This window comes from Halichoerus grypus, chromosome 15 (genome assembly GCF_964656455.1).
Source record: "Halichoerus grypus chromosome 15, mHalGry1.hap1.1, whole genome shotgun sequence".
Taxonomy (NCBI): Eukaryota; Metazoa; Chordata; class Mammalia; order Carnivora; family Phocidae; genus Halichoerus; species Halichoerus grypus.
Window position 1 is genome coordinate 26,497,489 of NC_135726.1, and position 51,286 is coordinate 26,548,774.

Consider the following 51,286-nt stretch of genomic DNA (forward strand, 5'->3'; position numbering starts at 1 on the left):
TCCTGACAAGCGGTTCGGCAGGGGCCAGGCCTGGCAGACAAATGTCTGGGGTTTGGTACGGGCGCAGCTACTCCCCAGGTCCTCATGTCTAGTCCTGGCTCCCACCGCCTCACAGGCTGACCTTGGGCAGGCCAGCTCACATGTCAATAACGTCAAGGGCTTCCCCATTGGGACAGAGGGGGCGACGATGTCCCCTGCCCCACCTTACCGGGACAGCAGATGCCAAGGAAGCAAGCAGACACTGTTGTAGAGGATTTATTTTTTCAGAAGGCCTGAGTGACAAGGGCAGGACAGGAGGGGAGGGGAAATCCCAGGATGCTGGAGGGCCCTATGCACGGGCAGTGGGCAGGTTAGCACTCCAGGGAGGAGTTTTATTCCCCATGTCTTGGGCCTAAGCCCCACAGCCACCCCATAAGATGGGTATTCCCATTCTCAAGTGAGGCTCCAAGAGGTTCAATGGTCTCAGAATCCCAGAGCAACGACCACCCTGCTGCACTACCCCAGGCCCCCTCGGAAAGAAGCACTTATAAAGTTTATTTCTTTTGCCTGGTGAACCTACGGTCCCCAAGGAAGTGCAGATAAGCCCCAAATCGCAGTCCTTATGCTGACCCCTTCCACCTGAGAACAATCTTCACCCAAGGCTCTTTCATTTAACTATGCCCTGCACACTCCCAGGGCCAGAAAAAGTCCACCTTGTCCCCCTCCCGCACAGTTCCTAAAGTTCTTCCATTCATCCACTTGGCCTCTTAAGCATTTGCCCTCTTTTCTTACAAAAATACAGCTAGAGCTTGTTAATACTGACAAGCAAAGGGTAGTCATTCACACCATAGCGAAAGTTTGGTTACTGTTATTTGGGAAAAGAGAAAGGGAAAGTGGGGGACTCTGAAGAGGTCAAGCCTGGGTGTTGGAGGTTGGAGGAGCAGTAAAGACCAGAGGGAAATAAGAAAAGTAAAGAGGTGACACATAAAAGTAAAATGGGGAAGTAAGGTGAATCTGGGCAAATTTGAGGCTTCCCAATTGACTCAGCTGGCTGCTTTCTAGATGAACTTGAGTCTCTGTATTGATGTGTGAGGGTCTTTGTGTGGTGGAAGCTGGGAGAGGAACATTACTTTTATTGATTCAGCCTCTAGCCATTCATTGAGCCCTGATTCTGAGCCAGGCCCTGTGCTCTGGGCTCTGTGTTAGAGGCCAGGAGACAAAGTAACTCCGGCGTGGGACCTTGGTCCAACCAGTGGGGCTGAAGGGCAAGCCCCCAAGTCCTGAGAATTCTGGGCAAACTGTGATTGGGGCTGTTAAGAGAGGGCAGAGGGTCAGGGGACATCTGAAAAATAAAACTCAATTGCTTGCTGCTTGGGTTGTGCAATGCCTTGGAGGGCCGGGAGGGTTGGACACACACAGGTGATGGAGAGACATTCTGGGCATCAGGAGCAGCCTGGAGAAAGACCTGGAAGTGGATGTGTACGGCATGAGTTTGGAAAATAGGGAGCTGGAGTCCAATATGCATGAAGGGAAGTGAGGCAGGGCTGGAGGCAGGGGTGCCAGGCTCCCGAGCTTTCACCTCAGCCTGGGGCAAAAATGGGGAGCCATGGGAGGGTTTTGAGCCAGGGAGTGACTGAGCAGGATTGTGGCCTCTCTGGCTATGGTCGGGCAGAGGACGGTTTGGAAGGATAAGAGGGGAGATGAGTGAGAGTGTGGAGGCTCGTCTGAGGGTGACAGCTTCAGGGACAGAGATAAAAGATGGCGGAGGGATTCGTTGGCCCAGGCTTGTGTTGGGGGGCAGCTGTAATGGCCAGGAGGCGGGGCTCTGTGAGCCTTTCTGGACGAGCCAAGCCCATGAGTCCTCATGAGTCCAGCTTCTGGAGAATCTTCTTCACCCAGGGCATTCTGGGGTCAGCACAGATCTCCCGGTCCTTGACAGTTACGAAGCTGGAAGGAGGAGAGAATGAGGGAGCCTTAGCATGTGGCAAGAGTGCCACAGCCCTTCTCTGGAAGCTTAGCATTTATGAGTCACTTACTGTGTGCAGAGATGCCCACCGTACAGAGTCACTTAGCATGTATGAGGCCCTGCTGTATGTAAACACACTTCTTCAGGGGGAGAGGGGGAGAAGAGCGGCTAGGACTTCCTGGACTCTCAGTCCCTCAGCCCCAGGCTTGAGTGCCAGGTCAGGCCAGGGAATAGAGTGCCCAGGAGTCTCAGGACCATTGCTGACATTGCCTTGGGGGAGAGAATATTGGGTAGGAGCCAAGAGCATGAATTTGGAGCCAGCTCATCTGGGTTAAAATCCTAGCTCTGACATTGCTAGCAAGTCCCTTAGTTTCCACATCTGTAAAATGGGGATGATAATCATGGTCCAACCTCATAGGATTTGAATGAAGATTAAATGAGTTAATACAAACTGACGTGCTCAGAGCAGCTCCCAGCAGAGAGTAAGGGCTCTGTAACTGCGCCAGGAGCTGGCCCGAACTCTTAACAATGATTTTCTTAATAAATCCTAGGACGCCCTATTAGTCTACCCTTTTCATAGGTGAGGAAAGTAAGACCCAAGGGGGTAAAGCAGCTTGCCCGAGTGCCAGAGCTGGTACGATCTGATTCGCTGTGCCCCCAGGAGCCCAAAGCACACAGAATAGAGGCAGGCCCTGGCCCAAGATCACACGGCAATCATGGGCTAAGTCTCCCACCCTTGCCCAAGGTGTGGTGGGTAGCAGGCCAGGCCCTTGGGGCACTCTGCCTCAGCCCTTGTTGGAAGAAATGGACTTAAAGCTGGCTGGAAGTCAGGGACATCCCCACAGCTCGACTCCCTTCCTGCCTCTCAAGAGCCTGTCCATGGGGCCTGGAAGCTCCAGGCTCCCCTTACTCCCCTGACCTGCCCCCACCCCACGGACAACCAATGAACAGAAAGAACAAAGAAGGCGGCAATGTTGATCTCGGCCACGTGGGCAGCCTGCCCGGCTGCACCGGGCAAGACTCAGCCCCTCTCTGAACCTCAATCTCCCCATTTGTCAAGACACATTCTCTCTAGAGTTCCTTCTGGCTCTAAATCCAATAATCACGTGTGCTGTCTTTTACCGAGCATCTATTATATGCCAGGCGCCGAGCATTACACCTTCCACTTACTATTACCGTGTCCTGTGCTGCTCAAGCGGTTCTATAACCTCTCTGTGCCCCTTGCCTCACCTGGCAAAAGGGGATCAGAACAGTACCCACAACGTAGGGTTGTTTCAAGGATTAAATGAGTTCAAATTGATAAAGTGCTTAAACAGTGCCTAGCATTTAGCAAGCACTCTTTACAGATTTGATAAATAAAAATAAATGAAGGAAGGGTGCCTGCACGCTCAGTGGGTGGAGCGTGCGACTCTTGATCTCGGGTTTGTGAGTTCGAGCCCCACGTTGGGTGTAGAGATTACTTAAAAGTCAAATCCTTAAAAAAAAAAAAAAAAAAGCCAAATCCTTAGAAATAGATAGATGTGATCACTCCTGTTATACTGATGGGGAAACTGAGGCTCAGCGTTGAAGCGACACAAACCCACTTCAGCCCTCTTTATTATTCACCCACACACCCCTGTGAGGGATGGAAGATGAATAGGGAGGAGGAAGATGAAAAAATGATGGAGCCTCAAAGGGGGTCATGAGGCCCCAGGCCCAGACACCCCGCTGAGCAGGTTGGCAGGCGGCAGTCTGGAGGGGCGGCCCCAAGGACATGCCACGTCACCCGGCCAGTGGCAGTCGCTGCCTCGGGCTCCAGGCCAAGGAAAAGGAAGCAAAGACATGGAGAGAAAGAGGCAAAAGAGAACAAGAACCACAGGCGAAAGCCCTGAACGGAGATCCAGGAGTCCCGGTTCCAGCGGGGGCAGCCTTGAGCAAATCACTCCCCCACACACACACCCCGCACCTGTTTCTCCATCTGCAAAATGCAAATGATCACGCTCCTCGTAGGAAGGCTGCGAGGGTGACCCGAATTCACACAGGAATGCTCAGAACCGCGCCTGGCCGTCTGGCCATGGGATACACTCTCTGTCAGCTCAGTACTCTTTGAGGAAGAATGGGCTGCCTCGAATAACTCCCAGGGAGCTGGGGAGGATTCCAGATGCTTCTGATGGGAGCATCGCTGCTGACTCAGAGGCTCTGGGCACGCCGCCCGCACCCTGCTCCCGGCGCTAACGGCTCCGCACTGCCCACGCACACACTCTATCGTGTATACGGACAGCCGGCGCCCAGCTCATTCAGCTCCGCGTCCTCGGCACCCAGTAGGCGCCCCATTATATTTGTTGAATGACCACACGACTTCTTTTCTTGGTACACCCAAGCCTGGGCTGAGCCGTTTCAACGATGGAGGCCAGTTGCACTCCTCCCATCCCTGGGTCTGCCCCCCGACCTGCTCGCGGGCCCTCCTGGGCCAAACCTGGCAGGCTCTCCAAGGCCAGGCCCTGCCTCCCCAGCTCCATACTCACACCACGCCAGGCCTCCGGCACGAGTCTGAGGTCCAGTAGAAAAACTTCAGCATGCGCAGGGGCAGAGGGTGACGGAAGTAGTCCCGGCAACAGATACTGTCTTCCACGTTGGCGCCATAAGGCCCTGGAGGAGGGGAGTGCTCAGAAGACTCACAAGCTGGACATAGGCAGGTCACCCTCGGCCCCAACCTCTGAGCCAGCACTTCTATTCTCATGTGGAAGGTTGGTGTCCCGAGGACTCTGAGCCTCAGAGTCCCCAGGCTCAGGGTCTCTGAGGAGCACGAAGGGCCCAGTCTGGGCTGGGGGCGGGGAGGTGGTCAGCTCCAGGAAAAGGGACTCACAGCGACTGAGAATCAACGAAGCCCTAGGCTTCTAGGTGGGACCCGAGACTGCACAGGAAGGAGCCCCAGCCATTCAAGGTGAGGCCCGTGCACGGGCACCGTCAGCCTCACCTGGGAGCTTGTCAGAAATGCTTGGCGCCCAGCCCCAGCCGGATCCCACTTCAGAGCTACTGGATCCAGACTCCAGGGGTGGGAGGGCTGGGGGGCTGCACCTTCAAGCCCCAGCCCTGCAGAGTCAGACGTGCATTTTGATGAGTGCCCAGGCAATCACAGAAGTCGGCTTCAGCTCACACCTACTCCAAACTTCGTGGTGCACGCGGGGAGGCTGAGGTTCAAGGAGGAGGATGTCTGGCCCAGGGTCACACAGCATGACTCTGGAGAGTCAGGATAAGGGCTCAGGCAGAGTCCAGTCATGCAGACCTGGGTTCGAGTCCTGCTCTGCCCCGAGTCACCAGGCCACCCTGGGCAAGTTTCTTAACATCTCTGAGGCCCACTTGTCTCCTCCGACCAAAGGGGTGATAATAGTACCAAACCAATGGGGCCTTTAAGGCAGGAAAAGCTCCCAGGAACCCCCAAAACTGAGTAATTATTGTTCCTAGCTGCCTATCTCCCAGTCCAGTGCTCGTGCCCTGACCCAACACCAGAGAAGTTAGGGACTCAGTGTTGAGGGCAGGCTCTGGAGCAAACATGGGGTGTTGGGGGGGCAGGACCAGCTTTCCAAGAGAATACCCCTTACCCCAGCTCCTGCCTTTTTTTTTTTTTTTTTAAGATTTTATTTATTTATTTGACAGAGAGAGACAGCGAAAGAGGGAATACAAGCAGGGGCAGTGGGAGAGGGAGAAGCAGGCTTCCCGCTGAGCAGGGAGCCCAATGCGGGGCTCGATCCCAGGACCCTGGGACCATGACCCGAGCCGAAGGCAGATGCTTAACGACTGAGCCACCCAGGCACCCCCCAGCTCCTGCCCTTTCCCATCCCAGATGGGCCCCTTTGGTGGCTCCTTCTCCATACCCCAAAGGGTCCTATGCTTGAGTTCTCTGGAGTAGAGGACCCCAGGCCATGCCCCCTACCAGCTGAGACAGATACTAGACTACAAGCCTTCGAGACTACCCATTTCACAGATGTGTAAACTTAGGCCCAGGGAAGCACTGTGACTAGCCCAGAGCTAGCAGCAAACTGGGGTCATCTGCTCTCAGTCCGGTGCTCTTTCTGCTTCATGAGGAAGATACCACAGTGTCTGACCCTGGCCTCCACAGGGAGCCCTCCCTCTCTGCAGCCTTACCTGCCTCAGTTGCTTGTGTCAGAGCAAGAAAGACAAGGGCAGCCAGGAGCGGAGCCTTCAGGCTGGCCATGCTCTTGTCCTTTGTGTCCCAGCCCAGGTGTCTGTAATCACCGGATGACAGGAAGGTCTGGTATTTAAACACTTGTTACACCCACAAGCCTCAGACGGCTCTTAGTCACTGGTGGGCTCAGAATCTCTGACATTCACATTATGAAAGAAGAACTCCCGCTTCCTCCAAATAAAAGGAAATTCTCTGTGGCTGGGAACAGCTCAGAGGGGACCCCCAACCTGTCCTCCCCTCTGAGTCTCAGGAGACTTGTAAAATCCCCCATGAGCTGGGCTTCTTAGAGGCCTGTGCTCCCCAGGGTCCACGGACTGGATGGCCTTCACCATGTCACTGGATGTCTCTGGGAATCAGTTTGCCCGTCTGGAAATGGGGGAGATGGTTTCACAGCCCTACCTATTTACCTCAGTGGTTGTTCGTAAGGCAGTGAGGATGTGGGCAGGGGCTGACCAGTCCTAAACCCTCACCTTGTAGCCTTGATGATCTTCATCCCTGATCTCTCTTCAAAAGGAGAGGCCTGAGAACCCATTGGGCTGGTTTCTGTGCCCCCCCACCAGCATCTTCTACCGCTTCTCACAAAATCCCAACTTGGGCCAATGCATGATCCCCTCAACAGTTGCAAAGAGCTTCCACACATTTCCCTCCTGCCTGTTCTTCCTTCCCAGCTGTCTCCAGTCTCTTCCTCATCCACCCCCTTCTCGATCTCTCATCATATCCACTTCCTATATTTCTCTTGGATCTGTCTCTTGGATATGTCCCCTCCTTCCCATGCCCATGGTCCCTGCCCAGTCCAGGCCCCTCCACCCTGGGCTCCGACGCTGGCCATCAGTTCTCCCTCTCCACACACAGCGGCCAGTGCGGCCCACATTCCAAGCTGCACGGGCCTCTCTCCCGCTTCAAAACCCTGCCGTGGTCCTTTGACCTGAGGGCAGAGCCCAAGCTCCTAACTGTGGCCCTCAAGGCCTCCTTCCCAGACATGCTCCCTCCCACACTGGTCTCCCTCCTCTGAGGGGTCACGCCACACTCCTCACACTTCCTCAAAGAGCTTGGCCATCAATGCCCTTTCTACTTCTCTACCGAATAAACTCCTACTGATGCACAAGAGCCATTTGAAATGTCACCTTCTAGGTAAGCACACCCCTTCATGACTTGAAAGTTCTGTGGGGTGACCTAGAACATGGCCCTGAGCAAACTATGTCAAGTTTTCTCTTTCTCAGACCCCTTCCTAGAAGCCAAGCTCCACACTCTTGGAAGACAAGGGTCTGCTTATATCTGTCTTGGCATTTCCAGCATCTACCAAGAGTGGGGTACACAGTGGGTGGTCAGAACACATCCAACGAAGGAGGAAACTGAGGCTCAGAGAATAAGGGCACTTGTCCAAGGTCACACAGCTGGTAAGTGACTGAGCCAGCCTAGAAATTCAGGACTCAGCCCTCCATTTGCAAAGGGTCCCATCCATCCATTTATTCATTCATTCAACAAATATTTATTGAGCCCTGTGGTAGACAAAATAACGGTCCTCCCAACATGTCTTAATTCCCGAAATCTGTGAATATATGACCTTACATGGTAACAAGGACTTTGCAGATGTGTTTAAGTTAAAGATTATAAAATAGGGAGGTTGTCTGGATTCTCCAGGTGGGCCCAACGGCCTCACGGAGTCATTGTAAGAGTGAGTCAGACTCAGAGGAGGAGACGGAATGATGGAAGCAGAAGTCTGGGAGATGCAGGACCATGGGAATGCAGATAGCCTCTGGAAGCTGGAAAAGGCAAGGAAACAGATTCTCCTCTGGAGCTTCCAGAAGGAACATAGCCCTGTTGACACCTCGATTTCAGCCCACTGAAACTGACTGAGGACATCTGACTTCCTGAACTGGGTTTGTGTTGCTCAAAGCCACTATATTCGTGGTCATCTGTTATAGCAGTAAGAGGGAACTAATACGAGCCCCCATCATGTGCCAGGATCTGGGACATGGCAGTGAACACATCCCTGCTAGCGTAGATTTTACCCTGGAGGCTCACGATAAAGAGGCAAATACCAAACAGGGTAATATCGGGCCATCGTGAGTGCCGTGAAGAAAATCAGAGGAAAAGAGACAGTGATGATTGGGGAGCAGTTTTGGGTGGTCAGTAAAGGCCTCTATGAGGAGGTGACATTCAAGCTGAAATGCACAAGATATCAAGAAGCTTGCCAGGGAAGAAAAGGCAAGTGCAAAGGACCTCGCAGGGCAAGGGGCGCCTGGGTGGCTTAGTCAGTTGAGTGTCTGCCTCTTGATTTCAGCTCAAGTCATGATCTCATGGGTCGTGAGATCGAGCCCTGCGTCGGGCTCAGCGCTCAGCAGAGTCTGCTTGAGGATCCTCTCTCTCCCTCTCCCTTTGCCCCTCTCCCTGCTTGCATGCTGGTGCTCTCTCTCTCTCAAATAAATAAATACATCTAAAAAGCCCTGACAGGGAGAGAGGGCTGAGCACCTGGGGCAGAGCGGGTGGGGGAGCAGGAGGTGGCCAGGGGGTTCCTGTGAACCTCCCGATGGAGAGTCATTAGAAGTACACAGCATCACCTGGGAAGACCTCGTGTCAGAGGGCGTTACCCAAGGCCAGAAGGACAGACACTGTATGATTCCACTTCTATGAGGTTCCGAGTCGTCAAATTCATGGAGACAGACGGTAGAATGATGGTTGCCAGGGGCTGGAGGGAGGAGGGAATGGTTAGGGTTTAATGAGCCCAGAGGTTCAGCCTGGGAAGATGGAAAAGTTCTGGAGATGGGTGCTGGTGATGGGTGCACAGCCACGTAAATGTACTTAATGCCGCTGAACTGTACTCTCAAAAATGGTTAAAATGGTAAATTTGATGTTATATATATTTTATCAGTTAAAAAAAAAAGAATGGCTCAGTTGGAGGAGCATGATCTCGGGGTTGTGAGTTCGAGCCCCACGTTGGGTATAGAGATCACATACACACATATATACATACATACATAAATCTTAAAAAAAAAAAAAAAAAAAGGAAAACGAAAGCATACGGAAAGATGCTCCACATCGTATGTCATCAGGAAAATGCAAATTAAAACAACAGTGAGGTACCACAACGTGCCCATTGGAATGGCCAAAATCTGGAACACTGACAGCACCACATGCTGGTGAGGATGTGGACCGAGAACCCCAATTCCTTGCTGGTGGGGATGCAAAATGGTCCAGCCACTCTGGAATGCAGTTTGGCAGGTTCTTACAAAATGAAACGTACTCCCAGCATAGGATCCAGTGATCACGCTTCTTGGCATTTCCCCAGAGAAGTTATTTATGTCCACACAAAAGCCTACATTCATATTCATAAATGCCAAAACTTAGAAGTAACCAAGATGTCCTTCAGTAGGGGGATGGATAAACTGTGGCATATTGAGACAATGGAATATTCTTCAGTGCTAAAAAAGAAATGAGTTATAATGAGTTATCAAGCCATGAACAGACATGGAGGAATCTTACATTTACTTAAAGATGACTAAGTGAAAGAAGCCAGTGTGAAAAGGCTGAATACTGTATGATTCCAAGTCTACAACATTCTGGAAAAGACAAACTATGGACACAGTAAAAAGATCGGTGTTTGCCAAGGGTTAGGGAGAGGGAGAGATGAATAGGCAGAGCACAGAGGACTTTTAGGGCAGTGGAAATAGTCCTTATGATACCACAATGATGGATATATGTCAATTGCATATATTTGTCCAAACCCATAGAAAATGTAAAGCCAAGGGAAACCATAATGTAAACAATGTGATAAGGATATGTCAATGTAGGTTCACCAGTTGTAACAAATGGCCCACTCTGGCTGGGGATGTTGATAATGTGGGAGGCTATGCCTGCATTGGGGCAGAAGGTACATGGAAATTCTCTGGACCTTCCTCTCAATTTTGCCGTGAACTTAAAACTGCTCTAAAAAACTAAAGTCTTGGGGCGCCTGGGTGGCTCAGTCGTTAAGCGTCTGCCTTCGGCTCAGGTCATGATCCCAGGGTCCCGGGATCGAGCCCCGCATCGGGCTCCCTGCTCGGCGGGAAGCCTGCTTCTCCCTCTCCCACTCCCCCTGCTTGTGTCCCCTCTCTCGCTGTGTCTCTCTCTGTCAAATAAATAAATAAAATCTTTAAAAAAAAAAACAAAAAAAAAAAAAACAAAAAAAAAAACAAAAAACTAAAGTCTTTAAAAAAAAAGAAAGAAAGAAAAGGTGTTACCCAGAATCCAATCAAACTTCTAATCCTAACTTCTAGTTTGTGAGAAATACAGAGGCTGGAAGAAGATGAACGACCTCATGAGAAGACAGACATCTCCGGAAGATAGGTCCTTCCAGCCCCTCTACAAGGTAACTATCCTGAGATCAACAAAAAGTCAATGTTGTTTAAAGAAAAAAGTGGATAGGGACATTTAAGGTTAAGGAGATTTAAGAGACATAACAGCCCAATATGTGCAATATGTGGACTTTGAATCCTAGTTTTGGAACACCTGCTACAAAAGACATTTTGGGGACAGATGGGGAAATTTAAATATTAGATGATAATTAGGGCTTTATTGTTGATCTTCTTAGGTGGAATAAAGACTTTAAGAATATGTAAGAGAATGTCCTTGTTCTTAAGAGATGCACACTAAAGCATTTAGGGGTGAAGGTCACGAGGACCTTACTTTTGAAGAGTCCATGTTCAGGGGAAATATATATGTCTGTGTATGTACATGTGTCTATGTAGGTGTGTGTATATATAGATGTGCGTGTATATGTGTGTGTATATAGGTGCATGTTGTGTGCATGTGTAAACATATGTGTGTTTGTATATGTGCGTGTATGTGTGTATGTGCTTAGTGCATATGCGTGTGTGTGCATACATATGGTTGTGAATGTCTATGTACTTGTATATATATACTGATATCCCAGAGAAGGAAAGAGAGAGACAAATCCAATATAGCCAAATATGAACAATGTTGCAGCTAGGCGGTGGATATGCTAGCCATCATTGAACTACAAAATTCCTGAGCATTTAAAGTGTTTCATAATGGGGGCACCTGGGTGGCTCAGTCGCTTGGGCCTCTGACTCTTGGTTTTGGCTCAGGTCATGTTCTCAGGGTCCTGGGATGGAGCCCTGACTTGGGCTCCTTGCTGAGCGGGGCACCTGCTTGAGATTCTTTTCCCCTCCCTCTGCCTCTCCCTCTCCCTCTGCTCCTCCCCACCCCCTCCCCTGCCCGACACCCACAGGCACACGTGCTCTCTCTCTCTCTTTCTCTCTCAAATAAATACATAAATAAATAAAATCTTTTAAAAAAAAAGTGTTTCATGGGGCGCCTGGGTGGCTCAGTTGGTTAGACGACTGCCTTCGGCTCAGGTCATGATCCTGGAGTCCTGGGATCGAGTCCCGCATCGGGCTCCCTGCTCAGCGGGGAGTCTGCTTCTCCCTCTGACCCTCTTCCCTCTCGTGCTGTCTCTCATTCTCTCTCACTCAAATAAATAAATGAAATCTTTAAAAAAAAAAAGTGTTTCATAATAAAAACATGAAAAAAGAAGAAATACTTTTTTAAATGTGGAAGTCATCCTGTGAAAAATTAGCTGTCATTGGAAAATTGTAAGTGACAGGCAGAGAACCGGTCTGGTGGTTCTTCATCTGAACTTGGGGTTTTCTTACACGGGGCCCTCCAGGGTGGAGGCCCCTCCATGGGTGGGCTCAGGGGCTCCCCCTGGAGAGAGCACCTGCGTCCCAAGGGACTCTACAGGGCCCCAAGCCTTCCTGCCGGCTCAGCCTCTGCCGCCTCATCACCCCATTTCCCTGAGGCTTGGGAGGAGGGTGAGCCACTCAAGCAGCCAGCCAGGCTCTGCTCTCCAGGACCCCTCGGCCTCCCCAGAGCAGGAGCCGAGGCAGGCAGAGAGTTCAAGGAGCCCTGAATTCCCAGGCAGGACTCAGGCGACCAGCTTTCAAAGAAAGGAAAGGGGAGTTCCTCGGGCCAAAGGTGGGAATCACCAGAGGTTGCCCATGGGGCTGTTTTCTCCCCTCCTAGGGGGCGGGTGATGCTGCCCCTATCCTTCTGAGCTCGCTCTGAAAAGCTCCCAGATCAAATCCGCTTTTCTCCAAACTTCCTTCGTTTAAATTAATTCTTGTTTATTACAAAATACGTAAAAGTGGAAACAACTCAAAGGTCCACTGACAGATGAACAGATAAGTACAATGTGGTACACGCACACAATGGACTATGATTCAGCCTTAAAAAGGAAGGAAATCCTGACACATGCTACAACAAGGATGAACCTCCAGGACATTTTGCTCAATGAAATAACCCTGACAGGGGCGCCTAGGTGGCTCAGTCATTGAGCGTCTGCCTTCGGCTCAGGTCATGATCCCAGGGTCCTGGGATTGAGCCCCGCATCGGGCTCCCTTCTCAGTGGGGAGTCTGCTTCTCCCTCTCCCTATGCCCCTGCTTGTGTTCCCCTCTCTCGCTGACTCTCTCTCTGTCAAATAAATAAATAAAATCTTAAAAAAAAAAAAAAAGAAAGAAAAGAAAGAAATAACCCAGACACAGAAGACAAATGCTGTAGGATTCCACTTATAGGAGGTACCTAGAGGTGGTCACATTCACGGAGACAGAAAGTGGCCTGGTGGGTGCCAGGGACTGGGCTGTTTGATAGGATGGAATTTCAGCTTGGGAAGTTGAGAAAGTTCTGGAAGGGATGGTCGTGGTGGCGGCACAGCACTGTTCATGTACTTAGAGCTACAGAGCTATGCCCTTGAAGTGGTTAAAATGGGAAATTTTATGTTCATGCATATTTTACCTCAATAAAAATATACATGATTACATATAAATGGGTATTCACACCGATACATAGTTTAGATCTCATGAGTCGCCCCTGAGGCAGGAACGTGACAGTGGGTGGGGGCAGGTGTTCAGAGGAGAGGAGGCTTCATTTTCCACCAAATATCCTTTTGTATGGTTTGAAACTTTTCCCCGCCCCCGTGCATGATTGACTTATTCAAAAAGATAACATTTGTAATATGTGCAGCACAAAAGGGGTAGACAGAGAAGTAATTCTCCCACCTCTGACCACCACCCCTCTGTGTATCATTTCTTTTCCTCGGAGAAAAACAGGCTTAACGATTTCTTATTTGTCCTTCAGAAACAGTGTAAGCGTATGCAAACACATTATATAAAGGTATTCCTTTGAAAGTAATGGAAGAGAGGGAGGGAGGGAGGGCAGCATATAGTAAATACCAAAATACTGTTCTGTACTCTGCTTTTTTCACCTAAAATGCATCTTGGAAGCGTGCCTGTTAGTACACTTAGATTGGCCTCGTGCTTCCCAATGGCTGTGTGGTTTTCCACTGTATAAACATACCAAAATGTATATAGCCAGTCCCCTATTGATGGGCATTTTGGGTTTTTCCAGTCTTTTTCATTTAAATTTAAAAAAAAAATGCCGAAATAACTTTCCTTGAGCAAACTCACCAAGGGGAATGCATCTGGTGGGGGATAAATTCCTAGAAGTAGATTATCTGGGCTTTTGCTTCCAGGGAGATGCAAAGAGAAAGTCCCTGCCCCAGACAGCTGCCTCAGAGCTTCCCCTTTTCAGCAAAAGCAGAAAGGGGGGGTGTCCCAGGAGGGGGCTCCACGTGGGGCTGTGGGGACTCACCAGACCCCTGATTTGGGAGCGGCTGTGAGCCCCCACTCCATCCTGAAGCCTCCCGGAGGGCATCCCGCCATCCCTCCACTTGGCTGGGTGAAGATCAGCACCCCAGCTTTCCCAGGAGCTGGAAGGAAGGATAGGCACATTTAATTGAGGACAGTGGGCTGGCAAGTCTGCGCGCTTGTGGGCAAAGAGAAATGGTCAAAAGCCCAACCAGGAGGCAAGATCTTTTGAAGGTCCAGACCACCACTTGGGCCAGACAAGCAGACTGTGAGGTGAGTGGGAAATCCTGATATGGAGAGAATGGGGTGAGGAGGAAGAAGTAAAAGACTTTGGGGCTAATTGGCCACAATGACAACCTGTACGATGATGATGACGATGACGATTGATGATGATGACGATTGATGATGATGCCAACTGGTACTCACTGAGAGCCAGATGCACTGGGTCTTGGATTATACATTCACTATCTCACCATCTCCCCATAGCAACACTTAGAAGGGGCCACCATCATCATCCCTATTTCCCAGATGAGGAAACTGAGAAGATGATCAGATAAGGACAGAGACAGTCCACAGCCAGCGAGTGCTGGGGCTTGAATTGGCGCTCAGGTCTGACACCAGCCCAGCTGCACCCTAACTGCTCACCCTCTGCAGCTGGGGTCAGATTAGGCCCAGAGGCACCAGGGAGAATGGCAAGCCATGTGTGGAGTCTGTAACAGCCTGAGTTACTGATGCCTGATGTCTCGATGAGGAACCAAGGCTCAGGCACCGGAAGCCATCTGCTGGGGCCACACTAGAGAGTCTGGATTGGATCCCCGAGTTTCTGTTTTTGTTTTTAAGATACAATTCACATACTATAAAAAGTCACCCCTTTAAAGGGAATAAAAGTCAGTGTTTTTTTTTAAGATATTCACAAGGCGTGTAACCACCTTCACTATTTCATTCCAAAACATCTTCATCACCCCAGAAAGAAGCCCTGAGCCCATCAGCACTCATCCTCCATGTCGCCCCTGTCCCCAGCCCCTGACAACCACGAATTTACTCTTGGTCTCTCTGAGTTTGCCTTTTGCAGGCATTTCATAGGAACGGAACCACGTAGCATGTGGCATTGTGTGTCTGGCTTCTTTCTCCGCCTAATTTCTTAAGGTTCACCAGTGCTGTAGCATGCATGAGTATTCCGTTCTTGTTTCTGACTGAATGGTATTTCCTTGTGGAGAGACCATATTCTGCTCATCCATTCATCCATCAGCGGACATTTGGGTCATTTCCACATTTTGGCTATTCTGAATCATGCTGCCATGAACATGATGTCCACATTTTCGTGTGAGCGTCTGTTTTCAACCCTTTGGGGTGCGTAAGGAGGAGTGGCATTGCCGGGTCATAGGATAATTCTATGGTTAACTTTTAGGGGACCTGTCAGACTGTTTCCAGGGAGGCTGCCGCAATTTACATTGCCACTGGCAATGACGTTCCAATTCTTCCACTTCCCTGTCAACCCTTGTTATCATCTGGACTGTGGATTACAGCTACCCTAGGACGTGTGAAGTGGTATGTCATCGTGGTTTTGATTTATGTTTTCCTAATGACTAATGTTGCTGAGCATCTTATCACGTGCATATCGGCTGTTTGTATATCTTCTCTGGAATATCTATCCATGTCTTTGCCCTTTTTCTTTTTTAAAGATTTTATTTTCAAGTAATCTCCACACCCAATGTGGTTTCAAACTCACAACCCCAAGATCAAGAGTCGCATGCTCTTCCAACTGAGCCAGCCAGGTGCCCCCATCTTTGCCCATTTTTAAATTGGGTTGTTTGTCAGAGCGCGGGGTGGCTCAGTCCATTAAGTGTCTGAATTCGGCCCAGGTCATGATCTCAGGGTCCTGGGATTGAGCCCCACATGGAGCCCAGCATGGAGCTCCCTGCTCTATGGGGAGTCTGCTTCTCCCTCTCCCTCTGCCCCCTCTGCCCCTCCCCCTGCTCCTGCTCTCTCTCTCAAATAAATAAAATCATAAATAAATAAAGTTGCTTGTCTTTTTGTTGTTGAGTTGTAACTGTTCTTTGTGTATGCTGATATTATTATTTTTTATTTTAATTCAATTAATTAACATATAATGTATTATTGGTTTCAGAGGTACAGGTCTGTGATTCATCAGTCTTATATAATACCCACTGCTCATCACATCATGTGCCCTCCTTAATGTCCATCACCCAGTTACCCCATCCCTCCACCCTTCTCCCCTCCAGCATCCCTCAGTTTGTTTCCTATGATGAAGAGTCTCCTGGGGCACCTGGGTGGCTCAGGCGGTTAAGCGTCTGCTTTCAGCTCAGGTCATGATCTCAGGGTTCTGGGATCAAGCCCCACATCAAGCCCCACATCGGGCTCCCATCGGGCTCGCATCGGGCTCCCTGCTCAGCCGGGGAGTCTGCTTCTCCTTCCCTCTGCCCCTCTCCCCACTCGTGCTCTCTCACACTCTCTCTCTCTCAAATAAATAAATAAAATTTAAAAAAAAAGAGTCTCTTACGGTTTGTCTTCCTGTCTGGTTTCATCTTGTTTTATTTTTTCCTCTCTTCCCCTATGATCCTCTGTTTTGTTTCTTAAATTCCACATATCAGTGAGATCACATGGTAATTGTCTTTCTCTGATTGACTTATTTTGCTTAGTGTATGCTGATTTTGGATCCTTATTTTCTCCCATTCTTTAGCTTGTCTTTTCACTTTACTGATAGTGTCCTTTGGAGCACCAAAGTTTTTATTGTGATGACATCCTATTTATCTTCTGTTCCTTTGGTTACTTTGCTTTAGGTGTCATCTCTAAGAAACCATTGCCTTATCCAAGGGTGTGAAGACTTATCCTTATCTTTTCTTCTAAGAGTGTTATAGTTTTAGCTCTTTCATTTCGGTCTTCGATCCACTTTGAGTTTATCTTTGTATATGATGTGAGGTAGGGGTCCAACTTCATTCTTTTGTAGTTGTGCCAGCATTACTGATGGAAAAGACTATGCTTTCCCCCATTTCATTGTCTTGGCACCTTGTCAAAAGTCAATTGTGTGCACTCATTTCTAGACTCTCTAGTCCACTGATCTTCATATCCATCCTTATGCCAGTACTACATCATCTTGATTACTGCACTTCACAGTAATCCCCTCTGGGCTTTTTAATCTTTAAAACTTTCACACTGAAGCCTTTCAAACATACAGAAAAGTAAAATAAATCTTGGGACCCACAACCTAGATTTAACAGCAGTTGATATTTTGCTATGTTTTAGTTTGTAGTTTGGTTCATCTCTCTCTTTCTTTTTTTCATTGAGAAATAAAATATTTTCGATACAACCAAAGCTACCGTACCCCTACCCTTACCCATTTCCCCTCCATCGCTTTCCATGGGTAACCACAAAACCACCATACTGAAGCTGCTGGGGGCCCCTCCCAAGGAGGTCATTATCCTTTTATAGCTTTATAAATAAAATATAGTATTGTTTTGTGGGTCTTAGATAGGTAGCATCATACTTAATGTAACCTTTTACAATTGCTTATTTCACTCAAGTTCATGTTTATAAACTTTATTGATCCACGTGGATCTAGCACATTCGCTTTCACTGTTGTGTGTAGCAAATTCTATTTTGGACGGATCTATTGTTTATCCACTCCCCTGGCAATGGACATTTAGGTTGTTTCCAGACGTTCACTATTACTAAGAGTTCTGTAATGAATGGACATTCTTGTCTGGGTCTTCCTGTTCCCTTCATCTTTTTGCTCACTTTTCCGTTCTAAACTTGGTTCTCCTCTGAGGACCCTGTTCCCCTGCAGCCTTCTTAGCAGTGGCTGTTCTCCCTGTGGGGCCAGGGGTGGGATAAGCATCCTCCTTGCTCTTCAAAGCTACTTCCAAGTCAGCCATTCTTCTCTCTCCTTCCTAAAGCCCATAGATTCTTTGAAATGGATGTGCCCATATGTTACCACCCCTTATCACTCCTGGTTGCAGCCCTCTCCACCCCCCTTGGCTGACAGTTTTAGCTCCCAGCTCATAGTCACTCTCTCCAATGTGGTTCTGTCACAATCCTGGTAATTTCAATAACCAGTCTCTCAGTTCCATGACCTCCTCTGCTCCACTGAACTTATCCTCCACCTACTTCAGCCTCTCCATCCCAAGGTCATACCCTTGACCACATCATTACCCGTAACGGTGCTTGCATAATCTCCATTTCAAACACCCCTCCCCAGCCACCACCGTCTATCAGTCCAGCTTACTGATTTGAGTATCCAATTCCAACAACCCTTCGACCCCACCCAGACCCCACCAGGGAAAGGGGACAACCCTTCGACTCCACCAGGGAAAGGGGACAGGATTGTCCCCTTTTCCTGTCTTTACTTCTCTCTTTACTCAGTTCAACTTCCACTTTACTTCTCTCTTTACTCAGTTCAACTTCCACCGTCTTCCATTACAAGCACTGTTCGCCTATGCCCTCAACTCTCTTGTCCAAATAACTTCCAACTCCCATCCTTCTTGCTACCTCCTGGCACAACCATGACCAGAGTGAAACCCAATGCTCCACTCAGTGCACCTGCACCAGTGCAGCTGGACATGGCTGGAGAGAAGTACCAAGTCATGCCAACTGTCCTTTTAAGATCACCAGTCTCTCGTGGTCCCTTGGTGCTGCCCCAATGTCCCACATTTCCTTGGCTCGTTCACCCTCCCAGTCCTCCAGACTATTCCATTCTCTCTTCCCTCCTCTCAGACCTTCAACCCTTCCTCCCTGATCCGCACTCTCAACTGATGACCCTGATTCTGATTTCCCCAAGAAAAGAGAAGTTATCAGAAGAACACGCCCACCTGCAGCTGCAGTATCTGCCCACAGATGTGCATCTCCCCTGCTCCTGACTAATCCCCTCTCCTACTCAAGGACATTCTCATTCTCCCATTTCTTCCTGGCAGCATCAGCTTCCCCCCTCGACTGTAGCATCTCATCTGCATGTATCATACTGCTGTTTCTCCTATCTTAAGAAAACAATGACCTTGACCCCACATCTCCTGCAGACACTGCAATTTACAGCAAAATTCAGGAGAATAGCCCATACTTGCTGCCTCCAGTTACCCTCCTCCTTTCTTTGCACCCCAATTCTGATTCCAAAGATTCCCTGGGAATTCTCTGTGATAGCAGATTCATGAAAGGAAGACCCACTCCAGGGAGAAGGATAGGACATGAAACACTGGAGCATATTGTATTTCTAGGGTACAGACAGAGGTTTAAGCAAATGTTTTTAGGGATGCCTGGGTGGCTCAGTCAGTTAAGCAACTGCTTTTGGCTCAGGTCATGATCCCAGGGTCCCGGGTTCGAGCCCCACATTGGACTCCTTGCTCAGTGGGGAGCCTGCTTCTCCCTCTGCCTGCCGCTCCCCCTGCTTGTACTCTTGCTCTCTCTCTGGTAATTAAATAAATAAAATCTTTTTTAAAAAGGGGGAAAAAGGGCGCCTGGGTGGCTCAGTTGGTTAAGCGACTGCCTTCGGCTCAGGTCATGATCCTGGAGTCCCGGGATCGAGTCCCGCATCGGGCTCCCTGCTCAGCAGCGAGTCTGCTTCTCCCTCTGACCCTGCCCCTCTCATGCTCTCTCTCTCTCTATCTCATTCTCTCTCTCAAATAAATAAAATCTTTAAAAAAAAAAAAAAAAAAAAGGGGGAAAAAAAGAAAATATTTTTAGTTTATGTGAGATGGAGAAATTGTTAAACACGTGAAGGATATACATGTCTTTTGTAGCTTAAAACAAATTGTTGGAATCAGGTAAGCTGACATGTGCTAGGAAATGTCACATAATAGAATAGAAGAGGGTGAGGAATAATGGAAAGAGGAGAGGAGAAAACCCATGGAGGTAGATCTCCAAGCTCAAGGTTCTTTCCATAGTGGCTCCTAACCCTCGCTTGCTTGTCACTTGTTTGCCCTGATGCCCAGCCATCTGGGTCCGCAGGGAGGACTATGAGAGGTAGGGGGAGCTAAGGGCACCTGGAATGCCCAGGAGCTTTCAGGCAAGAGGATGACTGAGATTAATTTCTCTTGAGAAAGGATCCTCCAGGACCACCCACAAAGGAAAGGGATGCTCTCCTTGCATCTTCTATTCTGAGCTCCAGGAAGTGGCTGCTCCCAGGGTACAGTATCTGCCACATAGGCCTGGACCCGTTATCCCGGGATGCAGTATCTGCCACATAGGCCCGGACCTGTTATCCCGGGATGCTGTATCTGCCACATAGGCCCGGACCCGTTATCCCGGGATGCAGTATCTGCCACATAGGCCCGGACCCGTTATCCCGGGATGCAGTATCTGCCACATAGGCCCGGACCCGTTATCCCGGGATGCAGTATCTGCCACATAGGCCCGGACCCGTTATCCCGGGATGCTGTATCTGCCACAGAGGCCCGGACCCGTTATCCCGGGATGCTGTATCTGCCACATAGGCCCGGACCCGTTATCCCGGGATGCAGTATCTGCCACATAGGCCCAGACCCATTACCCAAAAAGACAGAATGATTTAAAAAAGAAATGTAGCAAAATGTTAACAATGACTCAGGGTGATGGGAATACAGGAGTTCGTCATACTGTTTTTGCAAGATTGCTATAAATTTGAAATTACTTCAAAACGAAAAGTAAAAAATAGAAGATTATCAGCACCCAGAAGCACCCTCACGACCTCTTCCAACCACTAGCCTCCCAAGGGAAGCCACCCTCCCAAGCACCTAATACTGAGACCAGTGTTTTGTCTATTTGCACCATGCAGAATGCATTCTTCCGTAGGTGGCTTCTTTCATCAACATGGTGTTTGTGAGATTCAGCCACGTGGCTGCTTTTACCTTCAGTTCATTTGTCCTTATTCCTACACCGTATTTCATTGTCAGAATTTATCATACACGGCTGGGATTTCTGGAATGACCAACGACACCCACCAAAGAACAATGATAAAACTGTGCAAGATAGTCAAAAAGAACCTTTCTAAAACTGGAAATTGATCAAAATCATATATAGTAGGCAGATTCATGGCCTCCCAGAGATGCCCATGTCCTAGTCTCTGGAACCTGGGAAGAAGGCGTTCCAAGCAAGTTTATGTGAGATTAAGGTTGCAGGTGGGATTAAGCTTGATAATCAGATGGCCAGACAATAAAGACATTATTCTGGGTGATCTGGGTGGGGCCGGTATGACCATCGGGGTCCCTTAACTGTGCAAGAGGGAGGCGGGGTGAGAAAGACTTGACTGGCCATGGCTGGCTTTGAAGATGGAAGGGAGCCTCAAGCCAAGGAATGCAGGCACCCTCTAGAAGCTGGAAAAGGCAAGAAAGCATTCTCCTCTAGAGCCTCCCGAAGGAAAGCTGCCCTCTGGACACCTCGATTTTAGCGCAGTGAGACCCATTTTGGATTTCTGACCCCTAGAACTGTAAGACGATTGATTTTTATTATTTTCAGCCCTAAGTTTGTGATATGGTGTTATAGAAGCAACAGAAAACTAATACAACACTCAAGAAATTGAGAAACGTTTACTCGAGAGAATCTCCTGAACCTGAGCAGGGAGAGCGGGAGTCTATAGTGTTCAGCCTGAGGCGCGGCCATATTTCTCCTCCCCTCAGCTCCGTGGTGTAGACGGCCTACCAAAGTGATGGGAAAGCGGTGCCTTCATTCTGGAGCAGGTGCAGAAAATTCCAGGCCCTGAGGCATTGTCAAAAACAACCGTGATCTCAGTGTCATGCTGAGAGGAGGCAGTCATGAAGGCAACTATCACAGCTAGTCTGAGGTCTCAGTACCGGTTGGGAAAAGCAGTAGACCCACAGACTAGCCAGAAATGGAATGCAGAGGGCTGGGGAATGACACAGCCCAAGTGGACAATTTTATTTTAAAAGGTACAAAAGAATAGGGGGGCCTGCCTGGGTGGCTCAGTTGGTTAAGCATCTGACTCTTGATCTCAGCTCAGGTCTTGATCTTGGGGTCCTGGGTTCAGGCCCCATATTGGGCTCCATGCTTGGAGCCTACTTTAAAAAAGAAAAAAAAAAAGGTACAATAGAAGAAACAGTGAACAATTCTCCATCCCTGACTGGTTTCCTTCCCCAGAAGCAACCTCTTACCAGTTCCTCACGCAGCCCTGCGGAGTATTTTCTGCTTCTGCAAGCAGATGTATATATAGCTCATTCCTCCCTCCCCTCCTAATGCTGCAGTCTTCTCTGCACCCTGCTCTGTTCCTTTCATCCCCCCCATTTTACAGTATATCTCAGTGGCTTGCAAAAGTACATGGTTGTTTTGTTTTTGTTTTCAAAGATTTTACTTTGTGTGTGTGTCATATTTTTTTATTTAAATTCAATTGATTAACATATAATATATGATTAGTTTCAGAGGTAGAGGTCAGTGATTCATCAGTTGCATATAACACCCAGTGCTCATTACATCAAGTGCCCTCCTTAATGCCTGTCACCCGGTTACCCCATCCCCCACACCCCACCTCCCCTCCAGCAACCCTCAGTTTGTGTCCTAGAGTTAAGAGTCTCTTATGGTTTGTCTCCCTCTCTGAGTAATTTCTACACCCAACGTGGGGCTCGAACTCACAACTCCAAGATTAAGAGTCACATGCTCTGCTGACTGAGCCAGCCAGGCGCCCCAAGAGTACACGGTTTGCAAGAGTACATGAATACCTGTAGAATTGGGTCATTTTACAGAAGGGGAAACTGAGGCTCAGAGACCTGTAGAACCCAGTCTTGCCTCCCATTCTGAAGCTCACTCATCAAGCAGGAGGGTGAAATCGGCAGGGAAAAACTGTCCCTGCTGAGGCATATTATGTAGAACAAATCATTCATTGAATGAAATAAAATAGACCAAGCTTGGGGCGCCTGGGTGGCTCAGTCGTTAAGCGTCTGCCTTCAGCTCAGGTCATGATCCCAGAGTCCTGGGATCGAGCCCCGCATCGGGCTCCCTGCTCGGCGGGAAGCCTGCTTCTCCCTCTCCCACTCCCCCTGCTTGTGTTCCCTCTCTCGCTCTGTCTCTCTCTGTCCAAATAAATAAAATCTTAAAACTAAACAAAACAACGACAACAAAAAAAACCCAAACCAAGCTTTATTTGTTTGTTTTGGGAGCCTTTGACTTCTCAGAAGGAGGAGAGGACATCAGACCTTCCCAGTACAAACTGGAAAACAGTATCCCCCTTCCCTAGGGGTCATGTGAGAGCCAGTATGTGCCCCTGTCACAGATTGCTGCCTTCCAGCCCAAACTGGGGCCAAACCTGTGGAGCCCCTTTCAGCTCTGCTGCAACAGCTGTGTGGCTTTGAGCAGGTCGCTTTCCCTCTCTGGGCCTTCAGGCCAATCTTCTCCAAGGAGCTCCTCTCTAAGCCTCACCAGCTGGAGTTTGTTGCTCCCTCTTCAGAGTTCCCACACACATGATTTACAACCACCCTCCCTCTGCCCCCGCTTTCCCTCTCTTAAATAATCTTTAACTGAGCACTTAGAATGTTCTGGGTCTATGCCAAGGATTCCTCATGTGCTGGAGTCTCAGAACAATATTGAGAGGAAGGAAGAATCTGGGCACACTTGGTAGATAAAGAAACGGAGTTTTCAAGAGGTCAAAGAACTTCTCTTATGTCACATAGCTAGTTAGCATTAGGGACAGAAGTCATACCAGGCCAGCTCTGCCAACTGCAGAATCCCTAAGGTGACCTACCACTCCCTTGGGCCTTGATATTAAAGTGTAAGCTTAGAAAAATTCACATCCACCTCCAGACAAAGAGGGCGAGCCCAGAGAGAGAAAGCAAATTGCCCAAAGACATACAGCCACTGGGGCAGAGCCAAAAGTGGAACATTTTCTTAGGCCTTTTGGATATTTATCATGTGCTGGATGTTGGGGACATGGAGGTGACTAGAATACCTCCTGTTTGGGGTGCCTAGGTGGCTCAATCGGTTGGGCATCTGATTCTTGATTTCTGCTTGGGTCATGATCTCAGGATCATGAGATCAAGCCCCTCCTGGGGCTCCATGCTCAGCACAAAGTCTGCTTGAGATGCTCTCTCTCTCTCTCCCTCTGCCCCTCCACCCTGCTAGCGCTCTCACTCTCTCTAAATCAAATCCTTAAAGAAAATAGAAAACCTACTGTTTGCATCCAAGTTACCCACAGATCTCATCTATGCAATGGTCGAGGCCAGGTTTTGAGCAGTAACTACAGGCCAGGCATTGTGTGGCTTACTAGTGTGTTCTTCACAGAGACCCAGGAGGAAAGGCACTCTTGTCCCACTTACAGATGGGGAAACTGAGGCTTGGAGAGGTGAAGGAATGGCAGCCCTGGAGCTGGAGCTCTGGCCTGACCCCAACCTATTGTCCTAACCACCCTGCTGCCCTGCTTCCCTGGCTTGGGAACGCACAGTACGGGGAGTAGTATATAATACCTCATAACAATTATTATTATTTTTTTAAAGATTTTATTTATTTATTTGACAGAGAGAGACACAGCAAGAGAGGGAACACAAGCAGGGGGAGTGGGAGAGGGAGAAGCAGGCTTCCCGCGGAGCAGGGAGCCCAATGCGGGGCTCGATCCTAGGACCCCGGGATCATGACCTGAGCCAAAGGCAGACGCTTAACGACTGAGCCACCCGGGTGCCCTATTTTTTTAATTTATCTTAGCGACAGTGCACGAGCAGGGGGAGGGGCAGAGGGAGAGAAACTCTCCCGAGCGAGGAGCGTGACCCAGGGCTCAGTCTCACAACCCTGAGATCACGACCTGAGCCGAAACCAAGAGTCAGATGCCCAACCAGTTGAGCCACCCAGGTGCCCCTACTACATAACAATTACTATTATCAACGGGGTACTGTTACTAGATGACCCTCCCCCTCAGGCCTGGGCAAGAAGAGTAGAATTTGGACAGCGGACTCAGGATATTTCCTGGCCCTTCATCACCCCAGGGAGAGCAGCCAAACTCCTTCCTTAGACAGGAAGGTGACTCAGACGTTCCTCCAGGACATTCCAAGTCCGGCTTGAAATCCCAGAACGTCAGGATTGGCCCAACCAGCAGCTCCTATCTCTCTCCCAGAGAATGGCCTGTGGAGGGAAAGTCCCCAGGTGATTTCCCTGGCAGGGAGAGATGGGGCTTTCAGCAGCTGAGGAACAATTAGAGCAAAAGTTCACTCCTGGGAACCACGGAGATGATTCTGAGGTGAGAGAAGAGGAGTGATTTATCCAAAGGCCCCCAGATTTATCCAAAATCCCACAGGAGCCAGAAAGGCAGAGGCTGAGGTGAGCCTCATCTGGAACACTGAACAGCTCTTGGATCTGTCTACAGCTGTGTGCTTGGGGATGTTCATGGCTCGCTGTGGAGCGACGTCATGACTGGGCAAAGCCAGCATGGCGTGTCCACACCAAGGTGGAAAGGAGTGGCAGCCTGGCAGCCTAGAGGAGGATGCCGTGGAACTCCGCCTGGTGGGCGTGGGGGAGCATACGAGGGGAAGCATTCGGATAGGTCTGGAAGGGTGCATTTTGGGAGGTAGGGAAGGGCGGAAGGGCATTCCAGTAGAAGAGAAAACCATGACCGAAAACTCAGAGGTCCCGAGGACTGCGAGGGGCAGCAAAATACACGAGTCGAGAGCCCACATTTTGGAATCAAACTACTTAGGTTTGAATCCTGGCTCTATCACTTACAGCTGTGGACCTTGGCAAGCAACCTAACCCCTTGGTGCCTGTTTCCTTCTCTGCAAAACAGGGAAAACAAGAGTCCCCACCTCAAATGACTTTTGTGACGATTAATTGAGTCAATCCACATAACAGAGAGCTGGGCAGAGTTATCACCTGCTACTATTCACAGGCAGAATGTCCGTGGAGTCCAGTGCTCTTTCATCTGAGCCTGTCTCTATCTTGCTCTTTTGGGGCTCCATGAAACCTTCCCCCACTCTTGCCCAGTGTTCGAGAGCCCTGAAGGGTGGCATGGAGAGGGGGAGATTCTGGGAATAGGGCTAGTGGAGCTTCTGGAAAATCCCAGCTGCAGGATTGGGATCCCACCTCAGGGGTTAGGACAAGACAGAGGAGATTCTCTACGGAAGGTGGGAATATAGGAATGGATGGAGCAGAGAGACAGCCCCACCTTACCCCAAGCAGTGGCCCTCTGGCCTAAGGGCTCCAGAAGACTCTTGCAGGACAAATCAAGTGGAGAAGGAGGTCACAGATTTATGGCCATCTGTTAATACAGAAAGAATTTGCCTGTACCTCCCAGGCAGGGATATGGACTTCCCACAAACCGCTGGGATGGGGAAGAGTGGGCAAGGGCAGAGAGGCACTGGGGCTCCCTTGAACAGCTCAGTCCCCTCCCCTGGTCTGAGGAAGGCAGGGGGTCTCCAGTCGCCAGCCCACCTTGACCAGCCTGGGGCTACGGAGCCAGAAGACGTCGCCGCCTTCCCCAGCTGACTCAAGTGTCAGTGGAAGAACCCCATCTGAGCCAGCGGCTTTGAGGAACAGGATGTGCTCATGACTTCTGGGATGAGGACATGTCATAAGGACACACAGGAAACGGTACTTAAGGAGATGGATGAGACTGTCTCTAAGGATCCCGCTGGGGGGCGGGTCTCCTGCCCTCAGGAACGGGACCTCCTGCTTCCTGCGCCAGGTGCTCTGCCATCTTGGTGACTTAGCTTCTCCCTGGGTCTGGATCTTTCTCTGCGGCTGCTGCAGTCTCCCTAGATTAGCCATGGCTCCCACCTCCTCACATCCCTCACGGCACATGGGCCCTACTCACGGCTTCCTCTCAGGAGGAAGCTTCCGTGCCACTCTCTTCACGTCAGAAGCACAGTGGGGTTTGGGGAGAGAGGCTAACACCCCAACACACCCTTCAAGAGGGGTGCTTTCCCTACAATTCTCTTTTCAACAGACTGATGATTTAAAATCTAATTGATTTACTTATTGTAAAATAAATAAATACTACATTTATTTTTGACATGTTAGTCAGTGAGGGCTGCTGTAATAAAATACCATGAACTGGGTGGCTTATCAACAATAGAAATGCATTTCTCACAGCTCTGGAGGCTGGAAGTCTGAGAAGGTGGGTGCCAGCAGGGTCACCTTCTTTTTTTCTTTTTTTAAATTAACATATAATGTATTATTTGTTTCAGAGGTACAGGTCTGTGACTCATCAGTCTTACACAATACACAGCGCTCACCGTAGCACATACCCTCCCCAATGTCCATCACCCAGCCGCCCCATCCCTCCCACCCCCCTCCACTCCAGCAACCCTCAGTTTGTTTCCTGAGATTAAGAGTCTCTTATGGTTTGTCTCCCTCTCTGGTTTCATCTTGTTTCATTTTTCCCTCCCTTCCCCTATGATCCTCTGCCTTGTTTCTCAAATTCCACATATCAGTGAGATCATATGATACTTGTCTTTCTCTAATTGACTTATTTTACTTAGTGTAATACCCTCTAATTCCATCCACATCATTGCAAATGGCAAGATTTCATTTTTCTGATGGCTGCATAATAGTCCATTGTATATATATATATACCACATCTTTATCCATTCATCTGTTGATGAACATCTAGGCTCCTTCCATAGTTTGGCTATTGTGGACATTGCTGCTATAAACATTGGGGTGCACGTGCCCCTTCGGATCACTACATTTGTATCTTTGGGGTAAATACCCAGTAGTGCAATTGCTGGGTCATAGGGTAGCTCTATTTTCAACTTTTTGAGGAACCTCCATACTATTTTCCAGAGTGGCTGCCAGCAGGGTCACCCTCTGGTGAGGGCCCTCTTCTGGGTTGTAGACTACCAACTTCTCGTTCTTTTTTTTTTTTTTTTTTTTTTTTTTTATTTGAGAGAGAGAGAATGAGAGAGAGAGCACATGAGAGGGGGGAGGGTCAGAGGGAGAAGCAGACTCCCCACCGAGCAGGGAGCCCGATGCGGGACTCGATCCAGGGACTCCAGGATCATGACCTGAGCCGAAGGCAGCCGTCTAACCAACTGAGCCACCCAGGCGCCCCTACCAACTTCTCGTTCTATCTTCACATGGTGGAAAGAGGGAGTACACCAGCTCTGTGGCTTCTTCTTATAAGGGCATTAATCCCATTCATGAAGGCTGTTCCCTCAGGACTTAATTACTTCCCAGGGGCCCCACCTCCAACCTCACACTAGAGATTAGATTTCAGCATAATGAATTTTGGCGGGACACATTCAGTCTGAAACACGTGTGTGTGGTATAACTGAGAAACAAACCTCTCTCCCTGTCCCCTGCCCCTCAGTTACCCTTCCCAGAAGTAACTGCTCTTGCCAGTCTCTTCAACAACCATTTTTATGGTGATTTACAGATTTGAGAGTTTTTGAGATGCTGGATGAAAGTCCCAAGAGGAAGCAATAGCAAAGCGAGACCATGAAATGCCCAGGAAACATAGAATGAAGAGTCTGTTCTCTAAAAAACAATGGTGAAAGCCCCTTTTCCTGCATCCAACGTGGCTGTGATTCTGCTCTATGGGTCTCAAAGTCTGATGGGATAGGTTATCCTTCCACTCCAGAGCATGCCTGTAGGACTGAGTTCTCCAACCAGCCCATTACATTGGCCCCTGGCAGATCTGGGGTGGCTACCATTGGCTCTACATTTAAACCTTAGTCCCACCAGCTGAAGCCTTAGTAATAGGTTCCCAGTTTTTAGTGTATCTCTCCAGAAAGATTAAGTTTCTAAGCATGTATGTGCATATATTGGCCACAGTCTCCTCTTTTCCTATAAATAGGGTAGTATATTAGAGAAGCAATTTGGACTACTCACACCACTTCTCTTTAACATTGTAATAGAGGTGGTAGCCAGTGCAGTAAGTTAAGAAAAAGAAATAAAAGACATAAGAATTACAAAGGAAAAAATAAAGTTCTCAGTATTCATATGACATGACTGGGTACAGAGGACTTCCCAAAAATATCTACAGATGAGCTACTGAAATCAATAAGTGAATTTAGCATGGTTGCTGCATCCAAGGTCAATATTCAACAGTTAATTATATTTCTATAAACAAGTAACATACAAATAGATACTTGAAGGGCACCTAGGTGGCTCGGTCAGTTAAGCCTCTGCATGGGTTGGAGCCCTGAGTCCAGATCCCTGTTCAGTGGGGAGTCTGCTTATCCCTCTCCCTCTGTCCACCTCCCCACTCATGCTCTTTCTCTCTCAAATAAATAAATAAATAATCTTTTTAAAAAATAGATATTTGAATTTAAAAATGAAAACTAAAAAATTGTAACTGATATTTTAAAATGTTATACAATACCATAGATAATTAAAAACCTAGAAATAAATCTAATCAAAGTTATACAAGACCTCAATGCTGAAAACCGCCAAATGTTTTTTATTTTTTAAGATTGATTAATTGATTCGGGGAGCAGAGGGAGAGAGAGAATTTCTAGCAGTCTCCTCGCTCAGAGTGGAACCCAACGCAGGGCTCAATCTCACTATCCTGAGATCATGACCCAATCCGAAATCAAGAGTCAAATGCCCAACAGACTGACCCACCCAGTCACCCCCTGCTGAATGTTTTTGAAAATAAAATTAAAGGAAAGCTAAATGAATAGAGGAATATACCATGAACATGGACTGGAAGATTCAAAATTGTAAAGAAGTCTACTTCTGACTTCTTCACATTAGTCTATAGATTTAATGTAATTCCAGTCAAAAATCACAAGATGATTTTTATTACATGAAGACTCTAAAATTTATATGGAGAGGCAGAAGATCTAAAATTACCAAAACAATTTGAGGAAGAAACCTAAGCTGGAGGACTTACCCATCAGATTCAAGGCTTACTATAAAACTGTTGTGCTTAAAAAAAAAAAGTGTCAATCAATTATCCAAATGGAAAAAAAAATATTGATCCCCTGCCTCAAACCATACATAAAATGAATTTCAGATTGATTGTTGATCTAAATATGAGAAGAAAAACAATAAATATTTTAGAAGAAAACAGGAAATATCTCCATGGTCTTGAAGTAGGACACAATCTCTTAATTGGGGATATTAAAAAGCACTAACCATAGGGGCACCTGAGTGGCTCAGTCGGTTAGGCATCTGCCTTCAGCTCAGGTCAAGATGCCAGGGTCCTGGGATCGAGCCCCACATGGGGCTCCCTGCTCAGCGGGGAGTCTGCTTCTCCCTCCCCCTCTGCTGCTCCCCCTGCTTGTGCTCTCTCTCTCTCTCTCTCTCTCACTCTTGCTCTATCTCAAATAAATAAATAAAATCTTAAATTTTATTTATTTGAGAGAGAGAATGAGAGAAAAAGCATGAGAGGGGGAGGGTCAGAGGGAGAAGCAGACTCCCCACTGAGCAGGGAGCCTGATGCGGGACTCGATCCTGGGACTCCAGGATCATGACCTGAGCTGAAGGCAATCGCTTCACAAACTGAGCCACATAGGTGCCCCAATAAATAAAATCTTAAAAAAAAAAAAGTACTAACCATAAAGGGAAAAAACCTGATTAGTTAGACTACACTAAAACTAAAATTTGTGTTCACCAGAAAACACTGTTAAAAAAGTGAAAAGTCAAACAGTGGGATAAAAAAGCTCTTATCTAGAATATATAAAGAACTCCTATGAAAATCAATAAGAAAATGACAGACTACTTAAGGGGAAAAAAGGGGCAGTAATGCTTGAACCAGAATTTCCCAAGGAGGATTTCCAAATGGCCAAAAAAACAAAGAAAATTTGAAATGATGTTCAATTTTATTAGTCATCAGGGATATGTAGATTAAAACCAGAATGAGGTACCCACTACACACCCATCAAAATGACTGACAAGAAAATGACAGACAATCCTAGTGTCAGCAAGGATGTAGAGCAACGAGAAACTTCACACACTGCTGATGGAGAGGTAAGTTGGAGAAAACTCGGGAAAATTCCTTGGCAGTATTTACTAAAGGTGAATGTACGCATACCCTGTGATCCAGAATTCTACTGTTAGATATACACCTCTGGGAAATGTGTACATATGTCTACCAAGTGACATATACCAAGAACGTCCACATTAGCAGAATTTATAATTGCTCCAAACTAGAAACTACCCAAATGTTTATCAGCAGTAGAATGGATAAATAAATTGTATATTCTTTTATTGTTGTTGTTTTGTTTTTTTAAGTGTACAATGCAATGATTTTTAGTAAATGTAGAGTTGTGCAACCATGACCACAATGACATTTTAGAACATTCCCTTACGCCTTGAAAGAGCCCTCATGCTCGTTTGCCATCACTTCCCTTTCTCTTTCCCCAACCCCAGACAACTACTAAACTAATTACTGTCTCTACAGCTTTGTCCTTTTTGGAAAACTCATAGACATGGAATCATCCATTATGTGGCCCTTTGTTTTTGCCTACTTTCACTTAGCATAGTGTTTTTGAGGTTCATCCATGTTTTAGCATGCATCAGTACTTCATGCCTTTTTGTAGCTGAATTACAGCATTCCGTTGTATGTGTATACTACATTTTGTTTATTCATTCATCCATCCATGGACATTTGGGTTGTTTCCACTTTTTGGCTATCATGAATAATGCTGCTCTAAACGTTTATATTTAAGTCTTTGTGTAGACCCATGTTTTTATTTCTCTTTGGTAAATATTCCTAGGGTTATATAGAAAATTTATGTTTGACTTCTTAAGAAACTTGCCAAACTTTTCCAAATAGGAGGTACCATTTTGCATTTCCACCATCACTTTATGAGGGTTCATCCTTGTTCACATTTGTTATTATCTGTCTTTTTTTATTGTAGTAATTCTTGTGGTATGAATTGGTATTTCATCGTGGTTTACATTTCGCTAACGACTAAAGATGTTGAACATCTTATCATATGCTTACTGATGTTCATATAGCTTCTTAGGGGAAAATCTATTCAGTTATTTTGCCTATTTTTTTTTTTAATTTTTTAAAAAGATTTTATTTATTTATTTGACAGAGAGAGACACAGCGAGAGAGGGAACACAAGCAGGGGGAGTGGGAGAGGGAGAAGCATGCTTCCCGCTAAGCAGGGAGCCCGATGCAGGGCTCGATCCCAGGTGCCCCAATTTTGCCTATTTTTTAAAAGAGTTTACTTTTAAGTAATCTCTACACTCAGCATGGGGCTTAAACCCACAACTCCAAAATGAAGAGCTGCATACTCCACCAACTGAGCCAGCCAGGCACCCCTATTTTGCCTATTTTTGAATTGGATTATTTGTCTTCTTTCTGAGCAGTAAGTGTTCTACAAAGCGTTCTATATGTCTTTAAACACATGCATAATTTATGAATATTTACTTCTAGTGATTAGATTTTCTTGATGGTGACTCATAAGGTTTTAAATTTTGATGAAATCTAATTTTTTAATTTTTTAATTTTATGGATTGTTCTTTTGCTGTCATATCTAAGAAACCTTTACCTAACCCAAGGTCACAGAGATTTTCTCCTAAAAGATCTACAGTTTTAACTCTACATTTTGGCCTCTGATCCATTTGGGGTTAAAATTAGTGGCTGGTCCACCATCATTCTTTTGCATGTGTGTATCCAGTTGTCCCAACACATTTGTTGAAAAGACTATTTTTTTTCCACTGAATTACTCCTTTGTTGAAAATCAATTGACCATAAATGTACATGTTTATTTCCAGGCTCTCACTTCTGTTCCACTGATCTATGTGTCTGTTCTTACTCAGTCCCACACTCTTCTTTATTACTGTTGATTTATAGTAAGTTTTGAAATTAGGAAGTTAGGCTCTCTAACTGTATTTTTTTTCAAGATTCTTTTCACTAATTTATGCCCTTTGCCTTTTAATATACATTTTAGAAACAGCTATTCAATTTCTGCAAAAAAAAAAATAATTTTGATAAGGATTGAGTTAGATTATAAGTCAAGTAGAAAAGAAACTCCCTATTGAAAATGAGTCTCCCTATTGAAAATGAGTGCCTGGGTGGCTCAGTCGTTAAGCGTCTGCCTTCGGCTCAGGTCATGATCCCAGGGTCCTGGGATCGAGCCCCCATCGGGCTCCCTGCTCAGCGGGAAGCCTGCTTCTCCCTCTCCTGCTCCCCCTGCTTGTGTTCCCTCTCTGGCTATCTCTCTCTGTCAAATAAATTAAAAAAAGAAAAGAAAATGAGTCTCCCAGGGGCACTTGGGTAGCTCAGGAGGGTAAGCTTCTGACTCTTGCTTTTGGCTCAGGTAATGGTCTCAGGGTTGTGAGATGGAGCCCCGAGTCGGGCTCCATGCTGGGCGTGGAGGCTGCTGCTTAAGATTCTCTCTCTCCCTCTGCCCCTCCCCCCACAAAAAAAAGAAGGGAGAAAAAAAAGAAAATGAGTCTTCCAATCCAGAGACATGGAATGTCTATTTATTTAGATCTCTTTAATTTCTCTTGGCAACGACTTATAATTGTCACTGTGCAAATCTTCTTACACTGCGTTTATTAAATTTATTCCAAAGTATCTTATTCTTTTTGATACTATTCTGAATGGAATTGTTTTCCTCATTTTATTATTGGATTGTTCATGAGTGGTATATAGAAATATAGTTGATTGTTATAAACTGACCTTCTACACCACCATCTTACAGTACTACTTTTGCTTCTAGTAGGGTTTCTAGTAAGGGTTGTTTGTTTGTTTGGGTTTTTTGTTTGTTTGTTTGTTTAGTTCCCTGAAAATTTTCTGTGTATAAAATCATATCATCTACAAGTAGGGATAATGTACTTTTTCCTTTCCAATCTGGATGCCTTTTATTTCTCTTTGTTGCTTAATTTCCTGGCTATCACCTCCAATTAAATGTTGAATAAAGGAGAGCAGAGCAGAAATTCTTGTCTCGTTCCTGATCAGAGGGGGAATGCACCCAATCTTTCGCCATTAAGTATGGTGTTCACTGTGGGTTTTTCATAGATGCCCTTTATCAAGTTGAGGAAGTTCCCTTCTATTCTTAGTTTGTTGAGTTGTTTTTGTTTTTTTCTTTTTAATCAGGAAAGGATGTTGGGAGTTTTTCAAATTCTTACATTATGTAAGTGTAGTGCCTGCTAAAATTTTAAAAATATATATAATGTAAAAAATTTGTAAAGTATTGAAATTCAGCATTTTGGTTTTTGTTGTTTTTTTTTTTTAAAGATTTTATCCATTTATTTCAGAGAGAGACAGTGAGAGAGGGAACACAAGCACGGGGAGTGGGAGAGGGAGAGGGAGAAGCAGGCTTCCCGCGGAGCAGGGAGCCCAATGTGGGGCTCGATGTGGGGCTCGATCCCAGGACCCTGGGATCATGACCTGAGCCGAAGGCAGACGCCCAACAACTGGGCCACCCAGGCTCCCCTAGCATTTTGGTATTTTTAAAATGCTATAACAGTGACTAAGGTTTTAATTTCCTTTTAACACACTGGGATTCAAAGAAGAAAACCCTCAAAGGGCAGGGATCTCTGGCCAGAGACTTCCTGATGTTTGCAGGAAGAGGAGTCAGAGACAGAAAGAAAAACATATATGGTTGGAAAATTCAATCCTCATTAAGAAAGGCACAAAAAGGAAAGTGAAAGCTCCCTCCCTGCCCATCGGAATCTCTGATAATAGCTTTTTGTGATTCATTGGTGTGGGGGTGGGGGGGACTAAAACAAAAACAATAATGAAAGGAAGAAAAAGACAATAAGCATGTAACAGTTTCCATTTCATTTAAGCCCTGTGTCTCTGTAGGACCTGTTCCAGCGGGTGACTGGGGCTCAATTCTCCTTGGGATGCAAGCCAGAGGGCCTCCCTGGAAGCAGCGTCCCTGTCTTCCATAACTTAGACAGTGACATCCCCAGCTGGTTCCTGGGGAAACGGAGGCCACCCAGAGCCTGCCCACCCTCAGGGCCTGTCCCCTGGCAAAAAACTTCATGCCCTGGCTGTGGCCACCTTGGTCATCTCTCCTCAGAACCACAAGCATCTCCCCAGTCAGATTGAGAAAGGTGGGGAGGGTTTCCAGAGCACAAAGGCCTTTTTCCAACATCTTTTTTATGATAAAAGGAATACACGCTCATGGTTAGAAATTCCAAGAGCACAGAGAATGGGAACTCCTTTCTCATCCTCTCTCCCCAGAGTGAACTGAGGTACCCGGTTTCTTGCCCCGGGAGGCAGTAAGGGTAATGATCACATCCTATAGATGAGGAAATCGAAATTTAAAAAGAAGAAACTGTCGAGGCCACACAGCTGAAAAGTGGCAAAGTTGGGATTTGAACTTGACTCTCCTGCCCTCAAGTCTACAAATTCCCACGAATCTATCAGAGGTGTAAGCCCTGAATGGCTCCATTCCAAGTTTAGAGTGCTTCTTTGCCCCATCCCTTGTCCCACACAGACAGGCAAATCCTCACACCCACATACAACACACACACAGCCCCTAAGCCAGACACACAAAAATGCCCCCCATACCCGCACTGGCCCAGCAGGGCGCCCTCACCCCCATGGACACACATCCATCTCTAAACCAGCACGCACACTCACACACGCTTAATCACACGTGTGCGATGTGCATAAACACACTCACACACACGCTCTCACTCCCAGAGACATACACTTCTACGCACCCATAGACACAGATGCTGGCCCACCCCCATCATCAGAGCCCACCCTAGAGTGGCCACATCCCCGTCTTGTCAAGCTGTCTGCAGAAATCCTGCCTTCTTCTGCCCAATCGAATTCCACCTGTTTCCTAAGCCTGCTCTCGTGTCAGTGGACGCCACCTGCCCGCAGCCCGAGCTGGGCACCCGTACCCCCATGCCCTTCCCCTTCTGGCCAAGATTCTATGGCTTCTGTTCTCACCCTGGTGCCTCATGGAGTTTTGGTGAAGAACCGCACGGCTCATGGCTCCTGCCTCCTGAGGTTTATGGGCACAGATATCTTGAAGGGCTGAAAGATATAAATCCGAGCCCAGAGGTAGAAGCCCAACCCCGGTGACCTTTGCCTTCTCCCAGCTGCTGGCTTCACAGAATGTTTCTGAATCCCTTGCCTCAGTTGCCCCCAATAGTTCTCAGAGGATAGAAACCTGCACATTCGGTCTAATTTGAGGTTCCCTATAAACGTAGCTCCTTAACATAGCAGGGACATGGGAGAGACTTCATGGAAACACACACTCCTGCCCCCACACCTATTTGGGGCCCCTAGGACTGGTGCGGAGTGGGCACTCAATTGGGGGACTAGGTAGAGAAAGGAAACTTTTCTCTCCCACCGCCAGATGTTAGGAAAGAATCGCTTCCTCTAAAATGTCATCTTGGGGCTTAGAACACAGGGACTGAGGTCCTTTGTGGAGGTGTGGTAAATATCTGGCAGGAAAGACTCTGAATGTAGGATTTATCCATTCATTTGCTCAATTAATATTTCCAGGGGCACCTGGGTGGCTCAGTTGGTTAAGCGTCTGCCTTCGGCTCGGGTCATAATCCCAGAGTCCTGGAATCAGAGTCCCACATCGGGCTCCTTGCTCAGCGGGGAGCCTGCTTCCCCCTCTCCTCCCTGCTCAGGCTCTCTCTCACTATCTCGCTCTCAAATAAATAAATAAAATCTTTAAAATAAATAAATAAATAAATATATATACATTACAAGGCGCCAGGTTGGGGATCAGTGGGGGATGAAGAGCCCAGGCAGGCCCTGCCCACAGGGAGTGTGGGGTCTGGTGGGGGCACATGTGGCCTGAGGTTCAGGCACACACACACACTTGCATGTAACCACACACCATGCTGGGGTTCTGGTGCACTTCTAGCGCAGACGGGGGACCTGCCCGGCTGGGCTCAGCTTCCCTGGGGAGGGGGTGTCCAGTGGAGAGCTGAGGGCCAAGTGAAGGCAACAAAGCTGAATCTTTTTCAGACCGTGTGACCTAGAAAACTACTGCATCAGACCCTGCCTCATTGTTACGGGGAGCTTGGTAAACCAAGACACTCGCCCTATATATCTGCTGAAACCTTTGGAGAACACGAGAGGTGTCAGTAATGCTTTTTTTTTTTTACAGTGAAAAGTCATTTTCATGGCTTTTTTTCTTTTGCATTGCAAAAGCAGTGAATTTGCGGAGCACAGCTCCCCCAGGGAGATTCTGGCTGGGGCACAGGGCACCCTGATTTTGTATGACTCAGTGATGACTCCTGGGACTCCAAGAGTCTACCTGTCACCTGCCCAGGCCCCTGCTGGCATATCCTTATCCTCTCTTGAGGTCCCTAGGACATGAGTATTTCTTCTAGAATCTGGATCCCAGTGGGCATAAAAAGGCACTGCAGGAAACAGAAAAAAACAGTGTTTCTGTTTCCCAGATAAAACAGAAATTGGTAGGCATAACAAAAGTTCAGAGGAAAACCCACAGCTATTTGAAGATGAAAGAATTTCTGGAGGAAATGTGGAAGCTCTGACTGGCTCCACACTGGTGGGAAAGGCCTGTAGCTGCTGGTTCCTGTCCCTGCCCAGAATCGGGGCTCCTCTTTCCTGCCCTGGAAGCCCCATTTTGATGGGCTTGGTCATGGGACATAGCCTAAAATCCTGGGTTCCAGCATTTCAGGGGCCAACCGACTCTGCACAGCTGGGGAAATGCACCAGCCCTGGGTCCTCATGATGCACACAGAAAATGTATGGTGGGCAAGTGGAATATTTGTTTCTTTGTATTGCACCCTCCCCAAGACCCACCGCCCCAGCTTCCCTGGAGGAATCAGTGGCCCATCTTAACCCTCGAGTCTCTATGCCACCTTCGGTTCTCCTCAGACCCATCTTGTTTGAGTCCCACTCCAAGGCCTTTGCTCACACGGTGCCCCTTACCTGGGATGCCCTTCCTCTCAATCCCTGCAGACCAGACCTGTCCTTCTTTGCCTTCTTTGGCATCATTGGAGTTTTTCCCGGGGTGCTGCCTAGTTTCATTTGATAGGCTCTGATCTCTTGCTTCCCGATGTTTTGCTGATTAGCCAGGAGTCCAGCACTGTCCAATAGAAAGATAACACAAGTCACATACATAATTAAATTTTCCTAGGAGCAACACTGAAAAAGTAAATAGAAACAGTTGAAATCAATTCTTTTTTTTTTTTAAGATTTTATTTATTTATTTGAGAGAGAGAATGAGATAGAGAGAGAGAGCATGAGAGGGGGGAGGGTCAGAGGGAGAAGCAGACTCCCTGCTGAGCAGGGAGCCCGACGCGGGACTCGATCCTGGGACTGCAGGATCATGACCTGAGCCGAAGGCAGTCGCTTAACCAACTGAGCCACCCAGGCACCCGAAATCAATTCTAATAACATTTTTTATTTAACGCAACATAGCCAAAATATGATCTCTTTGACATATCATCAATATTATAAATTAATAATCAAATAGTTTCCGCCTATTGTCCTACTTTGTTTGAAATCCAGTTTGTATATTTCATTTATGATCCATCTCAATTCACTGCAGCCACATTTCAAATGCTCAAAGCCACCTTGTGATTTCCATGTTGGCCAGAAGAGATCTAGGCTGTATTCATCTTTGGATTACATGTGGCGTAAGTTTTCATTAGATTGTCTTAAGTGAAAAGGGGCATTGGCTCCTGAAACTGAAAAGACCAGGCGCGGATGGCTTCAGGCACAGCTAGATCCAGGTTGGTACCAGAAGACTGGAGTGGAGAGGAGGAGGGACAAGTGATGGGAAGGGGAGGCAGCCAGAGTCGGGGTTGGATTGAATCCAAAGAGGGCTCCCAGTGGAGTGCCAGGTAGAACAGGAAAGCCATAATCTAGTCCTGTGGATATGTTCAAAATATTTAATGACAAGTATGGCACCTGCCAACAAGAACAGACAACAGCAGGCTGTTGGGTTGGTGGACTGAGGGGAGTCAGGAGTAAGGAGGGGTCAAAGTGGTGGGGGGGCACCCGGGGCAGCCCTGCTAACCAGCTAATAGGGCAGTAGCTTACTCCAGTACATGGATGTGGGCGTAGGGAGTGTGCCAGGAGACTAGTCAGGGGTCTAAACCTCAGTCACTGCATCTCCCCTCCCCCCTTGCTCTAAGCACTCAGCTGCCTGAGAGAAAGCCCTGGGCTGGAGGGACCCAAAGCAGAATACAAAAGCCTTTTAGCTGGAAGAGGCAGAGCAGATGGGGCCAGTGAGGGGACCTGGAGGTGCCTGAGCACCAGATGGGCACGAGGAGCTGATGTGTCCATGCAACGGGCTGGACATGCGGGTCAGAGATGAAGAGGGGAACGCAAGGGGTCATGGGGGCCTCACCTGGGGAGGCTTCCTGAGCTCCACCATTGAGCTTGAAGAGCCCAGGGAATTTACTCGTCCATCCGTCCATCCGTCCGTCTATTCATCCACTCATGCAGTACTTCTTCATCAAGCTCCTGCTGTGTCACAGGTGCTGAGCTACCTGCTGGGAGTAACTGGTGAACAAAATGGCCAAGGCTCCGGCCTTTACAGAGCACAGAGCCTAGCAGGAGAGAAGCATGATCAGCAAAGAAGCCAGCCAATGAGCCCAGAGGCTTCGAATCTGCAAGAAGGAGGCCAGATAGAGAGCAAACGGGAGGTAAGGCGAGGGGCCACCTTCGCCAGCGTGCTGCGGCCAAGACATGGAAGCTGACACGGAGCAGGAGTGATAAAAGGAAGCAGTCCTGCATAAGCTGGGGGGTGGGGGGCGGGAAATGGCTCCACAGAGGGAATACCAGTGCCAGGGCCCCAGGAGGGAACATGCTTTGTGCACTGAAGAAACAGCAAGATGGGGGTAGGGGGCTGGAGGTGGGAGGCGAGGTTAGAGAGGTGAGCAAGGCTAGCTCTAATGCGGCAGTTGGTCGGGGTCTGCTGTGGTCGTGGGGATGGCCCTACAACACTCTCTGAAAAGTCAGTTTGGCAGCTGAAGACTTGCCCCACAATATCCACCAGGGGCCAGAAGCAGCACAGGGCTTTATTTTTTCTAGGCTAACACATAATTCTCTGCAGGCACTCTACCAGCTCGGCATGCATTAACTCTTTCATCTTTACAACAACCTTTTGAGGCAGATACTATTCCTAAATCCATTTTACAGGTAGGGGAACTGAGGAACTGAGGAACAGAGAAGCTAAGTAACTCACCTATGGTCACAGAGCTAGCAAATGGCAGAGTGGTTCCAGAATCCACAGGCTAACACACTTAGCCAAGCTGCCTCAAGTTAAAATAGGCTCTGTGCCCCTTGCTTATCAGAGTGGTGAGCTACAGGGTCCGCTCCATTCCTGGGGTTCTCTTTCTAGGGTGACCCGAGGCTTCGGGGGCATGATAAGTGGTCCAGAGAACTTGGAAGTGAGCTCCTGGCCTTTGGTCCCTTCTGGTCACCACTGTCCACATGATCCACTCAAAATCGGGAAACTGGGCCATCTACCTCTGACTATGCCAAGGCTGGACCTGGGTGGACTGAGACGTTCCCATCCCGTCCCATCAGAGATCCACGCCTGCTTCATCCACTTCACCCCTGGGCTCCCCACTCAGGAGGCCGGGATGCCCAAACCAGGGCCTTGGCAGGGCTTTGTTGCTGGCGCCTGATGATTTCTGTAACCCCCAGCTTTGCCAAGGAAACCAGAGCCTGAACACAAACACTTGGTCATGCTGCTTGGCCTGGCTTGCTGGGAAAAGCCTACCCTTTCTTTTAAGTCTCCTCCAAGAATAAAAACAGGAGTAAAGATAACATCACAAAGTCTCGCTGGCCATTTGGCAACCTTCATTGGGTTTTGCTGTTGTTGTTGTTAAAGAAGACAATGTAAAGAAAGCACCTATCACAGTTCTAGGCCCCCAGTAGTACTCAAGAAGGGGTATTGAGCCAGAAAAATCAGGCTCTACTTATCAGCTGGGCGAATCTGGGTAAGTTACTTGGCCTCTCTGAGCCTCATTTTCCTTCTCTGTGAAATAGGTGCAGTGAAAACCTATGTTGTGGTACCGTTAACGAACATCAAGTGAATGGGTGTAAAAAAAGGCACTCATAAAACTCAGCTTCCTGCCACTCTTTCCCCAGGCAGAGGTGGTGATGTGTTCCAAGGTCACAGGAATGCTAGGATCCCCCTTTCGGGCCCCTCGGCTGGCTGAGCACCAGCTTGCCAATTGGCCGCTGACTCCATCCAGACTAATCGGGGCCGAGCACGAGAGGAGCCTGGCTGGGGCATCCCCAAGTGCTGGTGGACTTCCCAGGCTGAGCTCAGGGGACTTTCCTCTTTCAAGCTGGACAAAGGCCCACAGTGGGGACTGGGTGAGGCCTGTCCCTCTATGGTCCACTGTTGATGTCTAGGCTGCTGATAAGGGGGAAAATGAGATAAACAGGATCTCTCCTTTCCCATTTTTGGTCCCATTTCCCACTTTGGAGGCCTGAGCTACCTGCTTTTAGGAATGGGATCCTAAAAGCCTTCCTCCAGGCCAGGAGTCTGGAACCTGAAAAGTGTGGAGGGAGGACAGCTGACCATCCACCCAAACTCAGAAGATAAGGCTGAGTGGGGCCCCAGCACTGACCACCCAACCAGCGAGCGCTTTCTCCCAGCCAGGCCGGGAGGGCAGCAGACAGAAAGGGGCTGGCTTGGGCTCCAGCAATTGCCTGCCCGTTTTCTCATCTCTAAAATGATACGCATTCAGAAAGGTTGGTAGTATAAGGCATGAGGGAGGGGGGTTCCAGAGGCTTCTGGAGGTTCCAGAGGACCCTGGCAAGTCATTCAGACTGTCTGAGCCTTAGCTTCCTGCAATGGGGCAGGAGTGGGGAGCTAGCAGCCCCTATCTGATGACTTGCCTTAAAGAGAAGTTGTGAGTACCTAGTAATCTGGCCGCTCTATGGCCTTAGTGACTTTGTGTCCCATCTCTGTGTCCCGTCTCTCCACATCTGCACCCCAACATGCACATCAGCCAGCCAGCAAGGCTAGTTCTTTTTACCACCGAAACACATCTTGAATCTTGAATTCAGCCACCTTTTGCAGTCTTCACTTCCCTGGTCTAGCCACCTCATCTCTCATGGCCTTCTCCCTGGGCTCTGATTTTTCTCTTGGCTTCTCACATCCACCATTCACACAGCAGCCAAAGGAATCATTTTCAAAGGATCCAGTTAGGATCATTCCCCTGCTTAAAGCACTCCAGTGACACCACCACACACAGAAGAAAATCCAAATTCCCCTCCCTGGCATCCCAGCCCTGTGTGATACGGACTTCAGCCTCCTCCATCCATACCCCTGCCCCACTGGCTTGCTGCCCCTCCAACAGATCACACTCCTCCCTGCCTCAGGATATTTGCATTGGCTATGCCTTCCACGTAGAATGCCACCAGCTTTGATTTTGCTTGTTTCTCCCTGTCGAACTCAGTGTCACCTCCTCAGGGAGGCCCTCCCTTACCACCCTTCCTATGAGAGCTCCTAGTCATTTCTGATCATGGTTAAAGGAGATTTTTTTAAAGGTAAAATCATGATTCTCATAGAAATATAAAATGAACACAAGTCAAAGATTTCATGGAATTCATTAATTCTGAGGAAACCAGTAAGATGTTACAACTGGTTCTAGGGAGAATTCAAAGATACATGTATGGGGTGCCTGGGTGGCTCAGTCGGTTGAGCCTCCAACTCTTGATTTCAGCTCAGGTCATGATCTTAGGATCCTGGGATCGAGCCCTGCCTAGGGCTCTGAGCTGGAGGGGCGTCTGCTTGGGATTATCTCCCTCTCCCTCTGCCCCTTCTCCTCACTCCCTCTCTAATAAATAAATCTTTAAAGACACATGTATATTGGCAATCAGGAATGATGAAATGAATTTATAAGTAGATGGGAAAAATGGTCAGTATCCAGGAGACAATCATTAATTGCAATTCACCCCAACAAAACTCACTTGCATCTCTATGGACGAGATTCATTTGTATGTAGAAGTAATGAAAAGCCCTATCAAATCAGATGGCCAAAACTGGTGCCCCAGACAGGATTGCTGGTTACCTTACAGGATACCTGGTTACCTTACAGGTTTCCTGACACATCCTCTGTCCTGCACTTATCAACACCTGACCTTCTTTGCCATTTTGCCATTCACCTATTTCTTCTCTCTCCCCCTTCACCCCATGCTTGAACGTATCTTGAGGGCAGAAATTCTGTTTTGTGACAGCATCGAGAAGCATCTGGCACATAGCGAGTGCTCCCTAAATGTTTGTGGATGCCCCTTCCAGTGTCCAGGACAATTTGTATTTCAGGAAAAGATACAAAAGAGGTTCTTGCTGAACCCAAAGAAATAAATTCTGACAGCCAGTGAGGAGGGGGCACTTGTGGGAAGGAAAGGGGATGGGGAGGTTCATCACCCGTTAAATAATCAGGACCTGAGCCTGGGTTGGTAGGGAATGTTCTCTGGCTGAGGCTGCTCTGTGATACCATCTTGGGTGAGTCGGAGGGCACTGAGGGGCAAATGTGACTCCACTATTCACAGTCTCTGAGTCTGTCGCCTGGACTCGAGGGTGGAGGGTCGGCTCACAGAAGTCACGCTCAGTCACCTTTCAGACCCACGTTGCACAGCCAGTCAGGGGCCCAGCCTCGCCAGAACCTCTGTCTCCTGTCCCTCACCCCCCCCTTCTTGCCTGCCCTTCTTTAGGAGCTGCGTCTTCAGGGCCTCGGGGGAGCCTGCGAACTGGGGCGTATGACATCCTGGGAGGGTGGAAGTGCCCTTTTCCCTCCCGGAAATCCCCTGGAGAAAGGCGCCCTCGTGGCCCGTAAGTCTTCTGGTCCCTGGTCGGAGCCGGGAGCGTGAGTAAGTCTGGGGTTAGGGAGGGAGGGGGCGGAAGGTGCTGCGGAGGTGCGGATCTGCTTCCCACCGAGGCGGCGCGCGGGGGTGAGGGGCGGTGGCTGGGGAGGAAACGTGAATCACCACAGGACAGAATGCAGGAAAGGGGGAGGCGAGGGAAGGATTAATCCACACACATTCCCTGCGCGCCTACTGTGTGTCAAACCCGGTTTGGGCTCTAGGGACACGGTCAGGAACAGAGCGCGTATCCCGCTGTGCCGCTGCAGCACGCGGTGGAACCCCGAATCTGAATAAATGGCTGTAACACACATATAAATGTGAAGTTGCAGTTTCGACAAATGTTCGGAAGGAGAACGCGAGACGCGTGCGATCAGACCTTGCGATAGCCGCATTTCACCTGGTACGGGCGCCAGCAAACGGAGATCTCTACGCCAGTGCGGGAAGGCGAGCTTGACTGCTTCGTGCAGGAAATGCACAGGAAGTGTGTGCAGAAATGCCAGGGTGCTGGCAGATACGCCAAGTCTCAACGCCGACTTGAATCGTGAATGAATGCACGCATGCAGGAGTGCTCGGCCGAGCCACGAATGCCTGCGGGTCAAAGTGAGAGCTCTCCAGTCTCCAGCACGCTGCGCGCGCCCTCTGCCGCCACCTCGGCGCCTCGCTCCGCCCTTCCTCGTCCCATTTCGCCCCGCCCCTTCGAGCCAGCGCGCCTTTCTAGTTCTTCCCAACACCCGGCGCGAAACAAAGCCCGCCCCACTCCCTCCCCCCGCCCCCCACTCCCCCCCGTCCCCCACCCCCTCCCTTTCCCTCCCCCCGCCCCCCTCCCTCCCTCCCGCCCGCTCCCTCCCCCACCCCGCGTGCTGTTCGCTACGCATGCGCACACTAGAGCTATTCCGAAGAGGTTTGCTTGCAAAGCAGCAAACGAGCAGTCAGGATGGCCGAGCGGTCTAAGGCGCTGCGTTCAGGTCGCAGTCTCCCCTGGAGGCGTGGGTTCGAATCCCACTCCTGACAAGCCACCTTTTGTTTTTCACCAACAGCTGTAGATCAACTAGGTGATACTTTACACGTTCGGATAGCTTCCATTTGCCACCTTTTGTTTTTCACCAACAGCTGTAGATCAACTAGGTGATACTTTACACGTTCGGATAGCTTCCATTTAATCTTTCTCTTTTTTTTAATTATGTTATGTTAGTCACCATACATTACATCATTAGTTTTTGATGTAGTGTTCCATGATTCATTGTTTGCGTATAACCCCCAGTGCTCCATGCAATACGTGCCCTCCTTTATACCCATCGCCAGGCTAACCCATCCCCCCTCCCCCCCAGATCTCCATTTAATCTCTTTACAGTATAAGTATTTCCTTCTTAACAGGCATTTTCTTCCTAATGACATTAATTTGACTTTGGACTATAAAAAGAAAGCCCCAATCTGTACCGCAGATCCCTTTTTAGGATAGTCAAACGTACACGGTCTCCTCCAAGTTTGCGGGAGGAAAAGGGCAAAAGGTGAGGGTTGTCAGAAGTGGGATTCGAACCCACGCCTCCAGGGGAGACTGCGACCTGAACGCAGCGCCTTAGACCGCTCGGCCATCCTGACTTCCTGGGAGAGTGGCTGAAGGACTCCGTGTAGTTGCTATTTCCGTGCCACGCGACTCGAAAACTAGCCAAGCAGCAGTGAGGTAAGCTGGCAGCTCTGGGTCTGGACGGGCAATCTTTGTCGTCCGCAGGTAAAAACCACCCGTGTTGCCGAGACTTACTGTTAACCTTCAACTGATTCGGTCTTTTTTCTACGAATGTGTTAAGTGGAAACTCTGTAGCCTGAGCAGAAACGAAAAACCAGTTTCCCTTGCCATCGAAAATAACCTTAAAAATAAACACAGTGGAAACGAAACTATATTGTTAAATTCTAGCCACTCGCCAAGGTTCGGAACCTGAAGATGTGCTATTATTTTTAACGACTGCTATTATCCGCGGCAAAGGTCGGGACTATTGCTGGGCCCCTGAGGGTAGTGGGGAGGGGGGGTTACACGATTCTTTTTGGAAGGGAGGGCTCTGTGATGGCCTTTGCCATGAGCTCCTCAGGACTGGAAGCCGTGGGAAACGGGATCCCATTCCACACCTGTTTAACTGGAGCCTCATCCAGACAAAGTTGGCTTTTATACCTTTTTGATACACTGAACAGGGGAAAAGTTGGAGGCTGTTAAATTTGGAGAAGAGACCATTTATCTGTCTACGAAAGCCTGATGTGTACAAGGGTTTGGGATTGTGTCCGTCTGTCCTTCTTGCTCCAGGAACTGGGGTTTGAGGTGGGCATGCAATGGGTGGGTAGTTACAGAGGAAGTTTTCCATAGAGAAAAGAGCTTGGGGGCGTCTGGGTGGCTCAGTTGGTTAAGACTCTGCCTTCTGCTGGGGTCATGATCCCGGGGTCCTGGGATTGAGTCCGGATGGGGGCCTCCTTGCTCAGCGGGGAGCCGGCTTTTCCCTCTCCCTCTGCCTCTGCCTGCTCCCCCCCCCCCTTGTGCGCTCTCTCTGTCAAATAAATACATAAAATCTTGAAAAGAAGGAAGGAAAGAAAGGAAGGAAGAAAGAAGGAAAGAAAGAAAGAGGGAGAGAGAAAGGAAGGAAGGAAAGGAAGAGAGAGAGAGAGGGAGAGAGAAAGGAAGGAAGGAAGAGAGAGAGGGAGAGAGAAAGGAAGGAAGGAAGGAAAAAAGAAAAGGAAGGAAGGAAGAAGGAAAGAAAGAAAGAGAGGGAGAGAGAAAGGAAGGAAGGAAGGAAGAGAGAGGGAGAGAGAAAGGGAAGGAAGGAAGGGAGGGAGGGAGGGAGGGAGGAAGGAAGGAAGGAAGGAAGGAAGGAAGGAAGGAAGGAAGGAAGGAAGGAAGGAAGAAAGAAAAGCTTGTTGGAAAGGAAACAGGGTGCCTGCATAGTGATATCCCCGTCACTGGAGGCATTGAAGACAAGGCTTGGATAGCCTCTTGGTGGAAAAGCCAGTGAGGGGATTGGAGAGTCCCTGTATTTGTGGGCTTCTGGCTGAATGTGAGAAGATATCTCATTGTGGTTTTGATTTGCATTTCCTTAATGAATAGTGGTGTTGAGCATCTTTTCATGTGCTTGTTGGCCATGTGTATATCGTATTTGGAGAAATGTCTAGTCAAATCTTTTGCCCGTTTTTTTTCACTTTGTTTTTGTGATTGAGTTGTAGGGGGTTCTTTGCATATACCATAAATTAACCCCTCGAGTCAGATATATGATTGGCGAATATTTTCCCCCAATCCATAGGTCGCCATTTCACATATTGTGTCCTTTGATGCACAGAAAATTTAATTTTGATATTGTCCAATTTACTTATTTTTACTTTTGTTGCCTGTGTCTTTGGCGTCATACCCTAGAAATCATTGCCAAATGCAAAGTCATGAAGATTTTTTCCCTTACGTTTTCTTTTAAGAATTTTATAGTTTTAAGCTTAATGTTTAGGTCTTTGTGTTGTTGCTTTTTAAAAAAAAATTATTTACTTTAAGTAATTTCTACACCCAATGTGGGGCTTGAACTCATGACCCCAAGATGGGGTCAAATGGTCCTCTGACTGAGCCAGCCAGGCTTGGAGTTAATTTTCACATATGTTGTAAGGTAGGTCCAGCTTCATTTTTTTGCATGTGGACATCCCATTTTCCCAGCACTGTATGTTGAAAGGCTGCCCTTTTCCTAGTGAATGGTTTTGACACCCTTGGTGAAGCCATTTGACCATATATGCAAGGGTTGTGTGCACTTTTTAAAAACTAAGTGTTTCCTTGGAATAGCCTCATTTTTAAAACTGTAATAAATGTATTTTGAGAAGAATGTTATAATATGGCTATAATAGGACACCTGCATCATTACCGGTAAATAGAAGGTCACAGAAAAAATAAGCATAATGGGAACAAACCCCTGCCATTAAATTCTAGCCAGAATCTTTGCTCACTAAAAAGAGATGAACAGAATTAGATGTTAAAGACATATCAGCACCGAAGGAGCCTTTCTCGTTGGCGTAATTAGATTGACAGTGAGGGGCGCCTGGGTGGCTCAGTCCTTAAGCGTCTGCCTTCGGCTCAGGTCGTGATCTTGCGGTCCTGGGATCGAGCCCCGCATCAAGCCCCGCATTGGGCTCCCTGCTCGGCGGGAAGCCTGCTTCTCCCTCTCCGTCTCCTCCTGCTTGTGTTCCTTCTCTCACCGTCTCTCTCTGTCAAATAAATAAATAAAATTAAAAAAAAAAAAAGATTGAAAGTGAAGTTAAAAACAAAATGCTTGTAATGAAGCATTTGAAGTATTTGATGACTGCCCCTGGACCATCAAAAATTACCTCACATTCTGCACAGAGGTCATTCCTGGGGGGAGGTGCACTGCCCTCAGATCCCTAAAGGGGGGTTCTTTCAGTGATGCCTATTCCCCAAGCCTCTCCCACCACTAGTCCATACCTTCTGGGGTGGGGACTGCAATGGACTGAAAGATGCTCTGGTCTCCAGCTCCCTCTGGAGAAGGTAAGAAGGGGCGGAAGCAGCCGGGCCAGAAATGGGAGGGAGACATGCAGTCAGGCCTGCCTCTCAGGATCCCTGCTGGGGATGAGAAGCTGTAGACATTGATTCTAGTTCTGCTGATATCTGTAATTCAATTGGTGACCCTGGGCAAGTTTCTGCCCTTTCTCCAGCTTGTTTACTCATCTGTAAAACCAATGATGAGCAGCCACTTTGGAAAAATGGTATAGCCACTTTGGAAAACAGTTTTGCCATGTCTTATAAAGTGGATGATACACATACCATAGACTCCAATGATTCTACTCCTAGGTATTTATGCAAGAGAAATTAAAACATATGTTCACACCAAAAAACCTCCATGCAAATGTTCATAGTGGTTTTATTTTTTTTTTAATTTTTAAAGGATTTTATTTATTTATTTGACAGAGAGAGAGAGAGCACAAGCAGGGGGAGCGCAGGCAGAGGGAGAGGGAGAAGGAGGCTCCCCTGCTGAGCAGGGAGGCGGATGCAGGGCTTGATCCCAGGACCATGGGATCTTCATAGCCACCCAAACTGGAAAGTACCCAAATGTCCATCAACTAGTGAATGGATAAAGATATTGTGGTATATCAATACAATGGAATACATTCAGCATTAAAAATAAACAATCTACTTAACCTATGCTCAACAGCATAGATGAATTTCAAGAGCTTTATGTTATATGAAGGAGCTTTTCACAAAGGACTACTGTATCAGTTTCCTCTTGCTGCTGTAACAAATTATCACAAACTTAGTGGCTTAAAAAACCACAAATTTATTCTCTTTTTATTTTAAAAAATTTATTCTATTACAGTTCTGGAGTCCAAAATGAGTCTTAAGAGTCTAAATCAAAGTGTCAGCAGGGCAGGTTGCTTCTGGAGGCTGCAGGGAGAATCCAGTCCTTGCCTCTTCCTTAAGAATGGAAGCATTCTTGGGGCGCCTGGGTGGCTCAGTTGGTTAAGCGACTGCCTTCGGCTCAGGTCATGATCCTGGAGTCTTGGGATCGAGTCCCACATCGGGCTCCCTGCTCGGCAGGGAGTCTGCTTCTCCCTCTGACCCTCCTCCCTCTCATGTTCTCTGTCTCTCATTCTCTCTCTCTCAAATAAATAAATAAAATCTTAAAAAAAAAAAAAAAAAAAGAATGGAAGCATTCTTAAAGGTTACGGGCTTTCCTTGGCTCCTGGCTGCATCACAGTGATTGATCTCTCTTTCCATGCTCATATTGCTTTCTCTTCTATTGTCATCAAATCTCCCATCTCCTTCTGCCACCTCCTCCTTCTTTTTTTTTTTTAAGTAATCTCTATGCACAAGGTGGGGCTTGAACTCAGGACCCAGAGATCAAGAATCACATGCTCCATTGACTGAGCCAGCCAGGCGCTGCTACCTCCTTTTTATAAGGACACAGTGATTACATTTAGCATCCACCCATAATCTAGGATAATCTCATCTCAAGATCCTTAATAACAACTGCAGAATCCCTTTTTGCTAGACATTCTAGAAGAGGCAAAACAACAGTGACAGAAAACAGGTCCCTGGTTGTTTAGGGCCAGGGTGGAGGTCACAAAGGCACTCTCTGGGGTGACCTATACTTTAATCTTGGTGGCGTTTACATGCCTGTACACATTTGTCAAAATGCTACCGAGTGGGAGAGACGAGGTAGGAGAAAACAGGGGCGACGTATGAAAGTGACAAAGAGTGAGTATGCAAAATATAAAAAGAGCTTATACCATTTGAAAACCACAAACAGGGCTGCCCTGTCAGAAGGAGCCCAGTAATGCACGAGACCACTACCACTTCTTTTTTATTTTATTTATTTATTTGACAGACAGAGACACAGCAAGAGAGGGAACACAAGCAGGGGGAGTGGGAGAGGGAGAAGCAGGCTTCCTGTGGAGCAGGGAGCCCGATGCGGGGCTCCATGTGGGGCTCGATCCCAGGACTCTAGGATCATGACCTGAGCCAAAGGCAGGATCCCAGGACCCTAGGATCGTGACCTGAGCCAAAGGCAGACGCTTAACGACTGAGCCACCCAGGCGCCCCCGACCACAACCACTTCTGACAACAATGGCGGAGTTCAGGGTGTCACCCAGACCACCCTCGGGTGCAATCATCCATTAGTTAGGACTCACCGAAAGCCTTGACAACTGTTACACTCACAGTGATGGTTGTTTATTACTAAAGGAGACAGATAAGAATCATCCAAGGGATGGGCACACAGGGCTGATGGAAATGTTCCGGAATTAGATAGTGATGATGGTTCACTACAGTGAATATACAGACACTGAAGACTTGCATAATTTTTAGGTTCCGAACTGTTGTCCCCTCCCCAGGGACTCATGGATTCCATGCATTATTTTCTCAGCGCTGATGTGTGACTGTGGAACACTATGTGTGACTACGTGTGACACATGGAGCATCACCGACCAGGTAAACTTGCCACCTTGGTGTCCGGAATCTTTATAGGACCTCCTTCCTGTGGCCACAGGTGACTGCCCACATGGCTGATCTGTTTCCAGCTTCTTCAGGCGGAGCGGAATGAGGTGATATCAAATTCCCCAAACCACACTGTTAGAATATCTGGTGTGGCTAGACCCCACCCTAAACAAAGATATCCGGAACTTTCCAAAGGTTTAGAGATTACCTCCCAGAAGCTGAGGGCAAAGGCCAGACAAAGTAAATTCCTTACTACGCCAGGGCATAGTTCTTAACGAACCTTAAAATCGAGGGAAAAGAAATAACGAATGGTCAATAAGCTTAAGGAGAAACTCAGTCCCGCTAGCTAAGTATTAGGAAATGCCAATGGAAACAATGAGACCTTTTTTTTTTTTTTTTAATGCTCATCACACATATCAGAGGTTGGGCAAATAGTTAAGCTCCCTCTTAGTGGGAGTCTTTTGAAGTATCTATACAATTTTGGCAGTATGTATAAAAAAAACATGCAAATACCCTTCAATCCAGTGGTTCTGCTTTGAACACTGGATCCATAGAAAATCTCACATGTGAGCTAAGATGTGTAAATAAGAAGGCTTATATAATATTACTGGTAATGAGGAACTATTAGAAATCACCTGTCTACCAGTTGAGGGGAAGGGATAGGAAATTAGGTAGTAGCCACTCTATCAAATATTACATGTATAAAGGATGAGGCCAGCCTTCATGTGAAATTGAAATTTCCAAGACGTTAAGTGCAAGTCACGTTTCAATGTATATAGTATAATCTTATTTTTGGTAAAAAAAATTTTTTTTAATTACTTACAAAGCAAGTCTCTGCCATTTCTACATATCTTGTGGTAGTGAGGGAAGAAAACAAGATATGCTAGGAAGGGCACCTGGCTGTCTCAGTCGGAAGAGCATGCTATTCTCCATCTCAAGCTTGTG

The 51,286-nt window shown here is 47.8% G+C and overlaps 1 protein-coding gene and 2 non-coding genes across 4 annotated transcripts; 1 reads left to right on the plus strand and 2 right to left on the minus strand.

Annotated features, from left to right (window-relative positions):
- Positions 1-239: 239 nt before the first annotated feature.
- CCL22 (C-C motif chemokine ligand 22) lies at positions 240-44,067 on the minus strand. Of its 2 annotated transcripts, XM_078063760.1 has the most exons (6): positions 43,781-44,065; positions 37,477-37,633; positions 35,506-35,592; positions 6,071-8,820; positions 4,450-4,573; positions 240-1,926 (listed from the first exon to the last, which is right to left on the minus strand). In XM_078063760.1, exons 4-6 carry the CDS (start codon positions 6,138-6,140, stop codon positions 1,842-1,844), a joined length of 279 nt encoding a protein of 92 aa, XP_077919886.1. In that variant the 5' UTR covers positions 6,141-8,820; positions 35,506-35,592; positions 37,477-37,633; positions 43,781-44,065; the 3' UTR covers positions 240-1,841. The 2 variants fall into 2 exon arrangements, with proteins under 2 accessions (XP_077919886.1, XP_077919887.1); XM_078063761.1 differs by lacking the exon at positions 6,071-8,820 and having other exon boundaries at positions 43,781-44,067.
- A 244-nt stretch (positions 44,068-44,311) lies between these two features.
- TRNAL-CAG (transfer RNA leucine (anticodon CAG)) lies at positions 44,312-44,394 on the plus strand. The gene has a single exon. It is a non-coding gene; the product is annotated as a tRNA-Leu (tRNA).
- A 505-nt stretch (positions 44,395-44,899) lies between these two features.
- TRNAL-CAG (transfer RNA leucine (anticodon CAG)) lies at positions 44,900-44,982 on the minus strand. The gene has a single exon. It is a non-coding gene; the product is annotated as a tRNA-Leu (tRNA).
- Positions 44,983-51,286: the final 6,304 nt, after the last annotated feature.

Coding starts and splice junctions, on each gene's coding strand:
- CCL22 (XM_078063760.1), bottom strand. CDS start 6,140: ATGGCCAGCCTGAAGGCTCCGCTCCTGGCTGCCCTTGTCTTTCTTGCT. Junction 4,574..6,070: donor GACACAAGCAACTGAGGCAG/GTAAGGCTGCAG, acceptor CCCCTCCTCCAG/GGCCTTATGGCGCCAACGTG. Junction 1,927..4,449: donor TGCCGGAGGCCTGGCGTGGT/GTGAGTATGGAG, acceptor TCCTCCTTCCAG/CTTCGTAACTGTCAAGGACC.